Source organism: Phascolarctos cinereus, unplaced genomic scaffold, assembly GCF_003287225.1.
Source record: "Phascolarctos cinereus isolate Bilbo 61053 unplaced genomic scaffold, phaCin_HiC Scaffold_726;HRSCAF=1367, whole genome shotgun sequence".
NCBI classification, from domain to species: Eukaryota; Metazoa; Chordata; class Mammalia; order Diprotodontia; family Phascolarctidae; genus Phascolarctos; species Phascolarctos cinereus.
Window position 1 is genome coordinate 120,846,253 of NW_027556098.1, and position 72,089 is coordinate 120,918,341.

General features: G+C 40.5%; 1 protein-coding gene across 1 annotated transcript; it reads right to left on the reverse strand.

Moving 5' to 3' along the window:
• Positions 1 to 23,512: 23,512 nt before the first annotated feature.
• On the reverse strand, positions 23,513 to 27,960 carry LOC110208183 (uncharacterized). The gene is made up of 2 exons (XM_020986067.2): positions 27,911 to 27,960; positions 23,513 to 27,323 (listed from the first exon to the last, which is right to left on the reverse strand). The coding sequence occupies exons 1-2, from the start codon at positions 27,939 to 27,941 to the stop codon at positions 23,533 to 23,535; spliced, it is 3,822 nt and encodes a 1,273-aa protein (XP_020841726.2). The 5' UTR covers positions 27,942 to 27,960; the 3' UTR covers positions 23,513 to 23,532.
• Between the last annotated feature and the right edge of the window lie 44,129 nt (positions 27,961 to 72,089).

Below are 72,089 nucleotides of genomic sequence, written 5' to 3' on the forward strand. Positions count from 1 at the left end.
CTGATGAATCCTGAGCACAGACTGAAGCATATTGTTTTTCATTTTCCTTTTTTTGTAACATGAGTAATATGGAAATATGTTTTCTACACATTTAATGGATATTATAATGCTTCCCTTCTCAATTAGTCAGGGAGAGGATGGAGAGAGGGAGAGAATTTGGAATTCAAAATAAAGAATGTTAAAATTTTAAAAATATATAATATGAACAAAAATTTAAAAATGTCCCTAAAATAAAGTACAGTTTCTCTGAAGGAAATAAGAGGAGAAACAAGATTTGGTGGGAGGGTGAGGCAGTCTACAGTAGCTATGGCATGTGAATGATGCTTTCCAGAATACTGACTAAGCCTCATAGTAGTCTAAAGCTCTTTCCTTTCCCTGGGTTATTTCAGCTTATTAAGACAATACAGCAGAGTGAGTGAATTCTGACTTCTTGGAGTAACTGTTGGAACAAGGGTGAATCTATTCCACTCTCTGTTTCTTGCCAGGTGCAACTGGTAGCAGCGCTCATTATTAAGGGTCTCATTCCTATTTTAAGTGCTTTTTTACTGTTTAGTTACACTTCGAAACAATGGTTTAGTAGATAAAAGATAATTTTATTTACATCCTGCGTTTGTGTTTTTGTTAAATTGTGATGAGAAGGGAAATCTGAGGATAACTGATTACACTAAATTTAACTGGGTGGTAGATCACCCTCCCAAGCTTGGCGATCAGCAAATTGACTGGGGGCTCAGAACATTTTATATTTTTTCAATCCATATTTTTAAACTTTTTTTTAAAAATTAAGATTTTATGTAGAGCAGTGGTATCAAACTTAAATAGAAATGGGAGGCACTAAACATAAGGATCCCTTCAGGCCATATATTTGATGCAGTTTGTGGTACTGGGAACCCCAAAATGTAAGGGTACGGGGTGAGTCTGCCTGGAAAGAATTTGAGCACTCAAGCCTTCTTTCAGTCAAAGTAGGAGATTTATTGTGACACCGTTAGGAGCTAGATTCTGAGTGAATCTGCAACTTCATGGGGGGGTAAGACTAATACTCATATATGAAAAAAAGACTGTGAAAAGATTTGGGTAGGATTAAGCAATGGTAAATAGCCTGGGATAGCCCAGTTGCAAGACAGTGAAAGAAGTTAAGTGGTCTGGGCTGGGTGGAGAGCCACAGTGAAAGGACTATTGAGTATCTAGGTGGGCAGGGATGAGCCAGATGCCCCTCCCCCCCAAAAAAAAATCTCAATAAAAATCTATTAAAAAAGAAAAAAATCCAGATTTGTCTACTCCCTATGTGCCTCTATCTCTCTACATAAAATTAAAAAATAAGGTACAAAATAAGACTCAAGTTTTGAAGTCACATAAAAGGATCTGTTCCTTTAAAAAAATACAGTCACTTAATTTCTCCTTTGTCTCTTTTGAAGTTCCTCTAGCAGAAATCTGAAAAATTTCCAGGGTCCTCTTCTTGGTTCCTCCTCCTCTCTGTTTCTGTTACTCTTCTTGAGTGACTGTTGGCATCCAGTTTTATTGGCTCTTTCCTGAGGCTGGAAAAAAATCACCAACCCTTTTTGACTTTTTAGGCTGAGGAGGCACAGGAGATGTATGGGAAGATACTGAAAGTGTTGGTGGGTGACGGTGTGAAGACCTGTATAAAAAAGCGTTTGGGGGGTCAGAAAGGGAGTATGTCAATGTCTGGGGACATTTGAGGACAAACTTCACAGCCATGTCTTTCTCGGAACTGGATACCATTATTGGTGTGGCCACCAACTGTGCCCCACATGGGTATTTAATTATTCCATGAACAAGAGGACAGCCATTTGGGATCCAAGAGACACAGGCTAGACAGACCATATATTTACACAAGATCTTTCCACCAGGATGTTGAGTGAAGAATTCCTTTATTCCATGAAGGATAATCTGCTTACAGATGTCATTTTTGATTGTATGCTGAGGGATGAAATTGATGATGGCATGAACAGTTATAGTAGGGATGCTTTCTCCCACTTCAATGATGCATAGTTTGATATAATTTAAAAGTTTTGGAACTCGCCTATTCTGCTCAGGCTGGGCATGGTATAGGAGTTCAGATTCAACTTCATCTCCAGGGTCAGTCCAGCCCCAGACTTGTGGTCATTACGACCTGTTAGAATTTGAGTCTTATACCTAGGACCCGATGGAAGTCCAAGTATAGTCCTATATTTTGCAGTTGGTGAGTTGGTTTCCTGATTATTCATCAGATTTATGGGAGCTATTTCCAGAAAGTTGGTGGAAGAACCTGATTTAGTCTCAGGTTGGTATTCAGGAATGAATAGAGGATCAAGAAGTATGGAAGTATGAAAGTATGGAAATGTGACTTGACAGTATGATCTCATTGACATTTTCACTAAGTGAGGTACATTTGATGGAGATGTTATCTGAGTTTGGGGTTCTGGAGCAGCTTCTGACTGGAGGCTAGGGGTGAATAGTGTTACCCAACAGTTGGGGCCAGGGAAACTTGTGTCCTCAGGGTCAATGCCCCATTTGAGGTCTTGCCTTATGATCTTGACCTGGTTATTGAGACCTGCTGGTCTATGTTTAGTGGTCTAGTTTCCCAGTGGTCTAGTTCTGGTTGAACTGAGGCCTGGGTATTGGTGTCTGGAATGTCCCTGGCCTTATGGTCAATGTTCAGTGGAGGAATGATCAGGGTTGGGTGGAAGTGTGGCCATGGGCTTAGAGCCAGGTGAAGTTGTGTCCTGGTTCTCTAACTCTGATAGAGGTATAGCCTTCTCAACATGGCCTGTGAGAGTTGTGGCCTGTTGATCTGTTCCCAGCACTGGCATTATTTGCCAGGGTCCTTGTTCTGTTAGAAATGACAGCTTGGCATTGTAGTCTGGCACATCCTTAACCTGGTGGGAAGGACTTAGGGTTGTGCTCTGAGCCTCAGGTTCAAATGGAGTTTGGGGGCCTAAGTCTGGAGGAAGAGTGGCTTGATGATCCTGGCCTGTGGAAGTGATTGCCTGAGAGTCTTGGGGCACAAAGATAGCCCAAAAGTCTCTCTCTGGTGGCATGGTTTCCCAGTGGTCTGGTTCTGTTTGAACTGAGTCCTGAGCACTGGTATCTGGAATATTGTCTTTGGCCTGGTGGTGAGGGCATGGCAGAGCTGTGGTCTGCTCAAGTTCAGAAGAGTTCTTTCATGGCAGTATAAGCCCAGTGAGAGTGTTGTTTCAGAAACCTGGCCTCTGAAAGTTGTCATCTGGTGGTCTGTTCTGGGTAGCATCACTCTCCAGGGATCTTGTTCTGATTGAAGTGTGACTTGGTCATTTAGATCTGGTTTCTCTTTACTCTGTTGGTCAGAGCTAAGTAAAGACATAGCCTGGTTTGGGGGTCCAGGGAAAGATGTGTCCTTAGGGTTCATGCCTGGTGCAGCTGTTGCTCCATGATCTGTTGTCATTGAAATTTCAGGCTGGCAGACTGTTTCTAATGCCATCTTTCCTGGGAGACTAGGTATAGTTGAACTGTTATCTGGGCATTGGTATCCAGAGTGCTATTAGTCTTGTAGTCAATAGTCAATGGAGAAGAGGTCAGGTCTTCAGGGCTGGGAGGACATAGAGACAGTGTCCTTGTGGTCTAAGTTCAGTGGTTGTATTTCACATGTTCCTGGGGTGGGAGAATTATAATGGCTGGTTGGTGTGCCCTGTCTGGCATTGTTTCTCAGTCATGCTGTCCTATCTGGAGGGAAATTATAGTCTGGGCATTGCAGTCTGGTCTTTCCTCATTTTGGTGATCAGGGGATAGTGGAGTCAAAGTCTGATCTTCAGGTCCTGGTGAAGTTATGCAAGGGTAGTCTTCCCTATGCTGCACTGTTTCCCAGTGATCTTGTTCTCTTTGAAGTGTGAACTGGATATTAGTAGGATCCTGTTTGTCCTCAGCCTCAGAGTCGGGGCTCTTTGGAGGTACGTCCTCCCAGTAGTCTAGTCCTGGTGGGATTGCTTCCCAATTATCTTGTTTTTGTTGGAATGTAACCTGGGCACTGGAATCTGATAAATCCACATTCTGGTGGCTAGGGCTGGGTGGAAGTGTTGTCCAGTGGTCAGGACCAGATATTATGGTATTGTGGTATTCTATACCCAGTAGAGGAACCATTTCCTGATGATCCCAGGAGCTATTTCCCCATTTTCTACTCCTGGTGATGTTGTTTCTCCATGTCCTTGTTCTGGTTAGAGTGTGGGTTGGGCCATGGAGTGTATTACATTTATGGCTTGGTTGTCATGACTGGGTGAAGACACGGCCCTGGGATCAGGGCCAGATGGAGTTGTATCCTGCTGTTCCAGCTTCAGTGGGAGTGCTGTCTGGGGAACCTGGCCCGGAGTCATGACCTGGGGGTTCTGTGTCAGTGGTACGGCTTCCCATTGACCTTGCTCTTGTTGGAGTGGGACTTGGCCATTCCAGGCTAACATCCCCTCTGACATATCTAGTTGTTGGTCAGGGGTAGGTGGATGTGCAGCCTGGTATTTGTGACCTGATAGTTACATCATCAGGGTCTATTATGCCCAGTGGAGGTTTTGCCCCCTGACCCTGGCCTGTGGGAGTTGTTACCTGATAGCCTGGTTCTGGTAATATTTCCCAGGGTTCCTGTTTTTGTTGGACTATGATTGAGTTATGGGAATGTGGTTCATCCTGATCCTGGTAGTCACAAGCTGATGGGGATGTATCCTGATCATCAGGGTCAGGGAGAGCTGTGTCTTGATGTTCCTTGTCCACTGGGAGTGCTCCCCAGTGATCCTGGTTTATAGTAGCTGTCATGTGGTGGTCTAGCTCTGATGATATTATTTCCCAGGGTTCTAGTTTTTGTTGGTATATGACTGGGTCAAAGAGTTCTGGTGCATTCTGACTCTGGTAGTCATAGCTGGGTGGAGGTGCATCTGGGTTGTCAGAGTCAGGGAGATCTGTGTCCTGATAGACTTTTCCCAGTGAAGAAATGACCTTATGACCCTGATCTATGATAACTATGGTCTGGAGGTCTCTTTCTGTTAGCCTTGTTTCTCAGTGATCTTCTGCAATTGGACAGATGCTCTGGGTATTTTTGCCTGATATATCCTCAGCCTGGAAGTCAGGATTGGGAGAGGATATGACCTGGTGGTCAGAGCCACTAGGTAGAATCATGTTGAGGTGTAGTATGTCTGGTGGAAGAAGGGCCATCCAATTGCCCTGGCTTGTTGGAGTTGTGGTCTGTTGATCTTGTCCAATTGGTCCTATTTCCCAGTTGACTGCTTCCTCGTGGAGTTTGACTGGGACACTAGAATTTGGCATATCGCCAGCCTGGTGGTCACTGATGGTTAGAGGTATGGTCTGGTTTTTGGAACTAAGTAAAGTTGTATCCTGAAGGTCTAGTAAGCCCTGTGGAAGCCTTGCCTGGTATTCCTGGATTATGGGATTTGTCACCTTCCACTTGTCTTGATCTTTTTTGAGTACAATCTGGGTATTTGGATCTGGTGTACCCTCAGCTTGGTGGTCATGGCTGTGAGAAGACGTAGCTTGATGATGAGGACCAAGTGGAATTGTCTCTTGGTGTTCTATGTTGCTTAGAGGTTTTGTCCAGTGAATATGACCATTTAGAGCTGTGGCTACATCTGCTTTAGGTGGCACTGTTTCCTGTTGGTCTAGTTGTGCTGATACATCTTTGACTTGGTCACCATGGTGAGGTTGAGGTAGAACATCAGGTATATGCTGATGTAATGAGAAGGGTACTGACATGGCCTTTCTCCAGTGACCAGGTATTCCACTGCTCCATGGGGAAGGTCTTAGCCCAGACTGGTGGTTTGGACCTAGTGATGGTAAAAGTGTGTCTTTGACCCATTTTGGGCGGTTATGAGGCCTCCTAGTCGTCTGACTCAGAGATGTTGGATATCTAGCCAGGATCTGGGAGTGGTGATCAATACATCGTAACAATGATATTGTTTCCTCGAGATGGAGACCAGGATAGGACACCTTGGAAGTTTTTCTCTGGACCCAGTGGTCCAGGTCCAATGTTTTCACTGATGTACTCTGATGTATCAGCATTCAAAACAAGGTGTTGGCAGTGAACCATAGTCTGGTGTTTCGGGTGGAAAAATTTTACTGCAGCAGCAGTTGCCACCCTGGCCTGGCTCCAGGGCCTTGGTGGAGTTTGAACTTGGCTACCATGGCTCCTTTGCATAGGTGGCGGGTCCTTGGCCTGGTAGTCAGGGCGTATTCTGGGTCTAGCTACAATACATTGTTCTCTGATTCAGGAACTGGGGAAGACCAGCCTGGTGGTCAGCAATTGATGAAGATAGGGGCTGTTGGTTGGAGTGTGTCAGAGCCTTGGTCACTGAGTGGTCATTTTTTGGGAAAATCTTGGGAAGGTGGTCAGGACCGGAAGGCATTTATGCCTGGTAGGAGTTTGGCTCTACCAATGACTGAGGCTGGTGTTTGGGGCTGAGTGGAGGAACATGACGTTGGCTCACTGGTTGCAAGGCCACAGAGGTTATCCTGTCATTTGTATCATGCCTATGGTGTAAGGGCAAGGTTGGGGTGGCTTCCTGATGCCTGTGGTGTTGAAGGCGAAGTTATGGTTCAGCCATTGCTGTGGAATCAGGCAGAGTCAGGTACAGCCCAGCTATGGCCAGGTGTTGCTGGAGCCACGAGGAGGGAGTTAGTTTATTCTTGTAGCAGGTGTAAGACAGCGGCCTTGGGGTAATTTCATCCAGGCAGTTGAGGTGGGACATCTGCTCAGTGCTGGATAGGTGGTCTTTTCCCCATGATGGTGAAATCCAGTGAGGGGGACATGGTAGTAGCACTGACTTGGCCTGGTGACAGTGGCTTTTCTGAGGGAACTGGACCAAGTCAGCAGATGAAGAAGGGAATTATGAATAAATGGTAAGAAATAAGTAGACATACAGGGTGGGCGGGAAAGACAACAGCAGAAAAAGGAGCAAAGATCTGCTCAGAGAGAGGCCTGGCATTTGCAGCAGAACTGGATGGTTTTCAAAGTGCCTCATTTCATCCTCAGACAAAGCCCACGGGACAACTTTGATCTTGACAAAAAGGCTTCTTTTCCTGACCCGGTGAGGCCTCAGGAAATAGTACAAGCACTGCCATTTTATAGATTAACAAAGCAGATTACTTAAGTGACTTACCTAAAGGAATAGGGGAAACAGGAGAACAAGCATTTATATAAAAGTTTAGGTGCTTTATATTTATTATCTCATTCAATTCTCACCACAGCCCTGAGGAGGCAAGTGCTATTATTATCTCCCTTTTATAGCTGAGGAAACTGAGGCATGCAGAGGTTAAGTGACTTGCCCAGAGTCACACAGTTAGAAAGTGTCCAAGGCCGAATTTAAATTCAGGTCTTCCTGACTCTCCAGGCCCAGTGTTCTATCCACTGCACCATCTGGCTGCCCCCACAGGGCTAGTAGTCAATGGGAATCGCTAGGAATCCATCTTAGGAAAGCAAGGTTTAGCATGTCGGTGCTTCCCATTTGTGTGGGTCTTGTAAATGGCCATAAGAAGACCAGGGCCTGTCAGATCTAACTGCTACCCAAGTACTCAAAGCCTGCTGCACCCCCCCCATCTTTTTCTGGTCTTGTTAGACTTTATTTCCCACCCCCATGTACTCTGAGATTCAGTGACACTGGCTTCCTTGCTGTTCTTCACACAAGACACTGCCTCTCTTGTATCTGTGCATTTTCACCGGCTGTCCCTCGTGCCTGGAATTCTACCCCCCTGCTCATCTCAACTTCCTTTCTGGCCTCTCTGGTTTCCTTCAAGTCCCTACTAAAATCCCAACTTCTACAGGAAGCCTTTCCTGATCCCCCATTAATTTTAGTGCCTCCCCTGTATGTAGCCTGTTTTGTACATAGTTATTTGTATGTTATATCCCCTATTAAATTGTGAACTTCTTGAGAACCGGGACTACTGAGATCTTTTACCTTTCTTTGTATCCCAAGTGCTTAGCACAGTACCTGGCAGGTAGGAGACATTTAATAAATACTTATTGACTAAACTGGTCTGGGAACTACTAACAACTTCAAGATTAAATGAGTGGAGCAACCCATTACAGGGACTCAGAGAGGTGGTGATTTAAGTTGACCGAAAACTGATGTTTTCCCACCCTCTTCCACCTTCATTTCTACTCATATGCTGCTGAATGGAATTAGAGGAAATCATGAAATCATGCTGACTAGGTCCACTATAAATGAATATTCAAGTTAATTTTAACTGGACACTTGCTATAAGCAAAGCAATCTACTCTTCTCCCTAACTGACTCCCTATCCTTTTGAGGCAACTGTTCCAACCTTTCCTTCTCTCCTCATGTTTCCCATGAGATTCCCTTTTCCACTCCCTACCCCCATCCTCAGAATGTAGCTTCAATACTTAGCTGAAAAACTTTAGGCCATTGTGGAAGAGTTTTCTTTTCTCCTTTCTTCATCTCATATCCCTCTGACATCAGTCCCCACTGTTTCCCACTTCACTCCAGTCTCTGATGCTGATATGGCACTGTTGTTCAGTCGTGTTTGACTCTTTGTGACCCCATTTGAGGTTTCCTTGGCAAAGATTCTGGAGTGGTTTGCCATTTCCTTCTTTAGTTCATTTGACAGATGAAGAAATTGAGGCGAATAGGACTAAGTGACTTGCCCGGGGTTACACAGCTAGTAAGTTGTCTGAGGCCAGATTTGAACTCAGGGAAGATGAGTCTTCCTGATTCCAGGCCCAGCATTCTATCCATCATGCCCCCTACCTGCCCACCACTTGGGCACACCTGTGACATGGCACATCTGCTTGCTAAAGCCTACCCCTCTTCTCCATATACCCTTGATTCTCTCTCACCTCCCAAATTTACTAGTAGGTTGCCCTCTATCATTCCCATTTTCTCTCTAATCTTCAATCTCTCCTAGATCTACTGGCTCCTCCTACTTACAAACATGTCCATGCCTCCTCTTTCTTTAGAAAACCCTCATTAGATCTGACCATACCAGCCAACTTTCATCTTATACTCTTACCAGTTCCTAGAAAAAACTACTAACAGCCTGCTAAATGGTCTGCCTACCACAAATCTCTCCTCATTCCAGTCCATCTTCTACTCAGCTGTTAAAATGATTTTCCTAAAATGCACACACACACACACACACACACACACATAATCTTCCTCCAATTCAATAAACTCCAGTGGCTCCCCGTCACCTCCAGGATCAAATATTAAATCCTTTGTTTGGCATTCAAAGCCTTTCCTAACCTGACCTGCCTCTACATTTCCTATCTTCTTAGGCCTTCTACCCCTATGTACTGTGAGATCCAATGCCAATGACCTCCTTCTTCCTCCTGATGATTCAGTGTATTTTCACTGGTTTTTCCTAATGCTCATAATTCTCTCCATCCTCTCCATCCTCATCTCTGCCTCTTAGCTTTCCTGGCTACTTTTAAGTTTTAGCTAAAATTCCACCTTCTACAGAAAGCCTTTCCCAAATCCCCACGCCCCCACCTTAATATTAGCGCCTTCCCTTCTTTGTTAGTTACTTCCAATTTTTCTTGTATATAGTTCATTTTGTACATAGTTGTTTGCATGTAGTCACTGCCTTAGACTATGAGTTTCTCAAGGGCAGGGACTGTCTTTTGCCTCTCTTTATATCCCCAGTGCTTATTACAGTGTTTGGCACATACTAGACAATTAATGTTTATTGACTGACTGATGCCTCTGCTTATTTATTCCCTTTCACTCTCTTCAAAACTCTCTGAAATCTGGCTTCTCACCTCATCATTCAATTGAATGTTACTAACTGAAATGGAGAGTTTGATAACCTCTTAACTGTAAAATCTAATGACCTCTTTTCTTCGTGATCCTCATCCTTCATGTTCTTTCTTGCACCATTTTTGGTACTGACCACCTTTAATTCTCCTGGATACTTTCTTTTCAGAGTTTTCATGATTCTGCCCTCTCTAGGTTCTTCTCCAACTTGTATGACCTGCTGTTCAGTCTCTTTTGCTGGATCTTTATTCATGTCATGCCCCATGCGGTGGCCCTCAAGGCTCTGTCATTGGTCATCATCTTTTCTCTCTGTGCTCTTACTTGTTGACCTCATCAACTTCCATGGCATCCAGTTATCATCTCTATACAAACCATTCCCAGATTTATTTGTCCAGTCCTAGTCTCTCTCCTGAGCTCTACTCCCAAACCCCTAAATATCTGTTCGACATTTTGAACTGGATATTCCATTTGTAACTTAACTTCGACATGTCCAAAACAGAACTTGTTCTTTGCCCTCAAAACTCTTCCCTCTTCTGAACTTCCCTATTAGAGTAGAGATGACCTACAGGCTTTCCAGTCCCCCAGGTTTGCAGACTCAGAGTCATCCACAACAACTCTTCTCTCTTTCTTACCCTACGTATCCAATTAGTTACCACATCTTTTAATTCCTTTCTCTAAAACACCTCTTCCCCACAGGTTTTCTTTTCATTCACATAGCTACCAACCTCATGACCCTCATCACCTCCCAACCATGAGGACAAAGGAAGAAGCATCATTTCTGTCTCCTATTCCTGGCACAAGGAGTATCTATCACACTTATCCCTAGAGACAATTCCCTCCCACAAAAATATCCCCCTCCCGTACAGATACACACAAACTGCCATATTCTCCCCTGCTACACATATTCTAGTATCCCACCCCGCAAAGTAGGTACCTTGAGGCTTCTTATCTATAAGAACTTCTAGAAGAATGGGAATCAGGCATTGAAGGTCAACAGCTTAGCTGGTCCAGTTCCAGCTTGTGCTTGATTCTTGGTGGCTGTAAGTTTCCTTGAGAGGAGACTGCTTTTCCAGCGAAAATATAGTCAGTCAGTGCTCTTTCTTCTCTCTTTCTCTGTCTCTCTGTCTCTTTCTCTGTCTGTCTGTCTGCCTCTCTCTCTCTCTCTCTCTCTCTCTCTCTCTCTCTCTCTCTCTCTCTCTCTCTCTCTCTCTCTCTCTCTCTCTCTCTGTCTCTCTCTCTCTCTGTCTCTCTCTCTCTCTCTGTCTCTCTTCTTCTCTTGTTCTGGGATGGAGAGAGAAAACTAGCTATGCTTTCTCAGATACAAAGAGCGGGACTGATCAGGCTCCTGGTCTTCTATCCTAGTAAGGGGATCTGAGATGGTCCTGACCTCATAAGGCATCACTTGTTCTTTGTCCACCATTAGTCAGTTTCCCCCACTCAGCTCTGTCATTGTAGGTAAGAGTATTTAGAGACTGACAGATGAGTTGTAAGAAGGCTACTACCCTGAACACAAGCCACCCTGCCTTAAAGGGGCTTCAGACTAAATTTCCTACTGATTCTCACCAAATAGTTTCATTACTCTTCTACCTATAGTGATTCTTAACAGAAGATTAAAAAAAAAACCCCTCAGAACTCTTGAGTTTTTATTTCTAGTTTCTGTTTGACTGCCCCTTAATAAGGGAACAAATTTTTGTGCCCAGCATGGATAAATAAGAGGAATTTGACATGCTTCTCTCTAAAACTTTGGGACATGTATCAGAGGAAAAAAAAAAGAAAGTTGATTCAAGGACAGATATGTGGCTTTCCTTTTTGATAGGGCTTTGAATTCACATATCCATTTTTGGGGTCTCATAAACACAGAATGGCACAAAATACAGTGACCCAGAAGAAAATTCCCTTTTCTGTCCTCCATCACCTCTTCTCCCTCTTCCCTAATGCCCTATCCTGCATACCCATTCATACCGTTGAACCTGATTTTTGTCTAAGAAGCAACTGGATGGTACAATGGATAGAGTGTTAGGCTTGGAATTAATGCGGTTTGGGTTGCTGGGAACCCCAAAATGTAAGGGTAGAAGGCAGGTCTTCCTTGAAAGAATTCAACCACTCAAGTCTTCTTTCTGTCAAAGTAGAGAGGTTTATTAAAAGCAAGCTAGATTCTAAGTGAGGTCTGTGCAATTTGATGGGGATAAGATTGGTATTTATATATAAGAAAAGATAGTGAGAAGATCTGGATGGGATTAAGGAGTGCTAAATAGCCTGGGGTGGACCAGGCAATGGAAGGAGTTAAGTAGTTGGAGAGCCACAGTGAAAGGGCAGTTAAAAGCATTATTGAGTATCCAGGTAGGCTGGGTGGGCCAAATGCCACAGGTGAACCACCATGGACTGGGTTGTGTGGACTTTTTCTTTTAGGGTTCTAGGTCCCATTACTCCACCATGCCTGGGTAATTATTTTAAGTTATTTTAATTTTGGTCAGCCTGAGTTTCCTCAATTGCAAAATGGAAATGATAATAATGGCACCTATCTCCAAAGGTAGTTGTGAGAATAAAGTGAGAAAGTATTTGTAAAGCACTTAGCACAATATCTGGTACACAGTGGGTGATTATTAAAAGCTTGTTGTTTTCCTCACCCCCCCCCCACCAACTTTTTACATATTGAAACCCTTCCAATAGAAGGAGAGAGGCCATTAACAAATCTCCTAGAGAATTTTGAAAGAGGAAGACAATCTCTTTGGGGGGGAGGGCCCTACACTGTAGTCCTTTTTATATTCATGCACCTCTTGGACTCAAGGTAACAGTCCTATTTATTACGACAAAAGTCAGAATCCCTTTGGCCTTCTACTCTGTCCATCATCAGAGGTGTTGATTGGTTTCCCTGTATCCTTTCTTACCATAGCTATGTATTGGATCAACTGGAGATAATCCACGCAGGAAGGCATTAGAGTTAAGGGGGATCAGGCAAAAGATTCTGATAGAAGGCGGGATTTCAGCTGAGACTTGAAGGAAGTCAGAGAATGAATCCAGGAGGCAGAGATGAGATAGGAGAGAATTCCAGACAGGAGGGACAGCCAATGAGAATGCACAAGAGGCAGGAGAGGGAGTGTCTAATCTGAAAAACAGCAAGGAGGCTAGTGTCACTGAATCTTAGAGTATGTTGAGATGGGGTACAAAGTGTAACAAGACTGAAAAGATGATGGGGGTAGGGGGGCTTTGGATGTTTTAGTGGCAATGAGATCTGACAGATTCCAGTCCCATTTCTGCCATTTACTAGACTTGTGCCTGTGGGAGGTACTGAACAGCAGGGAGGTCCCTTTCACTGAATTCCAGAGTAAGTAAGTAAGGAGGGAATAAGGTTTAAGAAGATTAGAAAGGTGGGTGGGGACACTTTGTGAAGGGCTTTGAATGTCAAACAAAATTTTGTATTTATATTTATTATTATTTTTTTTTTAGGCGATTGGGGTTAAGTGACTTGCCCAGGGTTACATAACTAGTAAGTTATGGTCTGAGGCTGGATCTAAACTCAGGTCCTCCTGACTTCAGGGCCAGTGCTCTATCCACTGTGCCACCTAACTGCCCCACTTTTTTGGGGGGGTAGGCAATGGGCTTAAGTGACTTGCCCAGGGTCACACAGCTAGTGTCAAGTGTCTGAGGCCGGATTTGAACTCAGGTCCTTCTGACTGCAGGGCCAGATGCTCTATCCACTGCACCACCTAGCTGCCCTTTTTTTAAAAAAAAATTATTTTTTTTTATAGGGAGCCACTGAAGTTTATTGAGTTGGGGGTGGGGGGAAGTGACATAGATCTGTGCTTTAGGAAGATTAATTTGACAGCTGAGTGGAGTAGGCAGAAACTTGGAGCAGTAGGCAGAAACTTGGAGAAGTAGGCTATTGCTGCATGAGATGATGAGGATCTGTGCCAGGGTGGTAGCAGGGCCAAATGAGAGAAGGGTACATGTGTTAAAAATGTTACAATGATCAAATCAATAGGACCAGTCAATAGACTGAATTGGGATTGGGGTGGGGGAAAGAGTGAGAATTCAAGGGTGATGTCTAGGTTTTGAGTCAGGTTGACTAGGAGGATAAATGGTGCTCTCAACAGTAATAGGCAAGTTCCAAAGGTGGGAAGATTTGGGAAGTAAGATAATGAGTTCAGTTTTGGGCAGCTCCATCCTGCTTGCTAACTGTTAAAACTTTCAGTGTGAGCATTTATACTTCAGACTTTTGTTGATCAACAAAACAATAAATCAACAATAAAACAATAAAGGAAGTGATGGAGAACATGTAAATAATGCAAATTAAACTTAAAAGTAGGTGGGCAGAGCCAAGATGGCAGAGTGAAAGCAGTGACTTGCTTGAGCTCTCCCCCAAACCCCTCCAAATACCTATAAAAAATGGCTTTAAACAAATTCTGAAGCAGCAGAACCCACAAAAAGACAGAGTGAAGCAAATTTCCAACCCAAGACAATCCGGATGATTGATCAGAAAGGTATTTTGCGCTGAGCTGGTAGAGGAGTGTGGTGCAGCGTGGTTGCGCAGGCCACAGCCAATGTGGAGCAAGCCTCAGAGGACTGAATCGCGGGCAGCTGTGGTGGTTTCCAGACTTCTCAACCTAAGAACACCAAAGACAATTTAGAAGGTCAGTGGGAAAAGTCTGTTTCTGTGGTGAGAGAGGAGCTAGGTCTCAGAGCCAGTTCCAGAGCACGACTGCTGGGGCGGTGGCTGTGTCCTAGGCTTCTGGCCCACAGACTGAGAGGGAATCAAGTGGCTGATCAGAGGGGGACTGCAGGGATCTCTTTGCCAGTGCTGAGGCAGGAATCTCTTTCTTTGCCCGGACTTGGATCTGGGTCACAGTTCTGGATGGCAGTCCTGGGGTGCTGGCATGGTGGAGCTTGTAGTGGTTATGGAGAGAAAACCTTCCTCACAGTTCCAGGACAGAAAGGAGTGCTTGTGGTCACTAATAGACCAGAGCACAGGCTAGGAAAGGAGTAAACACCTCGCCCCTTATCATACCACCTTAGAAGAACTGAAAATTTACAGGTCCCTACAAGTATCTCTGAAAACAACTATATAAACCCCCAAAGCTTGGGACAGTACATTCTCCACGTTGGAAGCAGACTCTTACCCCAACAAACAGTTTAAAACTCAAGTAATTGGCTGGGATTATGAGCAAGCAGCACAAAAAGAGTCAGACTATATTGTCTTACTTTGGTGACAAAGAAGATCAAAATATACAACCAGAAGACAACAAAGTCAAAGCTCCTACATCCAAAGCCTCCAAGAAAAATATGAATCAGTCCCAGGCCTTGGAAGAGCTCAAAAGGGATTTTGAGAAGCAAGTAAGGGAAGTAGAGGAAAAACTGGGAAGAGAAATGAGAGTGATGCAAGAAAATCATGAAAAACAAGTCAACAGCTTGCTAAAGGAGACCCAAAAAAATACTGAAGAAAATAATACCTTCAAAAATAGCCTAACCCAAATGGCAAAAGAGGTCCAAAAAGCCAATGAGAAGAATGCTCTAAAAAGAAAAATTGGCCAAATGGAAAAGGAAGTCCAAAAGATTACTGAAGAAAATATTTCCTTAAAAATTAGAATAGAGCAATTGCAAGATAGTGACTTTATGAGAAATCACGACACTGTAAAACAAATCCAAAAGAATGAAAAATTAGAAACAATGTGAAATATCTCATTGGAAAAACAACTGACCTGGAAAATAGATCCAGGAGAGAGAATTTAAAAATTATTGGACTATCTGAAAGCCATGATCAAAAAAAGAGCCTAGACATCATCTTTCAAGAAATTATCAAGGAAAACTGCCCTGATATTTTAGAACCAGAGGGCAAAATAGAAATTGAAAGAATCCACAATCTCCTCCTGAAAGAGATCCCAAAGGAAAACTCCTAGGAATATGTAGCCAAATTCCAGAGTTCCCAGGTCAAGGAGAAAATATTACAAGCTGCCAGAAAGAAACAATTCAAGTATGTGGAAACACAATCAGGATAACACAAGATTTAGCAGCTTCTACATTAAAGGACTGCAGGGCATGGAATATAATATTCTGGAGGGCAAAGGAGATAGGATTACAACCAAGAATCACCTACCCAGCAAAACTGAGTATAATCCTTCAGGGGAAAAAATGGTCATTCAGTGAAATAGAGGACTTTCAAGCATTCTTGATGAAAAGACCAGAGCTGAATAGAAAATTTGACTTTCAAATACAAGACTCAAGTGGAACATGAAGAGGTAAACAGGAAAGAGAAATCGAGACTTATTAAGATTGAACTGTTTACATTCCTGCATGGCAAGATGACATTTATAACTCATGAGACCTTTGTCAGTATTATGGTAGTGGGAGGGGGAAAAATTATATGTATGTAGATAGGTAGATGGATAGATAGATAGAGAGCACAGGGTGAGTTGAAGATTAAGGGGTCATATCTGGAGAATAAAATTAAGGGATGAGAGAGGATTATACTAGGAGAAGAAGAAAGGAGAGGTAGAATGGGGTAAATTATCTCACAAAAAAAAAAGAAAAGAAAAGGCTCTTACAGTGGAGGGGAAATGGGGAAGGTGAGAGGGAATGAGTGAATCTTATTCTCATAGGATTTGGCTTAAGGAGGGAATAACATACACATTCAATTGGGTATGGAAATCTGTCTTACCCTACAGGAAAATAGGGGGAGAAGGGGACAATAGAGCAGGAGGATGATAGAGAGGAGGGCAGATTGGGAAAGTGGGTAATCAGAAGCAAATACTTCTGAGGAGGGACAGGGTCAAAAGAAAGAATAGAATAAATGGGGGGCAGGATAGGATTAAGGGAAATAGAGTTAGTTTTTCACAACATGTCTACTATGGAAGTGTTTTGCATAACTGCACCTGTATAACCTATATTGAGTTGCTTGCCTTTTCAATGAGGGTGGGTGGGGAGGGGGGAAGGGAGAAAATTTGGAACCCAAAGTTTTAAAAACACATGTTTAAAAAAATGTTTTCACATGCAACTGGGAAATAAGAAATATGGAAAATAAGAAATACAGGAAATGGGGTACAGAAGTCTATCCTGCCCTACAGGAAAGTAGAAGGGGAAGGGGAAAAGAGAAGGGGGTAGGACAGATAGAAGAAAAGGCAGACTAGGGGAAGGGGTATTCAGAACGCATGCCATCTTGGGGTGTGGGGAGGGGAGAGATTGGATGAAAATTTGGAACTCAAAAGCTTGTGGAAGTAAATGTTGACAACTAAAAATAAATAAATATATATTTTTTTAAAAAAACTTAAAAGTATATTCTGTGTTTTAGGAAAGGCAGCTGTTAAATATTTGCAAACCCTGGCCTACAGAGGTGGTTCTGGTGGGGAGGAGGGAGAAAGGGAGAGGAGAGAGAAAAGAAAGAGAAAAGAAGGAAGGGAGACAGAGAGAAGAGAAAAATTGAAAGAGAAGGGGAGGGAGGGAGAAAAAAAGAGAAGTATAAGAGACAGAAGTAAAAGGATAAGAATATGGTAAATATGGAATATAGTGGTAAAAGGAAAGAATAACAGTGCTTTCAAAAGAAGAAATACAAGCTATCTATAGCCGTATTAGAGAAGGCAAATTAAAATTCAGAAGTTTCATGTCATTATATCAGATGAGCAAAGAAGGCAAAAGGCAAAAACTGAAAAAGTTGAAGGAGGTATAGGAAGATAAGTACACTACTGCACTCTTGGTAGAATTGTACCTATTCATTGACCCACTTATGATACTATTAGGCATATATCCCAAGGAGATGAAAGTCAGCCAGAAAGATCCTATAAATATTTATTAATTTCATATAATATTAATATATAATATTATATATTAATGTGAATTAATATAAATATATAATATAAATTAATTTCATATAAATATTTATAACAGCACTTTTTTTGAAGTAAACAAAGTGAGTGCCTATCCATGGCAGGCAATGGCTGAAAAAAAATTGATTTGAAATCAAATAAACAACAAGCATTTTATTAAATGTTTACTCTGTGTCAAGCTATACACACACACATACACATATATCTGGAGAGAGTGAGACAGAGAGAGAGAGAGAGAGAGAGAGAGAGAGAGAGAGAGAGAGAGAGAATCCAGATATGGTTAAGGATAAGGATACTGTGTCTTGGTATCCACCTGAAGATTAGAGCAGTCAACCAAGTCTATTTTGGTCCAAGGGGGACATCTGTTCAGGCAGGGGCAAAGGGATGAAACTGGAAGTAACATATTTCCTACCAAATACTCCAGCTGGTGAGACCACTAGAGAGCAAAAGTCATCCATAGAATTATCAAATAGTGGTTGTCAGGTTGGGCGCTTTATAGGATTAGGATGGGAGCTGCAGGCCAGCAAGTCTGAGGATGCTGACAGCCAGCCTAGACCATCAAAAATTCAGATTTGGGCTGAAACTTGTTACCATGTTTCAGCAGAATTCTAGGACTCTGGCTAGGGACCAAACTTAGGTTTCAGGAATAATATAAGAAAGCCATTGCTCATGTTGCTAGATGATAGATACATTTTATGAAACACATGTAATGATGTACCATGTAACTAGCATATGTTATGTGGTACATGTGGCCTGCTGCATTATGTATCATTGATATGTATGCTTGTATGTTAATATTAGACATTTATTATTGATATATGTATGTATACTACGTTTGGTTACTATTACAATGCTGCTCTTAATTCTATTTCCTTCCCTCTGCTGATTATCCCCAATTTATGTTCTCTATATAGCTTGTTTGTACATAGCTGTTTGAGTATTTTCTTCCTTGTGAGCTCCTTGAGGGTAGGAACTGTCTTTTGCCTTTCTGGTATAATGCCTGGAACACAGTAGATGCTTAATAAATGTTTATTGACCCATGTAATGCTATGTGTTATGAACTGCATAAAATAGTTTCTGTTCTAGCATATAGAATATCTTCAAAGATATTATTACATACATATATCCTTCCTCAGATACCGAATAGCTATGTGACCGTGGGCAAGTCATCTAAACTTCGCCAGCCTCTATTTCATTTGTAAAATGGAATCGTTACCATCAAATGAGGTAATAGATGTGAAGGACTTTGAAAACCTTAGTTGTTGTTGTTCAATTGTTTCAGTCATGTCTCACTCTTCTTGACCCCATTTGGGGTTTTCTTGGCAGAGATACTAGAGTAGTTTGCCATTTCCTTCTCCAGCTCATTTTACAGATGAGGAAACTGAGGCAAACTGGGTCAAGTAACTTGCCCAGGGTCACACAGCTAGTAAGTATCTGAGGCCAGATTTGAACTCAGGAAGATGAGTCTTCCTGACTCCAGGTCAAGCACTCTATCCACTGTGCCACCTAGCTGCCCTGCAAACCTTAGAGCCCTTTAGAAATGCTAACTCATTATTATAGATGCTATATATAAGGTTTTTGTATATGTTATTACTAGTGGCGAGCAATTCTAATATGGATATCATTTATAAGATACCTGCGTATGTCTTGTTCTATGCAGTTGGGATTACTTATGATTATGTTATATGCTAAGTTAAGGTGCTTATGGTGCAAACTGGTAAATCATGCTCAGGTATACCCCATGTAATTTGTAGTGACTTTGTAATTTTCCCTAGGAAAAGATGTCACTGGTATGTGGCTGGAGACTTGCTGCTTCTTTTTTTTTTTTTCCTCATGGGCTTCACCAAGCAGAAGGTTTTGAGGCTACCTAATATGTGAGGTCTTTCCCAGGAGGTCATTCTAGGCAGGGGCATTTTTGAGGTGAAGTTATGGAGCAGTGGTACCAATGGAGGGAAGCTCTTTTCATATCCTGGCCTGCTTTTATACAAAGCAAAGGAATTTTCCATTCCACTAGCAGAGAAATCAGCAGGTTTGAGTAGACATGAGGATCCAAGTGGTCCAGGTCAGTCAAGGAGGATCTGCCTTCTGGCTTCCTTTAAATCTCAGCTAAAATCCCCACCTTTGGCAAGAAATTTTTCCCTGTTCTCCCTTAATGGTATTGCCTTCCCACTGAAATTATCCCCAATTTATTTTGTTTGTGCATCGTCTTTTATCTGTTTCTCCCTCTCAAAGGCAGGGAGTATTTTTACCTTTCTTTGCATTCCCAGCACTTAGTGTCTGGTATATAGTAGCTGCTTAACAAATGCTTTTTGACTTGACTTACGGACTGGGGAAGCCCAGTGTATGATTAGAGTTTGTACTACCATTAGAATAATGATTCCATTCAAATCAATAAGCATTTATTAAGCAGCTACCATAAGCTAGCCACTGTGCTAGGTACCATGGATTAAAAAAGAGAAAAAAAAAAAGAAACAGTATCTGCCCTCAGGATGCTTATATTCTACAGGGGAAGCAGAGTGATAATATGTAAATAACATTTTAAAACATGCAAAATAAAATTCAGAGTAATTGGTGGCAATATATAAATAAATTAAAAATATACAAAATTTTAAAAAAAGGTACCTGCCCTCAGGATGGTTACATTTTACAGGGAAAGGTGACAATATGTAAGTATGCAAAATAATATAATTATATATAATATAATTAATTAATTTAATAAAACTATATAGCAATATAAGTATATAAAATATGAAAAAATGCAAAGTAATTTGGGGGAACAATAACAACTGGGGGGTGTCAAGAAAGGCCTTTTATAGGAGATAGTATGTGGGCTGAGGCTTGAAGGGAGCTAAAGGTTAATGAACAAGGATTCTAGCACCAAGCAATGAAGAAAGCTTGAGTGTTTCAAAGCCAGTGTAAGTTAGGAAGTTTTCTTGAGTACATTAACTTTCTGTTTATCACATACAAGTAGCAGGAGCCAATGGCATTGAGGAATCTGGGTGGGGGCCAGATGTGGGAGCTTGTTCCTGATTTTGAGGTGCACAGGATTTGTGCTGACCATCCTTTTAATCAAATCTAATTAAACTGTTTTCTAAAGGAAAGCTTCTTTGTGCAGAGGCTATTGATTGACATCCTAGATAAATAGAGAAGGTGCAGTTAAGTAGTTGGCAGCATGAGCCTAGTGATTTGATCAGATTGATGTCATTTGACCCAGTCCCCTCTGTACTCATTTAAGGCAAAGTATGTAGCCAGTGGGCACCTGACAGGCAGTTGTCCTGTGGACCTAACTCAATAAAAGCAATGGCTCAGATGATGTTCACAGCACCCTCTGGTGGTCACATTTGAATAGTACAAAAGACATTCATTACAGAAATTCACCAAGAAGTTGACATTTTTCCTAAATGGAATCAGAGATGTGGGCCAGAGGATCCAGGATCAGCTAATAAGTACTGTTCTGCCTTTTTCTCAAGTAGGAAAAACCAAAACGGGATCAGGATAGAAGGCTGTAGGACCATTATATGAACACACTATCATTCAGAGCACAATGCCATTCCATTATAAACAGATTAGTAAGGGAGATAACAGCGCCAGATACCACCGAGATGGAAGTGAATCTCCTACTAGATTCTGGTACTAGAACAGGCACTTTGACCAGGTCTAGTAATTTTAGACTGAAAGGACCTGCCACTGTCATTGACATGACTATGCCTTTTGAGAACAGATACTCTCCTTTTAAATCAACCAAAGCTGATAAAATTGCAAAATCAAATAGTATGCCAGCATCTAGTATCTTTCTTCAAGAAGTAACTTAAGCACCACTGTCTACATTGTTCTTCCTAATTCCAACAGCTAGTGCCCTCCCTCCCAAAATATATTGTATTTAAAAACTTGGCATATGTAGTTAATTCTTTTTATGTTTTATATATATATGTATGTATACATATATGTATATGTGCATGTATATATGTACTTGTCTTCTCCATTAGAAGACATAATTTTCTTGTAAGTAGAGATTGTTTCTTTGTATTTGTATCCCCAGTGCCTAGCACAGTTCTTGGCACATAGGTGCTTAATAAATGATTCTTGATTGACATATGTGTGGACAGGCTCACCATTAGAAGGTTAGCAACAAGATGAATTTCTCTTTCATCTTATTAGAAGGTTGAAGAATTATTCATATTGATAAAATGATAGATCTTTTGAAGTACTGATGCGTTGGAAGTATAAAACTACATAGCACCTTGATTCTAGTGAAATTCTTGATAAAATGTGTCATACTTTTCTTATGTTGCCAACAGATGGATTCAAATATTGAATGGAAGGACTCAAACAATGGTCCTAATGGTTAATGTCAACTTGATATTACCTTGCAACTATACCCCTTGGTGGCCCTCTTATTATTAAATTATTATATTATTAAATTGTAAGCTCCTTGAGGGCAGGAACTGTCTTTTTTTTTATATCTCTCTCAGCCCAGTGCTTGGCACATAGTAGACACTTACAATGAATTGAAATGAAATTGAATTGAACATGGAGGGTCTCTAGTGTAGAGCTGGGCTTGACTCTATGCTGGTCACTATTTTTGTCAATGATTTGCACAAGTTTTCATATACTTGAAGCTGAGATGGATGGTTGACATACTGGATGACATTTCAGGGTTCAAAAAGAGCTTGACAAGCTAGAACTTGGTGCAAAAAAAATTTAATAAGGACAAATAAAAATAAAGCCTTATACTTAGGTTTTATAATTCAACTTTACAAGCACAGGAGGGGAGAGGTATGGTTAGAGAGCAGTTTGTAATAAAAAAATGTAAAAGATCTATGGGATTTTAGGAGATTGCAAGCTCAAAATGAGTCAACAGTATGATATGACATCCCCAAAATGAATATTATCTTGGACTGAATTCAGAAGTATGGCTTCTATGAATAAAGAGGATTTGATCATTTTGTTGGACTCTACTCTGGTCAGACTACATTTTCTAGTACAGGGTTCAGGTTCAGGTACCACAATTTAAGAAGAAGATTGGTAGCCTTGAGAATGTCCAAAAGAAGGCAACCAGGATGATGAAGAGGCTGGAATCTGTGCCATTGAGGACTGGTTGAAGGAACTGAGAATGTTTGGACTGGACAAGAGAAGACATAATCTTGAGTGGGGGTTGAGTGGCAGGGGTGGAGTAGCTTTCTTCAAACATTTGAAGAGACATTTGACTTTTTCTGTTCATCCCCAAGAGGGCAAAAACAGGAGTAAAGAATGGATCAGAGCCAAATAGTCTTGATGCAAGGGAAAACTTTTTCATAGTTACAACTATCCCAAAGTAGAATGGGCTGCCATATGAGGTCATGGGTTCCTTTCAAGCAGAAGACCAATTCTGGAGTCTATCATAGTAGAGAGTTTTGTAGAAATGGATCGGATAAGATGGTTGCTGAGGTCCCTCTCCCAACTCTAAGATTCTGTGATTTTTTAACGTATGTCTTTCTTTTGAAGGTGGGATGACTTAGGTGAGGAAATGAGCTAGGATAAAGAAGTTTATAGAATATACATATAGTCATAGTTTAACCTAGGAAAACATTTACTAAATTGCTTTAAGATAGAGTGTGAGGAAGGCAAAGAATGAAGTTTTTCTGGACTATGGGGAGCCATTAATTCTGAGTATAGTCTGTCTGGCTCAATACTCAAATAAGACTTATGATTTCATTGATTTGAATAGTTCCACCAAAGATACAGATTGCAACCCACCCATGCATGTGCCCATCCTGTGTGAGTATTGTCCATGTCTTCCCAAGTTTATCACAGAGGGCTCCATAGACTATAGAATGAGCAAGAGAAGAGAACATGGAGAATTTACTTTCTGCAGTCTGTTACCTCTTAGATTGAAAAGAAGAGATAGGTTTATCATCTCCCCTTGTAACACCTCAAATAACAATAAAAAAAGACACACATTTCAAAAATACACAGGGGATCAATTTCTTTCAAAATAAAGATAGTCATTTAGTTTCCTTTCGCCTCCACTGAAATCTCTCCAGGAGAGATCTGAAAGATGTCCGATGTACCTTGGCCTTCTCCCCTTCTTTGCTGTTGCTTCCCTCCTCAAAGGTTTTGTCTATGGATAGCTCTGGGTTTCTCGTGATGTCTTTCTTCCCTTGTGGGAGAGACTTGCCTAGTATGAAGTGAAACCACTTTGGTCTTGAAGGAACAGGGATTACTGAGTCTGAGTGAGATGATTCTGCACCTTCTGATGACTTTTTCAAATGGCTATGGGTGTTTGAGGTGCTGAAAAGGGAGGAGACTGTTGCTTGGGGGCATTTGAGGACAAATTTCACATCAATCTCCACCTCAGACGTGGGCATAGGTATTGGAATGGCTTGCAAATGAGCTTCACATGGATATTTCATCCCCTCATGTGGGCAACCAGCTGGGATCCAGGAGGCACAAATTAAACAGACTATATAATCGCATGGGCTGTATCTATGAAGACTCAGAGGCAGGAGAATCTGCTTACAGATGTCATTTTTTATTTTCTCCTGAGGGATGGAATTGATGATGGCATGAACAGTTCTGTCAGAGACAGTCCCCGCCTCGACGGTGTATGGTTTGATGTAATTTAAATGCAATTCCCTCTGTCTATTTTGCAATGTATGGAGCTGATATGGGAGCCCAGATTCAACCTCGTCTTGGTGGTCGGAGCTCAGCTCAGTCTCAGGCTGGTGGTCATGACCTGTAGGAGACTCAGTCTGGTGGTTGGAACTTGATGGTGATATGGTCTTGTCAGGGCTCGGAGGGACCGTTTCCTCATCATCCAAATTGTCTGGTGGCGTGCTTGGTGGCTTGGTGGGCTCTGTTCCAGTTTCAGCCTCATTTTCCAAGGTGGATGGAAGATGGACTGAGAGGTTAGGACTAGGTGGATTTTTGACCTGCTCTTGACCCTCAGACAATTTTGCTGAGTGTTCTCTATCTGTTGGAGATACAGCCTGGGTACTGAGATCTTCAGCAGCTTCTGACTGTCTGTCAGGACTGGATGGATGGGTTGTACAGTGGTCAGGGCTGGATAGAGTCATTTCCTCATGGTCTAAGCTTGATGGTGGTGTTACCCTTTGATCCTGGTCTCCTTGAATGTTGTCTTGAAGCTCAGTTCCTGGTGACATTGTGTCAGAGGGGACAGGTTCTGGCTGAAGTGACATCTGGGCACTTAGATCTGGTATATCCTCAGCCAGTGGAGGTGTGATCTGGGATTCGTGGACAAGTTGAGCTGGGTCTTCAGGGTCCAAGTCCACTGAAGTCGTTTCCTCATCATCCTGACCTGTTAGAATTGTGGTCTTTAGGTCTGTTCTGGGTGGTGTCATTTCCCCAGATTCTTGGCTTGTAACTAAATCTTGGGCAAGGTCGTGTGCTGTATCCTCAGTCTCTCGCTTCTGGTCCGGGCTGAGGGGTGGTATGGTCTGGTGGTCTGGCCCATGTAGATCATTTTCTTCATCATCATGGCCCAAGGAAAGAGTTGTTGCCCCTCTGTTGCTCCAGGGATCTTCGACTGTTTGGTTTGGTTCCTTGCGCTCTATTCTCACTGGCATTATGTCTATGATTTCAACTTTTTCTTGCTCTATTACATCTGAGATAGGATCAATGAGCACTGGAGTATTCTCAGTCTCTGACTCTGTGCTAAGTATTAATGTATCTTGGCGATTTGTTTCCTCTGACAATGTTGCCCATTGTTCTAATTTTTGTTGAAGTGTAGCCTGGACATCGGGATTTGATATATCCTCGGTCTGGTGGGAAGGGCTGGGCAGAGGCGTTGTTGTTTCCTCAGGGCTAAAAAGTATATTCTCCTGGCCATCCAAGTCCAGTGGTGGTGCTGTCTCATAAGCTTCATCTATTATTATTTCCTGGTGATCAAATATTCCCGGTAGAATTGTCAGTATTGTTTCCCAGTACTTTTGTTTTACTGGAACTGATTCATGGACAAAGGGTTCCGATATAGTCTTAGTGTCCAGATCGGGGCTGGATGGAAGTGTAGCCAGGTGATCTGTTTCCTGTGGCATTGTTTCCCATTGTTCTAGTTCTGGATGAAGTGTGATCAGGGCATTGGAGTCTGGCACATGCTCAGCCCAGGGGTCAGGGCTGAGTGGAGGTGTGGTCCACTGGCGAGGGCCACATAGAGTTACATTCTGAGGCCTTGAGCCCAGTACAGTTATCTCATCATCCTGGTCTGTTAGAGGGATCTCCTCCTGATCTGTCTCTGGGGTTGTTGTGTCCCAGGTGTCTGGCTCTGTTTGAATGGACACATGGACAGTAGGCTCTGGGGCCGTGTCAGTTTCTGTGTCAGTACTGGAGGGAAGTGTTTCCTGTAAGTCTGTTCTTGGGGATGTTGTGTCCCAGGTGTCTGGCCCTGTTTGGATGGACATATGGACAATGGGCTCTGGAGCTGTGTCAGTTTCTGTGTCAGTACTGGATGGAAGTGTTTCCTGTAAGTCTGTTCTTGGGGATGTTGCGTCCCAGGTATCTGGACCTGTTTTGATGGACATATGGACAGCGGGCTCTGGGGTTGTGTCCATTTCCAGGTCAGAACTGGATGGAGGTGTGTTCTGGATGTCTGTTCCTTGGGATATTGTTTCCCAGGAATCTTTGTCATTTTTAACTGGAGTGGAAGGCTCTGGTGGCGTAGCTGAAGGCTCTATATCAGGACTGGAAGGGCATGTATCCAGGAGGTACTTTCTCAGCAGCATAGCCTCCCAATTGTCTTGCTCTGCTTGAACTGAGACATGAGCAATAGGGCCTGGTGCACGTAGCAGGCAAGGATTGTATCTGCATACAGCTGTAGCCCTGTTTCTCTGATTCAGATGTGCTGTAGGTACAGCTAGGGGTCTAGGATGGTGGTCAAGGCATTGTAAAAAGGGCACTGCTTCTCTGGGCTGGAGATCACAATGTGATGCCTTCAGAGGTTGGGCCTGGACCCAGTAGTTTAGAACTGATGTTCTGAAATGTGGGGTCCTGGTCCAGAGGGTAAAAGGTAATGATTTTGCAAGTGGATGGAGTACAGGGTCCAAGCTGAAAAGTCCTAACAGTGCATTGGTAGCCTTGATCTGGCGCCTAGGTCTTGGCAAAACTCTGGCTTCCTGAATGGGGGTTCTTGTGAAAGGCCCATTGGTCTTGGCCTGGGTGTCAGAAAATATTCTGGCTATTGTAGCAGCCCTGGGCCTGTGGCCTTCACATAATGGAACCTCAGTCTGATGCTTAGAGAATGGTGGGATTGGGTTCTTTTGGTTGAGAAGTGTTAGATCCTCAATATCTGAATGATCGCAGGCTGGAAAAATCTTGGGAAGGTGGTCAGAGCCTGAAGGATTCTCTAACCGGTGGTTAGGATCTGAAGGAGAATCACGTTGGTGTTTGGGACCAAGAGGAGTCAAAGCCCCAGGAGTTTTTTTGGTTGTGATATCAGTCCTAGGTAAAGGCAAGACTGGAACCACTGTACGTTGCTTGTGAGGAGGGGATGGTTTAGCCAGATGATGAAGATGGGGCAATGGCACCACCATTGCTCTATTAAGTTGGGGCATCTTGGAAGTGATAGCTGAATGTTTGAACCATGGAGGAGGCTCTTGTATGTTCTTATGGCAATGACGTTGTGGTGGGTTAGGGGTACTAGAGGTTTGATTGAGGAGGGACACAAGGTCAGCCCTTGACTGGTATTCTTTTTCCCAGAATGGTGAAATCCGGTGTGGGGGACATGGTAACAGCACTGATGAGGCCTGGTGACAGAAGCTATTTTGAGGGAACTGGACCAATTCTGCTGATGAAGAAGATACTACATGAGTGAGAGTAGCCAAAAACTACCAATATATGCAACGTTTTGGGAAGAAGGAATATGGACCAAATGAATGGGCTTTTCTAAGCATAGTAACAACTAACATTTCTGTAAATATTTGGCGGTTTTAAAAATGTTTTTACATGTATTGCCTCCTTTGATTCAGAAGCTCACATGGTTTCTCAAGTAGATATCATTAACCCTATGTGATAGATGAAGAAGGATAATCTCCTATCTTACAGATGAGGCTAAATGAAGCACAGACAGTTAAGTGATTTGCCCAAAAGCTAGCAAAAAGATGGATGTCCAGGACTAAAATATAGGACACTGAAATTCAGAGATCTTAAAGTGACTTAGTCCAAGGTTACATGGGTAAGACCGGAACACAGATCTTCTGATTTTTAGGTGAATGTTATTTCTACTCACTATATCTTGTTGGTTCTCAGGATTTATAGACTCATGACAAGATGGATGAATACAACCAAAAATGGTAAAAAAAAAAAAAAGAGAGATGTGATGTTGGGGGGAGGGGATGGGCATTTGAGATCATTGAAAAACAAAGTTCTCACCTTTGGGAAATATTCTGTATCTTCTCCCCATTTGGCTACTAAAGGATTTCCTGAAGAGGGGAAATAATTTGTTAACACATATGTGGCAAGAACTCTGGCTCTAATGTCTTTTCTCCATCCCAATGGGCTTTGAAAAGTAACAGTCAAATAACTGGATGTCACAAAAACTGACCCTACCCCTACCCTGTCTGGGCCATTTCTTTTCTACCTGATTCCTCTTATCCTCATTCAACAGTCACTGCTAACCTATGGATGAATTATTATCTCCTTACCTTAGAATTAACTTCCTTAAAGAAGAAAAAGAAAAGCAAAGCCAGTGACTGTCTTTCAGGCCTCCCTTCTTCTCTATCCCTTTTTCTATTCCACACTCCACCTTGACTCCTAACATTGGTATATTTATGGATGTTCAGTTGTTTCAATCCAGTCTAACTCTTCATAACCTCATTTTGGGGTTTTCTTGGCAAAGATACTGGAGTGGTTTGCCAGCTCATTTTACAGATGAGAAAACTGAGGCAAAGAGGGTTAAGTGATTTGCTCAGGGTCATATAGCTAGTAAAGTGTCTGAGGCTGGATTTGAACTCAGGAAGATGAATTTTTCTGATTCCAAGCCCAGTGTTCTATTCACTGTGCCACCTAGCTGCTAACATTGGTAAAATCTATTCTAAAGAAAGGAACTGATGAAAGGAGAAATAGTAAAGTAGGAACAATATTTGTACATAACATCACTGATAAAAGTCTGATATCTAAAATTTTAAGAGGATTGACACATATATAGGGAATTGACCAATACAGCTTGGTGTACACACACACACACACACACACACACAGAGATATATGTATATATATACATATAAAATATGTATTTAAGTTATTAAATATTAAATACATATTTGTTACTAAAGCTTAAAATTACATAATGACTTTTCAGACACACTGTACACACATACATGTGACCTAATTCTCTCCCAGGCCATCTCCCTTGCACTAGCCACTATTTCCTCTTCTTCACATCTTGACCCCTTGGTGAACCAATTCAACTCTATCTTGTTCACCTCCAGGTTTTAGCCTTAGATCACCCCTACCCTTTGCCACCTTTGCTTCTACACACATGCTGCACAATGAAGGTAGAGAAAATCACACAGCCATTCTGATTGGGTCCAGTACAAATTTATGTTGCACAACTTCAACTGGGCCCTCACTGTTGATAGGTAATCCTACTATGCCTCTTTCGTCAACTCACTATCATACTCTTCACAGCAGCTCTTCCAAATTTTTTCATCCCTCCTCAAACCTGCCATAGCCCTCCTTCCCTCTCCTTACTATTTTAACTGAAATCCTCACCTCTTATTTTACAGAAAAATAATGAGGCCATTTAACCATGAACTCCATCTTCTCCCCACTTCTTCATTTCCTGTCACTCAGGTGCCTTCTGCCACATTTTCCTCCATTACTCCTGTCTTACATGATAAAGTAGATTTTCTCCTTACCAAGGCTAACCCCTCTATCTGTTCAAGTGGTCTCATTCCATCCCATCTCCTCCAACAGATTGCCCCTTCTGTCATCTCTACTCTTCCACTTATTTGCAATCACTCTCTTATCTCCTGGCTCATTCCCTACTGCCTGTAAACATGCCCAGGTTTCCCCTATCCTCAAAAAATTCTCACTTGATCTTTCCATCCCTGCTAACTATCATTCTACATCTCTTTTGCCTTTTGTAGTAGCTTCATTCCTGGAAAAGACTGTCTACTATAGGTGCCTCTACTTTATCTCCTCTCACTTAACCCCTTATAATCTGCCTTCTGACCTTATCATTCCACCATAATTGCTCTCGCCGAAGTTACCAATGAACTCCCAGTTGCTAAATCCAATGGCCTTTTCTTAAACCTCATTCTCCTTCTTGATACTCTCTTTCCAGGTATTCAGGGCACCATTTTCTCTTGGTTTTCCTCCTACCTACCTGACTACTCTTTCTCAGTCTCCTTTGCTGTTCTCTAACCACAGGTGTTCTTCAGGGCTCTATCCTGGGTCCTCTTCTCTTTACCCTCTGTATTATTACTTGGTGATCTCATCAGCTCCCATGGATTGAATTACCATCTCTACACTGATGATTCTCAAATCTACCAATCCTGCCCTAAACTCTCTGCTGACCTCCAATCTCCAACCACTTTTCAGACATCTCAAACTGGATGTCCAGTAGGCGTCTTAAACTCATTATGTCCAAAACAGAACTCATTACCTTTCCCCTAAACTCTCCTTGCCCTTCCACCCCCACCTTCCCTGTTACTATAGAGGGTAACACTGTCCTTCTCAGTCCCTCAGGTTCACAATCTAGGAGTCATCCTAGACTCTTCACTATCTCTCACTGCCCCCCCCTTCCAATGTGTAATGTGTTGCCAAGACCTGTTGATTTTACCTCTGCACCATCTCTTGAACACATTCACTTCTCCTCTCTGATACTGCCACCATTCTAGTGCAAGCCCTTATCATTTTCCTCCTGAACTATCACAATAGCCTGCTGGTGGGTCTGCCTGCCTCAAGTCTCTCCTCATCCCAATCCATTCTCCATTCAGCCTATGATGGAGCTATAAAGTGGTCAACTTGGCATTATTCAAGGAAAAGTGAGTAAAACTATCTCTTTGATCTGAAAATCCCACTAATGGGCATATTAATACCTCAAGTAAAAGAAACAAAAGGTCTGACATATGCCAAAATGTTCAGAGTGATTCTCTTTGTCATGCCAAAAAGTAAATGCCGATTGACTAGGGAATGACTGGAAAAAAAATGCAGTCTATGAATGTAACAGAATGCTATTAGACAAAGAAAACATGAATACGAGGAAATCAGAGGAATGTGGGAAGAAAATATATGTAAAATAAGCCTGAACAACAACAAAAAATAACATGTGTAATAACTACTACAACAGCCTACATGAAGACATCACCACAATGATGCTGAACTTTTGAATAATGGAAAAACTAATGAAGATCCTAGCAGACACTATGGGAATAAATCTGGAGAAGAACTGAGTAAATAGATCAGTCTGTTCCTCCTCCTGAGCTCCTCCTGAGAGCAGTATTGCCTGGGAAGCATGAAAAAGTAGATGTGCTTTTGTGGACATCTGTAGCAGGACTGCTCTGGTGGTTCTGACTCAACCCAGAGGGGCTTTTCCCTCACCTCTGCTCCATCCAACACACATCTGTCAAAATGATACTCTAAAGCACAGGGTATGATCATGTGACTCCTCTGTTCAGAAAGTCCTCCTGCATCTTCCTTTTTTGGTGGCCTGGCCCCCTTTGGTGGTCCTGTGAAGCTTATGGACCCCTTCTCAGAATAATGTCTTTAGGGGTAAAATAATGCATAGGATTACAAAAGAAACCAATTATATTGAAATGCAGCTATCAAAATATTGAAAAAAGCAAGCTCATAGGTCCCAGGATAATAATAAATCCTGACATATAATTTAAACTTCTTGAGGACAATATTTCACTTTTGCTTTGGGTTTGTTTGTATGTTTTTTGCTTTGTATCATAGCAAATACATGTTGAGTGTATTCCTTTCTGACACTTCTACCCCAAAATGCTTCCTTGACATTTGTAATATCTACCCTAGCAAGGAGCCTTCATATATACAACATTTATCATCAAAGCAAATCTTGGCTTATGGTGCCCTGGGACAACCTCTGGATAAAACAGGACTGCCCATGTAGGTCGGACATAAACTTCAACAGATTTTATCTTATGATTTCTGCTTAGCAATCTCTCAATAAACACTTACTTGAATGTCTTCACACAATCTCAGTGAGAATGAAAACAGAAAACATAATTATTAGAGCCGTCTTTGGGAGTTTGAGTTTATTTTGCTGTACCAAATCTCTCCTCCCCACCCTGAATCCCCACATGCCAAACCATTATCTTCTCAAGATACTTAAAGCTATTATTTCTATTTAAAGATATCATAGATGGTGATTTTTTTCAGGTAGAGGAAAGAATTACTTGGAAAACCATTGAAATCACTTTGGAATATCACAATCAGGATTAGGATCAATGACCTTGATTACTTCAGTTTAAAGCTGGAAAGGACATTAGAGGCCATTAAATTTATCTTTTTTTTTTTTTTGGTGAAGCAATTGGGGTTAAGTGACTTGCCCAGGGTCACACAGCTAGTAAGTGTTATGTGTCGGAGGCCAGATTCAAACTCAGGTCTTCCTGCCAGGGCTGGTACTCTATCCACAGCGCCATCTAGCTGCCCCGAGGCCATTAAATTAAGCCCTTCATTTTACAGATGAGGAAAGTGAGGCACAGAGAAGTTAATAGATTTGTTCAGTGTCGTTATTAAGTGTCTACTAAGAACCTAGATCTTCCTGACTCCCAGGCCAGTTAACTGTCTTATGTACTACACTACCCTGTCATTTTACAGATGAGGAAACTGTTAAGTGACTTGCCCAAGGTCCAGTCAGGATTTGAACCCGCCTGTTGTCCCCTTGACTTCAGAAAGTCAGGCAGCACCCTTTTCAATGCCTAATTCATCCTTTCCAAATCCTCCCAACTCTACAGAGCCTTGCATTTACTTCTCAGCAGCTTCTCTGCTGAGAGATCCACAGGGGCTCCCTGATCTAGGTTTGCCAAGCTGATAAACATGTCGTTTTCTCAGTTGAGCACAGATGGACCTTCAATCCTTTCCCATTTCCATTGTTGGCTACAAGAAAATTTTATCATTTTTACAGCTGAAAAAAAATTCATCCCAGCCCCCAGAGCAAGCGCCTAAGACCTCTTACCGATTAAGAACTTCAGGAAGGGCTAGAAACAGACTATGTCCTTTTTGAAGCTTTTGGTCCTTGGTGTTGACAAGCTTTCCCAAAAGAAGAAGGCAAACTACATCCCTCGATACAAAAATAGAGTGGCTAAAAGTATAATCAGTCAATTATATAGTGCTCTCTCCTAAGACGTCTGGGTCCTAGGATGCAGAGAAAGTGAGAGATACTTCCTCAGATACTTATAGCTAGACTGAGCCTTTAGGTACCTTTCTCCCAGGTAAGGGATCTGAGTTGTCCTTGACATCATAAAATACTAGTTGTCCTCTGTCCACTAGCAGTCAGAGTTGCCCCACCCATCTCTAAGAGACCTGTCAGTGAGGGATGTGCAGAGACAGGTATATAACTGGTTCACTGAATACAAGTTGCTCTATCTCAAAGCCGTACTAACAACTAAATTTCTTGTTGGTTCTAACCAACTGGCCATCCGTATCCTTCCCTCCCCGGACCTTTTCCACAGAGGGCTCAGTTTTTGTTGAGCATAAAATTCATAAGTTTTTGACTCCAGTCAGGGAGGCAGGGTGATATAGTAGATATAGTAGATAGATAGATATAGTAGATAGATGGTGATATAGTAGAAAGATTTCTTGATTTGGAGTCAGAGAAATCTGGGATAAAATCGTTCTTTTGTTCCTTGCTGCCTGTGTGACCTTGGGCAAGTTGCTTCCTCATCTCTAAAATGAGGGGTCTCTAAGGCCCATTCCAGCTCTAGATCTATCATACTTAGGCTGAGTGAATTTTGGAGCACCACTCTCTTCCTCTTCCCTCCCCCCCCCGGGGCAACATTTGTACCCAGATTATGGGTATTTAGGATAGAACACATATTCCTTGAAGCTTTTGGAGGTGTGTTAAATGCAAAAGAGAAAAAACTTTCCTTTTTTGGTTGAAAGCAGCGAACCCACACATCCATCTTGGGCTCTCTTGAACATAGAATGGGGCACAAATTAAGCAGTGCAGCAAAATCAGTTCCCTTCCTCCTGCCATAACCAACACTTTCTCCCAACATTCTCCTTCCTCCCCATTTGTGTGCCTTAAGCTTGATTTAGTCTTGCTAGAAAATCACCAGCTCACGCTGCCTCTTAATAGCAGAAGCATGGAAACCAATGACCCAAGGTCCTGGAGAATAATAGAGGGAAAAATAAGTGGTCTTTTGTTAGGGCCCTACAAATGCATCCCAACATCAGCAGCCCTTATAGATTTTTTGAGCTTTTTAGACCAAAGCTCATAAGCAAAGGGATTCTCCCATTAATGATCTTTCTAATAGCAAGAAAGAGAATGTTCAAGATTTTATGCATTCAAAAGAGTATTTATATATGCAGGGCTTTTCATCTGGTGTCTGTGCATTACAATTTTTTTGATAACTGTATTTTGATATAATTGGTTTCTTTTGTAATCCTATGCATTTTGTTTTATGCATTTAAAAACCACTGTCCCAAGAAGAGGTCTGTAGGCTTCCCCAGAATGCCAAAGTAGCCCATGACACAAGAAGGGGGAAGAACTGCTTTTATAGGGAGAGATAACATGGAGTCCTGCTGCTACAGGTGTCTGAGGGAACATATCTAGTGTTCTCTACCTCCCAGAGCACCAACCTCACTCACATTTTTCTGAAAAGACAACTTAAAAAAATTGTTTTATTATGAACTTCACAGACATCAGCAAACATGAACATTTCCATATACAAAGAACAGAAAAAGAGGATTGTATATGAAATTCTGACTCTCTTACAGACTACTTGGTTTTTAAAAAGCATATATTAAATTTAATATGATAGTACCAATGCTAAACCATTTGTGTACACAGCTTAACTTCCTTCAGCTCTCTTCTGTGTTTTTTAATGTTTCATTCACACTCTTTCCCTCCTTCCTTCCTTTTTTCTTTTTCACTATTACAACTTCTTCCTTCCTTTCTTCTCTTCTTCCCTTTCCCCTTTTTTTCCTTCCTTCCTTTTTTCTTTCCTTTTTACTCTCACAACTCTCCATTTCCCCTTCCCTATAATTCTTCTGCCCCTCAAATAAGTGCTTTTTGTAACAACTAATGTAGTCAAGGAAAAAAAAATCAACACATAGTTTGTATTTGAAAAATGCCTATTTTTTTGTGCACTTATAGTACATTACCTCTCAATCTGCTTTATAATCAGTCTTTTGGAGTTATGGTTCATTGATCAAAATTCTTAAGGCTTTCAGAATCACTTTTCTTTTCATTACTGAGTTTCTTTCAGTTGTTTCATTTCTATTGGAGATTTATTTTCTCTCAGATCCTTCACCAAGTAGGGAAACCTTGAGCCACTGAAACCACTTGAAATCAAACTTTTCCAAGGTCCTCATCTGGGAACTTTTTAAATGCCCTAGATCCTTCTCTTGTATTTTTATACCTCCTGCTGGTGAGAAGCACTGTGGGATGGGGGTTCCCTGATGGTATAATCCAAGATTGTTCACTATGTGAGAGAAGGGAAGAAAAACAGACATTAGAAGTGGTCTGGGTGATCATGTAAACGAATTAATTTTTTTGGTTCTCATTTTACAGTAATTCAGCTTGTTTCTAGTTTCCTGAAGGATCGTCACCTGATGTCTCATTCTTGAAATAAAATGTTTTTGGTTCCAAATGAATGAAGAATCAAGGAACATACAAAAGAACTCTTTGTCATGGTTGGGAACGACTTTGCAGTTCAAGTCTAGGACTGCAGGATCATTTTATAAAATCAAAGAACGTTGGAGCTGGTTTGGGACAATTTGTTTCTTAGGGAGGCTGAAAGAAGTCTGCTCTCAACTAAGAAAATACCACTCCAAATCACAAAGTATATATATAATTCCTTTCTGAGAGCTTCATCTTTTTAGCTTAAAGTTTTTATTTTTGTTAAAGTGCCCTCTAAGAGATAGCTCTATTAGTCAATTAATAAACATTTACTAAGTGCCTACTATGTGCTAGGTACTGCACAAGAAGTGGGATTACAAAAGAGGCACAAGATAGTCCCTGCCCTCAAGGAGCTTACCATCTAATAGGGAAGTCAAAATACAAACAAATATATACAAAGCAAGCCATATACAAGATAAATAGGAAATAATGAACAGAGGGGATGGCACTAAAATTAAGATGGGTTTGGAAAGGTTCCCAGTAAAAGATGGGATTTCAGTTAAGATTTAAAGGAAGCCAGGGAGGTCAGTTGGCAGAACAGAGGAGAGAGAGTGTTCCAAATGTGGGGGACAACCAGAGAAAATGCCCAGAGCTGAGAGACAGAATGTGGTTTTTTTAAATTGTTGAATCAGAGAAACTTTTATTAACGGCCTAGCAGAACTGGGTGTTCCACGCAAGGGCACACACGTGTAAGACAGATACACAGGTTTTTATTCCCTATTCCCAGTTCCTGATTGGAATTTCCCTCCCCTGTTTTCCCATTGGCTGTGTATTGTATCAGAAGCAACTAATTCCCCCGGTGAGTCTCTACCCTTCATTATATCTCCTACTCCCCACATTTCTTTATTCCTTATTTGGTCATAGTTCCTCCTAGCTGTAAGCTTGTATGTTGGACCTCAAACCCAGTTTAAACTGATGTTAATGCCCTCTGGTGTGCTGTCATGTAGGCGTCCACACCCTGATGAGAGATAAGCAGAAGCAACATTCCCAACCACATTTTCTACAATCCCTGCTTTTCCTTTTGTTTACTTTTTGTTGTACCTGCATCTTAATTCATTATGTTATATGGAGATTCTAGTTTTGATAACATTATTTGTCATACTTAGAGTTCACCTCAGTCTCTTCGTTTAGCAGGACCAATTACACAAGGTATTATGCAACAGCCTACAGATGTCAATACCCCAGCAACTACTACCAAGATAGAGACTGCCATTCCCTTCCACTTGCCAAACCATGATTCCAACCATCCTGTTAATGAATTATCTATCCCAGAATTCTCTGCCAATTCTTCAGAACAATAAATAGTCCATTTAAAACATCTCATGCAGCTATGTGGTTGGTGTTCTGGACATCATCTGGTGACATTTTCTGGTCTAAGTGCTATTCAAGCAGTGCCCAGCAGACTGTCTTCTTGTAGAGATCCTCCACTCTCCTACAAGACTGATCTTAACACAATTTTAAATTACCTTGCCAATAACCATATCAAATAATGAAAGTTAACTCAACCCTCATGTCTTTATTATTATATATTCTTATTTATATTCCCCCATCAGGAAGATGAGATTTCACTAAGGAATTAATAACAGACTCCAGTACATACATAAATACATTGAGTAATCAATTTTAAAACAGTACATATCAAGTAATGAAACAATTCCAACTTTTGGTCATTTACAAATAAATAACCCTTAATTAAAGTGGATGCTTCTTTCAAGGCATTTACAAGATGGACCACAAGTCATTCTTCTTTTAACATTAACTAATTATAACAAACTGAGACAACCCTGATATTAACTAAGTAACAGAATAGTATCCTGGTTTCATAAGCTCTTGGCCTAATTATCCCTATACCATTATGAGGAATTAAAGGACCCTAACTTATAGGTCAAAGCTGAATACTTAATTCTAAAATTCTAGGCCAAATAGCTCAATCTTATACTTGCATCTTACTATAATAACCTCAGATGTTCCAGCATCAATCTATTATTTAATAGATTTGATAGTGTGCTTAGAAAACTTATGATTAGAGAAATTTGCCATGAAAGAATAAGGACATAAGTACAGTGAGATGGAATGTTTTGTTAGTGAAACGGCTAGGAGGCTGGTGTCACTGGGAAGAAGACTGGAAAGGTAGGAGATGTCTAGGCCATATAGGACTTTGAATGCTAGAGGCAATAGGAAGTTGAGTGTGTGTGTGTGTGTGTGTGTGTTTATATGTGTGTGTGTGTGTGTGTGTGAGAGAGAGAGAGAGAGAGAGAGAGAGAGAGAGAGAGAGAGAGGGAGAGAGAGAGAGAGAGGGAGAGAGAGGAGAGAGGAGAGAGGAGAGAGAGAGAGGATTAGACACGAACTTTAGGAAAATCACTTAAGTGGCCAAATGGAGGATAGATTAGAGTGAGGAGAGACTTGAGGCAGGTAGAACCTCTCCCCACTCCTACCCACCAAACAGGCTATTTCAATAATTCAGGTGTGAGGTGATGAAGGTCTGCATTAGAGTACATGTGGTGTCAAAGGAGAGAAGGTGTCATATTTGAGACATGGTGCAGAGGTGGAAATCAGCAGGCCTTGGTAACAGCTTGGATATGGGGAGTGAGAGATAGTGAGGAGTTCAGGACGACACCTCCGTTGGGAGCCTAAGTGACTGCGAAAATGGTGTTGCCCTTTGCAGTAATAGAGATGTCATTAAACCTCTTTAAAAATGAAGGACAAACAACAACAACAATAGGGAAGATAGACAGTGGGGAGAGTTTAGGGGAAAAGATAATGAGTTCTGTTTTGCATATATTGAACATTAGATGTCTACTGGACATCTGAGAGATCTGAAAGGCTGTTGCAGATATAAGATTGGAGGTGAGGAGAGAGTTTGGGGCAAGAAAGGTAGAGCTGAGAATCATCAGCATAGAGATGGTAATTTAATCTGTGGAAGCTGGTGAGATCACTGAGTGAAGTAGTATAGAGCAAGGCCTCTTGAACTTTTTCCACTCACAACTCCTTTTTGCCCAAGAAATTTTTACATGACTCTGGGGTATATAGGTATACAAGTCAAACATTTACCGATAATAAATCATAAAGAAATTTATTTTAAAATAATTCTTTGGTATACATACCATTTTACCATTTATTAAAGATGAAAGCAAATTTGCAAACTGATGAGATAGAAGTGAATATTTATTTTTACATAAAGAATTAAATCTTGGTGGAATATTTGATACTGCAGGATGTAGAGCATCTTCAATGTTTTTCAGAGTTGATTGATATTTTGATTTCATAATTGTCAATGCTGAGAATACCGTTTCACATAAATACATAGTACAAAGTGGCAGAAGTATAAGGTCATTTCAGAAATTGTTGGAAATTTTGCCCTAATCCCAAATTAAAATTTCTTCAATGATTTTTTTAGGAAACTCAAAGTTTAAACCTGTCTCACTTGACAACTTGGCAAATTCTTGAATTTTTAATGGCAGGTAACTGATTTTTTTGATTTAAATTGAGTATGGTTTATGAACTCAACTGTTTTTTTAAGAATCAAAATTTGAAGGGAAGTACTTCTGAAACTATGTGTCCAGGTACTTCAGATGATCAATTATAACTCTTACAATTAAATCTTTGGGAAGGTTATTTTCAATTGTAAAATCATCTGCAGCTGTAAACATTTCCGAAGAACCATTTTCCACCCTATTCTTCCCTATGTCAATGCTTTTAGTAAAACTTTCAATTTTATCTTTTAATGTAAATATGTTACAATTTTTTTCCTTAAAGCAACATGTTTAAACCATTGAGTTTTTCAAAAATATCCAAAGATTTAAAAGTCATGTCATTATGAAAAAAATTAGCAAAATCAGATTTCTGCTCAGTCAAAAATGTAACAACTTCTGTTTAAACTTTACCCTCTTGAGAGCAACATGATTCTACATATTTTCTTTTTCTTGTCAATTTAGTGTACTATAATCTGGTAGCAAAGACTTTGCCACATTGTCATCAGTATTTTTACTTCTTCTATCTAAATTTAACTTTTGTCCTAAAACATACATAAAAATTGCTAATAATTTCTCAAATAAATACTAGCTTTGGTTTATAAAATTACATTTATTTGTGATTTATTTATTTGTGATTAATTTTAAAAATTGATGTTCACACTTACATACACACATAGCAGTGATAATGGAGAAATATTATTAAAGGGCTTTTGCCTTACTTGCTGCAATTAAACACTTATGTTTCTGTAAAAGAAGGAGGTAACAACGATTTTTAAAATTAAACATTCTAACACAATACAATCCAAAGATATACTAATTTGATACTTACATGCTGAGGAATGATGGTAGGAAAATTATTAAAAGTTTTTATTTTCCATAATTAAACTATTATGTTTCTGTAAGAGCAGAAAACTTTGTACAGTGAAAACACTGTAATCCATAACATACAATAGTCTTGAATCTGAGCCGAGATGTTTCTGGCAGTATTCGTTGGCACTGCATAACATGATAGCACGCACAGTGCACATGTGTGTTCAGAACCAAGGCTATAGTGAAGTCGAGCAATGCAACACAGGCAAGCAGTGCCATAAACACATGCAATTCATTTTGGGTCGTTGCATGTTCAGAAACATTTTACTGTTGCCAAATTTTTCATGACCTCCACGTTCAGTTATGCAACCCACATGGGGTTGCGACCCACAGACCTACCAGAAGAGCTGGTCTACTGGAACTGGGAGGCTAATTGATTTGCCCACAGCCATATTGCTTTTATGTGTCAGAAGGAGGATTTGAACTCACACCAATGTCTTCAAGAAAGGCAGCTCTCTATCCATCATGGGACACTGCCTCTGGCAATAAGTTTTTACAGTTTTTACAGTTTTGTAGAGGCAATGCTTAACACCTTAGGATTAACAACTCTAAATGCATCAGCAATGACCTGGAATGTGGAGGCAGGTTTACAAATAAATGCTACAAGGGGGGTAAAGTAGCTGTGAGGGTAGTCACTGAGGACTATTATCCTTTTGGTTTAGGGATATTGGGGACAGCAGGCCCTGGCATTTATTTGTAGATAGAGTTTTCTCTAATAAATTCTTTGATAAACAAAATGAGAAAAAACCAAAATTATTTCCCAAAGGTGAGAACATTGTTTTTAATGTTTTCTTCATTGGGTCCTTAGCACCTAAAATGACAGAAAGTAGCCAACTAGTCCAGTTCATTTATGAAAAAATCCATACAACAATATACTGGCCAAGAAGTTGTTCTGACTCCTCTTGGAAATCTCCAAGCACTTGGAAATCTCCACCAGTTCTTGTGGTACTCTTGAGAACCAAAATCATGGTGGTAGACAGAGACCAATTTTACAAGAACCCAAGGTCCAGAGTTCTAATCTTGTTTCTGTCACTAAATAGACATGTGTCCTTGGGCAAGCCATCCAAATGCTCACCAGTTTTCCAGTTTTAAGTGCTGGCCCTACACCATTTAGGCAGGTAAGAGGCGTATTAGATACAGTACTGGCCCTGGGGTCAGGAAGACCTGAGTTCAAATCCAGCCTGAGATACTTACTAGCTGTGTGATCCTGGGCAAGTCACTTAACCTCATTTGCCTCAGTTTCCTTATCTGTAAAATGACCTGCAGAAGGAAATGGCAAATCACTCTAATACCTTTGCCAAGAAAACCTCAAATGGGTCATGAAGAGTTGGACATGACTGAAATGACTCAACAACAAATACACCATTACACCATTTATTAACCTTTGGTAGTCAGGCAAGTCACTTTACTTCTCTGTACATCAGATTTTCTCATCTACATAATGGATCTAGACCTTTTTTGTTATAACTTTAATGGTCCTTGTCCACGATACAATATTGCCACCACACTGAGACCACCAGGTCATATTATTACTTATCTCTGATCACAAGGCTTCCTTTTGCCTTGTTCTGACAGAAAAGAAAGATATTAATCCCAGCAAAAACTCCTGAGAGAAGTAATGCCCTAGGGTATCAGTGTTTAACTTTTTCATTCATTCATTCATTCATCATTCATTCACTACGAGATATGTATGTAATAAGGAACGTCTTTATGAAATGTGTGAATTTTTTAAAATGAATGAAGAAGTGGCACTAACAGGGGGCAGCTAGGTGGCAAATTGGATACAGCACTGGCCCTAGAGTCAGGAGGACCTGACTTTAAATCCCCAGGCTCAGACACTAGCTGTGTTGACCCTGGGCAAGTCACTTAACCCTGATTGCCTCCTCTCCCCAAAAAGAAGTAGTGCTAATTGTATTAAAAGGAGTTATGGTCAAGGTAGAAATGAAGAAGGTGGTGGGGAATAATTATCTTGGCCAAAAAAAAAACCAAGGCAAAAAAAGTTATCCATTATGGTGCTGGAGTTTTTGTCCTTCCTTAGATCTGTAGGGCCATGAATCCTTTGTTCACTTAAGAGGGCATAAAAGGGTCTGTGTACCTCAGAATCTCCTTCTTTGCAGAGGCAGGGAACTATAGGTGTGAGACACTGTGTAAAATGTCAGTCTTAATGTGTTATTTTTGCCAAACTGCTTTTTTCTCCCTTTTTTTTATTCTTTAAAAAAAAAGTCATGGCTTTCTGGGAAAAACGGCAAAGGTAGGGGCAGCTAGGTAGTGCAGTGGATGGAGCACCAGCCCTGAAGTCAGGAGGACCTGAGTTCAAATTCAACCTCAGACCAAACACTTGACACTTACCGGCTGTGTGACCCTGGGTGAGTCACTTAACCCCAATTGCCTATTTAAAAAGAAAAAGAGAAAGGTATGTATTGGGAAATTGTTGTTTGTCCTTCATTCTCAAAGAAGACCAATGACATCATGAGGGTAATATTTTATATAAAAACAAAATGTGTCAATAAAATTTTATTTTAAAGGGGGAATACTTTCAGGGACTTCAATATTGTTCTCTCTCTTTCCCTTGCTGAAGTGACATACTACTGAAAAAAAAAAAGAGAAAAAACACACAGTCAAGAAAGAAATGGAGTAAATATTAGCTATTTAGATAGCTTGGGATGTGATCATGAAATGCAGTACCCTGCCCCTGAAAAACCATTCCCGGGCATATTCCCCAGTCTTTAGAATCTCGTGAGCTCCAAAGCAAGAGGATGGGAATGCGAGTCTTGTTGTCCTTGCTGAGCCATTTCAGTCATGTCTGACTCTTCATGACCTCATTTGGGGTTTTCCTGGCAAAGATACTGGAGTGGTCTGCTCTTTCCCTCTCCAGCTCATTTTAGAGATGCTGTCACTTGGAATCTCTCCCTACCTTTCACCTGGGATGAAAATGGAAAAACCTCAGAGGAAGAGAATGTGGGGCTAGGTTATAAACAAGAAAGGAACTGATTTGGCTCTTTGGGTGATTTTTGGAAGAGAATAAATTAAAATGTTTATGGTGAGGTGAAAGTTCTACTAAACCTTTGAAATTGAACTAATTCTTAACTTCAGGCTCTAAATTTTAAAGCACAAGTAGCTAATAGTCCTGGAAAGTTGAAATTTTGATTTGTGGTTGTAAATCCAGGCTTTATTTGGTTGAGATTTGTCCTGTAACTAAATTAGGATGTGGGGAAATGTGTTCTCCTATTGATTGCAGTATCTAACGCAAGAAAAAAATGCATGAATCAGGGAAACCTAAGTTACATTCCAGTCTCAGAAATGTATTAGTTGTGTGATCTTAAGTAAGTTATCTTATCTCTGTTCACCTCAGTTTCCTGGTCTGTAAAGAGGAAAATAATAATGGCACCCACCTGCCAGGATTGTTGTGAGGATGAAATGATAAAGTGATTGTGAAGTGCTTGACACAGTGCCTGGCATATGGTAAGTACTATATACATGTTGGCTATTGTTATTATTTTTATTATTGCTATTACTATTATTATTATTTCTTTAATTGGATGGAATTGTTCCATACTTGATAACCCTATACCGAGTTTTAGATGTGATTAGCACAAGATGCCAAATGAACGTTTTCTATGTAAGATAATTTGGAAACGTGTGGGACTGAATTGATGTCATCTGACTGGTAATAAGTTTTATTTCATGTTAATTTTTTAAATTTTTTAAATTATTATTATTTTTTAAAATAAATTTATTTATTTTTAGTTTTCAACATTCACTCCCACAAGTTTTTGAATTCCAAATTTTCACCCCATCTCCCCCCTCCCCCCACCCCATGATGGCATGCATTCTGAATATCTCTTCCCCTAGTCTGTCCTCTCTTCTATCTCTCTCCCCTTCTCTTATCCCTTTCCCCTTCTATTTTCCTGTAGGGCAGCATAGACTTCTGTACCCCACTTCCTGTATTTCTTACTTCCCAGTAGCATGTGAAAACATTTTTTTAAACGTGTTTTTAAAACTTTAGGTTTCAAATTTTCTCTCTTCCTCCCTCCCCTCCCACCCTCATTGAAAAGGCAAGCAACTCAATATAGGTTGTACATGTGCAGTTATGCAAAATATGTCCATAGTAGACATGTTGTGAAAAACTAACTCTATTTCCCTTAATCTTATCCTGCCCTCCCATTTATTCTATTCTTTCTTTTGACCCTGTCCCTCCTCAGAAGTATTTACTTCTGATTACCCACTTTCCCAATCTGCCCTCCTCTCTATCATCCCCCTGCTCTCTTCTCCCCTTCTCCCCCTATTTTCCTGTAGGGTAAGACAGATTTCCATACCCAATTGAATGTGTATGTTATTCCCTCCTTAAGCCAAATCCCATGAGAATAAGATTCACTCATTCCCTCTCACCTTCCCCTGTTTCCCCTCCACTGTAAGAGACTTTACTTTTCTGTTTTTTTTGGGGGGAGATGATTTACCCCATTCTACCTCTCCCTTTCTTCTTCTCCTAGTATAATCCTCTTTCATCCCTTAATTTTATTCTCCAGGTATGACCCCATAATCTTCAACTCACCCTGTGCCCTCTATCTATCTAATATATACATACATATAATTTTTTTCCTCCAACTACCCTAATACTGACAAAAGTCTCATGAGTTATAAATATCATCTTTCCATGCAGGAATGTGAACAGTTCAATCTTAATAAGTCTCTTATGATTTCTCTTTCCTGTTTACCTCTTCATGTTCCACTTGAGTCCTGTATTTGAAAGTCAAATTTTCTATTCAGCTCTGGTCTTCTTCATAAATGCTTGAAAGTCCTCTATTTCACTGAATGACCATTTTTTCCCCTGAAGGATTATGCTCAGGTTTGCTGGATAGGTGATTCTTGGTTGTAATCCTATCTCCTTTGCCCTCCAGAAATATTATATTCCATGCCCTGTGGTCCTTTAATGTAGAAGCTGCTAAATCTTGTGTTATCCTGATTGTGTTTCCACAGTACTTGAATTGTTTCCTTCTGGCAACTTGACCTGGGAACTCTGGAATTTGGCTGTAATATTTGGCTGTAATATTCTTAGGAGTTTTCCTTTGGGGATCTCTTTCAGGAGGAGATGTGTGGATTCTTTCAATTTCTATTTTGCCCTCTGGTTCTACTATATCAGGGCAGTTTTCCTTGATAATTTCTTGAAAGGTGATGTCTAGGCTCTTTTTTTGATCATGGCTTTCAGATAGTCCAATAATTTTTAAATTCTCTCTCCTGGATCTATTTTCCAGGTCAGTTGTTTTTCCAATGAGATATTTCACATTGTTTTCTAATTTTCATTCTTTTGGATTTTTCTACTGTGTCCTGATTTCTCATAAAGTCACTATCTTCCAATTGCTCTATTCTAATTTTTAAGGAAGTATTTTCTTCAGTAATCTTTTGGACTTCCTTTTCCATTTGGCCAATTTTGCTTTTTAGGGCATTCTTCTCCTCATTGGCTTTTTGGACCTCTTTTGCCATTTGGGTTAGGCTATTTTTTAAGTGTTATTTTCTTCAGTATTTTTTTGGGTCTCCTTTAGCAAGCTGTTGACTTGTTTTTCATGATTTTCTTGCATCACTCTCATTTCTCTTCCCAGTTTTTCCTCTACTTCCCTTACTTGCTTCTCAAAATCCCTTTTGAGCTCTTCCAAGGCTTGGGACTGATTCATATTTTTCTTGGAGGCTTTGGATGTAGGAGCTTTGACTTTGTTGTCTTCTTCTGGTTGTGTATTTTGATCTTCTTTTTCACCAAAGTAAGACAATATAGTCTAACTCTTTTTGCACTGCTTGCTCATGATCCCAGCCAATTACTTGAGTTTTAAGCTCTTTGTTAAGGTAAGAGTCTGCTTCCAATGTGGAGAATGTATTGTCCCAAACTTCAGGGGTTTGTATAGCTGTTTTCAGAGATACTTGTAGGGACCTGTAAATTTTCAGTTCTTCCAAGGTGGTATGATAAGGGGCAAGGTGTTTACTCCTTTCCTGGCCTGTGACCACAAGTATTCCTTTCTGTCCTGTATCTGTGAGGAGGGCTCCTCTCCACAGCCACTCCAAGCTCTACCACGGCAGTGTTCCTTCTCACCCCAGCGCAGCTGCCCAGAACTGTGACCCAGATCCAAACACAGGCAAAGCAAGAGATTCCTGCCTCAGCACTGGCAAAGAGATCCCTGCAATCTTTCTCTGATCAGCCACTGAATTCCCCCTCAGTCTGTGGGCCGGAAGCTCGGGAAGCAGCTGCCCCCCCCCCCCCGGCCATGCTCTTGGGTAATGGAAGTGAAACCCCGCCTTTCTGTCTCAGCACCGACAGAAGTAGACTTTTCCCACTGACCTTCTAAATTGTCTTTGGCATCCATGGATTGAGGAGTCTGGAAACCTCCACAGCTACCCATGATTCAGTCCTCTGAGGCCTGCTCCAGGTTCGCTGCAGCCTGTGCGCTCACACTGCGCTCCCAGCCCGGTGTGATACACCTTTCTGATCAATCATCCAGGTTGTCTTGGGCTGGAAATTTGTTTCACTCTGTCCTTTTGTGGGTACTGCCGCTTCAGAATTTGTTTAGAGCCATTTTTTATGAGTATTTGGAGGGGTTTGAAGGAGAGCTCAAGCAAGTCACTGCTTTCACTCTGCCATCTTGGCTCCGCCCCCCATTTCATGTTTTAAAATGTGATATTGTGTAAGCAAAGGAATTAGATAAAGTAATAAAGGATATAGTGTAAAACTTTTCTGATTAAATGGAGTAGTAAAGTTTGAGAAAGCGACAGGATTAGACTGTTTTCTCTAAGAACTATATACATATGTATATGATTAACTTCCAACTGTATCTAGCATGGAGATTCAGGTTTTGAGTATGTTGTAATAATAAGTTCTCAAAATTGGATTAGGGATTTTACACATAAAATTGTGTTGATCATTATAAAGATAGTGAAATTCTTTTCTCATTTTAAAGTATGTCTAATATTTTAAAAGGTAAAGAGTTCATTTTACAAGTAAGACCCCCATGAATTTTTTTATTCTTATTTTTAATTCTTATATAAGGTACAGGGTTTGTGTAAAAGTAAAAACAGCCAATGGCATATAAAATCTAAAATTCTCTACAGCCTCAGGTGGATTGTAGGTTGCTAATTTGATGTTCTTATAGCTCTGTGGTTAATGAGATTAGCTCCATAAGGTTTGAACTGGTTTTTACCACATAAACTAGTTACTGGAAAACCAAATGTAGTAGGTTTTATAAATTGTGTTAAGTCTTGCTATTAGAAGATTTTAGCAGAATTGTCTAGGAATCTCTATAAGCTATAGCAAACAAAAGAAGCAGAGCCCCCTTCAGAGCTGTCCTGAGAATTAGGCCTATTTTACAACGTGTGAAAGAAGACATTTCCAAGGACCAGATTACTACGTGGGACATCTGGGACTCGAAACAAAATGTAATGATGAAATGAACATTGGGAGTGGGATACTAGGATATAAGGAGACTCGATATTAGTTAATGTTGATGATCATTATTACATTACTTTAACTCATGTTGAAATTTTCTTAGTCATCTTGGAGGCATATAAAATCTCCCCTCTCAAATTAGTCTGTTATTATGAGCCTTCTAAGTAGTCTGATCTGTAACATGACTTGTGTAATTCTGATTATGAATGTATGAAAAACCTTATAGATTTGGCCTATAGATACGTGATCCATGGGGAAGGGGCCTGCCTTGAATGAATTGTGGGAACAGAATGAACCACAATGACTCCATCTTATGATTGAATTTTGGATCTACCTCAGTTTCTTTTCTATTCAATTATGGGTCTAGTCTAATTTCTGTCTTGTGAGAAAACTTTATTCAATTATAGAAACTGTAAGAAAACTGTTTTGCATTGTTTGAACTTAGCCCTGCATTCCTGGGAAGCTGGCCCACCTCTCCCTAGTACTTAGAAATTAATTTAATTAATTAATTAATTAAAGACCTAGGTTATACTGACCAGAAACCTGGTCACATCAAAAGATTGATGCAAGGAGTTTTCTCACAATTATACATCTCAAGCAAACTATGTTTCTTATCTGAAAACTGGCCCTGTACTAGTCAATCAGTTACTAACTTCTTTGTTCCTTTGATTGAATAGAGACACTTGGGGGTGGGGAATGGGATGACACCTCTTTTCATGATTTTGAGGAATTGCACTGTTTGCTTTCTCCCTCTCAACTTAGAAATCCTGTAATTTTTCCTTCAATTAGAAACCAGATTACCTAATCTTGTATACTGGTTTACATCTTGTTAATCATTTGCTTTTAATGCACAAAAATGTCTCTTCCCTGCCCCTCCCTATATTCAGGGTCCAGTGCCAAGTGAGGAGACCTGGTCCTGATTTGTTATGCAATTGGTATGCATTGCTTAATTAAATCGATATGCTTGGAAACTCAAACCTTTGTTTCCTCAGTCATTTCAGATTCTACATACCACATTGGATCAGCTTTCTCTTTTCTAACTAAAACATTCCAAAGCTCCAAAGAAACAACCTGTAAAATTCTTCTTTTTTACGTATGACCTGGGTATAAATCCTCCCTCAGGAGGGATAGGAATGCTTGGAGGCTGGTTAAAAACTGAAGCAAGATGGGCGGCTAGGTGGTGCAGTAGATAGAACTCCAGCCTTGGAGTCAGGAGGACCTGAGTTCAAATGTGATCTCAGACACTTGAAACTTACTAGCTGTGTGACCCTAGGCAAGTCACTTAACCCCATTGCTTAGCCAAACAAACAAATGAACAAAACCAACAGAAAATGGAACTGAAGAAAGTTATGTTTGCCAAAAAATGCTAAATCCTTTGTTGAAAGAGCTTATGGGATAGAATGGTGGTGGTGGGGGGGAATCTAACTGGTGAGAGAGAGAAAATTCAGTGTTTAATACAACATCAAGCCAGGGTTGCTTATATAACCCACGTACCAGCAGTGCTCAATGAGTTGATATCATTTCTCTCTGAGCACAACTACTTCCACTGACTGGTCTCCTAGAGATGTGGGGAAGCTCTGGCTTCGGGTGGACAAAGACAGCTTGTGCTTCATGATGTCAGATTGCCTTTAGATGGTCTGAAGAACCTGGGTTAAAGACCAAAGACTCAGTCTCATTTTAGGTGTCTGAAGACACAAATCTAGTTTTCTCTTCATTCCGGGACACAGTCTTCTCATAAGAGAAAGAACGCTATTTTTGAACTGACTTTATTTTACTATTTTCTAATTAATTTTTATTAGGGATCAAGTTCCTTAGGCCTCCCCTCTTAGGGAAGCTTGTAGCCTCTGAGAATCATGAGTAGAACTGGCCTGGCTGAGACTGACCTTCCACACTTTTGAGATACCTGTTTCCTGCTTTTGTAGACATTCTTACTGGTAAGAGATCCTGTGGGGTGTGGTTCTGAAGGGGCTTTAGAGCGGGGCATTTTTCTTAGGGAAAAATGTGATAAGTGGGCTGTTGGGCCAAGATTCGAGAAGACTTGTCTGCTCTCAAGAGCGAGAAGATAGAGTCTTCAAATTGGCCCAGGCCAAACTCTCAGGTTCTATTTCTTCAGCTTCCTTCTGGGTCCCAGGGAAACCTAGACCAAGGGAACCTATGTTTATTTTAAAATAAATTTTATTTATAGCTTTTATTTTTATATCACATTCATTTCTGTAAAAAGGACTCACTCAGAATAATATTGTGTCTGAGTCAGGATTCCAAGCCAGGTGTTTGTGCCCCTAAGTTTATGCCCCTCTAAGCTTTGCTTGCCTTTCACTAGGCCATCCTGCCTCTGTTACAGTCACTGGTTCTTTGTCTTTCTGGTTCTATTGGTCATCCCATATTTGTCAAAATTCCTCATGTTCTCTGTTTCTTATTGCACAATAATATTCCACTATATCCACAACATAGGGGATGGAGTTGGTCTGACACATGCTGGTCAGATGACCCTGGGCAAGTAATTCATTCTCTCAGTGCTCAAAGCAACCTTACAGGGGTGGGGAACCTGCATCCTTGGGGCCACATGTGGCCCTCTAGGTCCTCGAGTGTGGCCCTTTGGCTGAATCCAAACTAAATGTTCTGTGAGGTTTGGATTCAGCCAAAGGGCCACACCCAAGAACCTAGAAGGGCACACATTGCCTCAAGGCCTCAGGTTTCCTACCCTGCAGGTTGCAGAGAAGGCACCCATCTGTGCTGATGAAAGGAGTATCCTCAGAGCTCCCTATAATAATGAAGTCATAGGAAGAAAGGAACAAGCATTTATTTATCAAGTAGCTGATGTGTCAGACACTGTGCCCATCAAAGGAGCTAGGTGCTATTATTATCTCCATTTTTCAGTTGGGGAAACTGAGGAAAACAGAAGTCAAGTGCCTTGCCCAGGGTGCCATAGCTAGTAAACATCTGAAACTGGATTTAAACTCAGGTCTTCCTAACTCCAGGCCCAGAGCTCTATCCACTGACCTACCTAGATATCCTATCATCGATCCAAACAAACAAAAAAATTACATTAATATACCACGAGTTTGTTCATCCGTTCCCCAGTTGATTGGGTGCTCACTTTGTTTCTCAGAGGTTCTTTGCCACCACCAAAAGTACTGCAATGGCTCTTTTGGAAATATATTCATGACTTTTATTTCTATCTTTTATCTCCTTAGGGAATAATGAGCGGTAGTGGGGAATGCTGGGTCTAAAGCACTTTCTGAATTGATTTCTATAATAAGAGGAGGTTTGACAACAGGAACTCTCAGACTCGAAGCTCAGAAGGTTGAGAGAGGAGGACTAGAGTTCTGGATCAGAGATCTGAGTCCTACTTGGGCTATTCCAAAATGGCTTTGGCCTTGTTCTTTGTTTAAGTTTCTCCTTGCTTCCTTCCCCCTTCCCCAGACTCTCAAAAAATGGCCTTAGCCACTAGGTTCTCCATTTTAATTCAGAGTAAGATTATCACCCACATTCTATAAATGTTTATTAAGACATTACTAACAAGAAATCTTAAAGATAAATTTACCTTTGGGGGTTTATGTTTAATTTCCACATTCTCAGAGCTGCTGGATTTCCCAGAGGCCACTCCCTTTATTCATTCTAAGCTCCTAGATTTACAGTGTTTAAAACATGTAATAGCAATAATAAAGATCCATCTTGCATTTTACGAGGGCTATTTACCAGCCTGAATTTTCTAACATCTGTTAGTGCTCGGATTATAAGAGTTACTTATCACAGGAAAAAGGTGATCTCTTAAGACCCCTTCTATAAAATATCTCTGGGCTGACAATGGGCACACCTATGCTGCTTTGTGATGTCAGAAAGATCTCAGAGGTCTCCAGTAGATGAGTCAGGTCATAGGACTGAGTCTTATTCCCTCGCAGTCAGAAGAAGTGCGTCTATTCTTCTTTGATTGCCCAGGACCATATGGTCCTCTCAGGAGGAGCTATTTTTTTTTCTGATAAAAACTTATTTTCTGAGCTGATTTGTATCTACTAGGAACCCAGTCTATCTGTCCCACCAATAAGGGAAGCTTCAAGCCCCAGAAGACATTTGGAATTGGGCTGTTCTAGTGTCCTGCTATTTTTGAAAAATACTACTAGTATGAGTATGTTCAAGTCCCTGGAGAGTAATGATTCACTTTATATATTTTTCCCAGCTGGGTTGAGGTCCTAAGGTAACTATGTAGCTGTTAGTCAGTCAGTCAACAAACAGTGCTTGCCTGCTCTGTGCCAAGTATTAGAGATACATAGACAAAAGTAGGATAATCTGTAACCCTCAAGGAGCTCATATTTTAGTGGGGGAGATAACAGGTATATAACTAGATACATATAAGATATAGTCAGAGATACTGGAAAGGAATTTCAGAAGGAAAGACTAGGCTACAGCAGCAGGTGTGTGGAGGCAGGTATGGGGGGAAGGGACCAAGAAAGACCATTTGCAGAAGGTTGTGTTTGAACTGAGCTGAAGGAATGAATCCAGGGAGTCCAAGAGGTTGGAGGTGAGGGGACAGAGTATTCCAAGCAGGGAGACAGACAACAGGGAGAAGGGATGGAAATGGGAGATGCAGTAGTGTCTTCAGAGAATGCATGGAAGTCAGTGTAGATAGATCTTAAAGACAAAGATGGAGTAAAAGGTTAGACGATGGCAGCTTGTGAAGAGATTTAAAGGCCAACTCTTTTGGCTGAAAGGATAACTGGAATCAGAATTTCTAAATGCTTATTTGTTAACATTGGTTTTATTTTTGCTTTTGTTTCATTTTGTTTTGTTTTCCCCCAAGGAAATCCTTCTGTAGCAGAATGGGGAGAAAACAAAGGATGTTTCCCAAAGGTGAGAATTTTCGTTTTTACTCAAAATGCCTGTTTCCCTCCTCTTTCCCCTCACTCCATCTCTCCTTTCAACCCCATCTTTGAATCCTGTCTGTCCACAATTTACTTTGGGGCTGGTTCCCTAGACTCACTAGGACTCACTTTATGCTAATCAATAAAATGGTAATCATAACACTTTTATTCCTAAACTCAAGAGAGTTGTTAAGTGAGAAAAATAAATGCATCTATAGAGCATTTCGGTTTTTGTAATGGACCTGTGATTTTATAAGTTGGATGGGATGGGGTGGGGAATAGGCATCCTTAGAAACCTCAGATCCGTGATTTTTTTTAACATTCTTTTTTTAAAAAAATTTTTGAGGTCCAAATTCTCTCCTTCCTTCCCACCCCTCCCCCACCCACTGAGAAGGCAAGCAATATATCAGTTATACATGTGAAATCATGTAAAACATATTTCTGTATCAGTCATATGAAAAAGCGAGAGAAATAAAGTGAGAAAATTATACTTTAATTTGCACTCAGAATTTATCAGTTCTCTTTGTGTAAGTGGATAGCATTTTTTAATCATGAATCTTTTGGAATTGTCTTGGATAATTGTATTAATCATAGTAGCTGAGTCTTTCACAATTGATCAGATCACAACATTGCTATTACTGTGCACAATGATCTCCTGGCTCTTCTCACTTCACTTTGCCTTGGTTCATTTAAGACCTGTGATTTCCTGAGTGAGATTGGGATAAGTTTTAAAAAAACTGTCTAGTCTGGAAATCCTCTTATTCTACAGATGAGAAAAATGAAGGCAAGAGAAACCAAATGACTTGTCCCATCCCTCTGTAAAACCTCCCTGTGATGGGTGAGGGTGCAGTCCATCCAAGTGGCTTGCCCAAAGTGTAGGTCTCACCATGTCATCCTCTCCTTAGATAAACTTTTATTGCTGTTGCTCAGTCGCATCCAACTCTTCGTGACCCCTTTTGGGGTTTTCTTGACAAAGATACTGGAGTGATTTGCCATTTCCTTCTCCAGCTCATTTGACAGATGAGGAAACTGAGGCAAACAGAGTTAAGTGACTCGCCCAGGATTACCCAGCTAGGAAGTGTCTGATGCCAGATTTGAACTCAGGTCTTCCTGATTCCAGGTGCAGTACCCTTATCCAGAGTACCATGTGTCTGCCTATATTAACAACTACTATTTTATATTGTCTCATTTAATCTTCACAACAACCCTGGGAGGTAAAGACTATTATTATCTCCATTTTACAAATGAGGAAACTAAGGAAAACAGTGTTTAAGTGACTTGCCCAGGGTCATACATCTAGTGTCTGAGGCTAGATTTGAACTCAACTCTTCCTGACTCCAGAGCCAATGTTCTGTCTACTGCGATATCACCTAGGCTATAGTCTATTCTGCACTTAAGAGACAATCTATCTTTCGTGTCTGTACCTTTGAACTGCTGGTTACTCGTGCCTGGAATATGCTCCATTCTCACTTCAGGCTCTTGGAGTCAGTCCCTGGTTTCCTTCGACTTACCTCTCAACCACCTACATGAAGTCTTTACTGATTCTCGTTTCCTCCACCTCCACCCTATTATCCCCTTATACTAATTTTGTATATTTTATGTATATACTCCCATGTATACATGTTGTCTCCCCCATTGTCATGTAAGGTCCTTGAGAAAAGACTTTTTACTTTAGGTCTCTGAAATTTAGCACAGTACATGGCGCGCAGTAACCCCTTAATGAGTGCTTTGTAATTGATTACCTAAGGTCAAACAAGTAACAAATCTTTCTACTGTGCCATGATTTTATGGATGTGGGGAACTTTCGGAGAGCAAACTGCTTTTACTAATGCAAATTAGCAACTGCTCTGTAGCTTATGGCTTGAGAGGGTTTTTGAGGCCCTGGAGGGTCATATTGCCAGTATTTGTCAGTGTCAGGGGCAAAATTAAATCTAGGTCTTCTTCCTAGGGGCAACTAGATGGTGCAGTGGATAGAGCGCCAGTCCTGGAGTCAGAAAGACTCATTTTCCTGAGGTCAAATATGGCCTCAGACACTTACTAGCTATATGACCTTGGGCAAGTCCCTTAACCCTGTTTACCTCAGTTTCCTCATCTGTCAAATGAGCAGGAGAAGGCAATGGCAAACCACTCCAATATCTTTGCCAAGAAAACCCCCAATGGGGTCGTGAAGAGTCAGACACAACTGAACAACAGAGAACTTTCTGACTACAAAGTTCTCTGTCTAGTATGACTTAATGGCTCATAATTTTTATTACTTTCATTTTATTTTTCAATTAATAAGCATTTATTTATTCTCCTTCACACCTTCCCCTTCCCCTAGGCTAAAAGAAAAAAAAAGAAAGGAAAGGGAAATCCTTCATAATGAATACGCAGCCAAGCAAAACAAATCCCTGCATTTTCTAGGTCCAAAGAAATGTCTTCCTCTCTATCCAGTGTCCTCACCTCTGGCTCAGGAGGGTAGGTAGCATAGATCATCATCAGTCCTCTGGAATCATGGTGGGTCATTGCACTGATGTTGGTGCTTCATTCTGTCAAAGTTGTCTGTTTTTACAATGTTGTTTTGATGGTACCAATTTCTCTCCTTCCACCCTGCATCAGTGCATGTGTGTCTTCCTAGGTTTCTCTGAACTTATCCCTCTCATCATCTCTTATAGCACAATAGCTTTCCATTACTTTCTCAATCTGTTGCAAACGCTAAGTCAATATTTTTCTCTACATGGGATCTCTTATCTCATCTGTGTCACGTGGTGTAAATGATATCTCCCTTGCCTAATCAGGGCTTCCTGCATGGAATCAATGGAGTGATGCATGTGAAAGTGTTTGGAAAGCTTTAAGATGCTATCCCAACTGCCAAGTATAGACAAGGATTGGATCATGTCCCTTGAGCTCCCACTATTACTCCTTCATGGTTGCATTTCCTATATACTCTCTCTGTGTAATATGTACTTATGACATATATTCACTTTCAGATGCTTATGGAGATAATTCACATCTCTTATTCATCTACAGAAGTTGTCCAAGCTCCTCACACAGACCTCTGTTACCAGGCCAAGATGGTGTGGTTACCATGCCCACCACATCAGGTTTCACCACTGTGGGAACAAGAACCCGACGTGAGGGCTGAGCAGATGTCCATCAGGCCCCAAGAGACAATCATCCAACCAATGCCCCATCCCCGCCCCAGGACTGAACCGGTGCCCTCACTACGTTTGAGACATCCAATTATAACCATCCAGACACCCTGCCCTCCTCCAAGAACAGTTGTGATGCCACTGCCCCATCTTCGTCACCAGAGTACACTAAATAAAGCCCCCTCGAGTTCCAAGCACCATGTGGTCACCTCGGCCTTGCCCATAAGTAGGCCTGACATCCCAACCACCAAGCCTGCTGTGACTCTGACATTCAGCAAACAGTGTCCTCCGCTACGCCCCATACCTCAGCCTGATTCCACTGGATCCTAACCACCACTCAGAAGCTTCTTCTGGTCCTAACCATTTAACAAAGATTTTCCCAAACTGTGGCCAACTGGCTGAGGACCTAAGCCATCCCAAACATCAGGCCCCATTTCCATCATTTGCTGCAATTCCACCAGGTGATCTTCCCAGAACCATGTTCATAGCAGTACCCCAAACACGCCCTAACCACTCAGTCACAGTCTCAACTGTACCAGTGAACCCCAGTCAACAGACTTTGCCTAAGCCCAGGCATCGGATCAGGGCCACAAATGCTCTTTTAGGATTTTTAAAATTGGAACCAATGCTTCATTCAGCTGGCTCAATATCCACTGGTCCAAACCACTGCTCCAGAGACACAACTGGCAATTGGACCACCCAGCCCAACAGACCTTCATCCTTGCATCCCAACCTTCTATGCCCTTGGAAAACAGTATCAGTGGTCTATCGCAATGACCACCTTCCCAAATCTCTGGAGGTGCCTTTATCACAGCCAGATCAGAAAACCAGGACTGCACCTGCATGCGGTCCTCATCAGCTACAGCAGGCTGGGGATGCAACAGGTCCTGTGGCCCATGGATTATTACAAATGGAAAAAAAGCCCTGTGAAACAGTGCCAGTGAGAACAGGCCAAGATCAAGGGACAAGACAACTTCCACTCAACTTACACCTCCAAGACAAAACTCTGCATGTCCCTGACTACCAGGTGATACCTCCTCCCCATCCAGAGCATCCTTCATGTCCTAATGCCCAGGTCTCACTTCAAATGGAACAAGAACACAGGAAAACAATGCCACTGGGAACTGGTAACCAGGCCCCGAACCTTACGGGACAGGATCACTGGGTCATCCCTCCTTTCCTGGGCATGGATGGCCAGAAAACAATTCTTTTTGTCCCTCACTATCAGGCCACACCTCCTCCCAGCCCTAACTATCAGGCTGAGGACATACCAGGCTCTGTTGCTTATACCTTGAAAGCTGTGCCACCAAGAATACGGCCCCAGGCCACAACTATTGGTCAGGATGGTGGGACAGCACCTCCAGTGGTCTCTCATAAACAAGACATCAATCAACTGGGCACCATGCCCCAAGCTACAGCTTCTCTCACCTCTGACTACCAGAGTGGGAAAGTGACACATCCTAATGCTCAGCTGACATACCAGTCAGATTTAGAACTATGGGGAGCAATGACAGGGGGAACAGACCACCAGAACATGAGTCCCTTTGGATGGGGTTATGGGGCAACCTCTCCTCCCCAGAGCACAAAGAGCAGGGCAACAATCCCACCTAGCTTTGACCACTGGACCGCATCTCTACCCCAACCTGAATTTCAGACTGAAGTTAATCCTGACCCACACCAAGCCATCCTTCTAGCCAGCCCTACTCACCAGCCTGAGGATATACAGGGGGACCCTAAGGCCCAGGTCTCCCTTCAGGAAGAACTCAAACAATGTGAAACAATACTAGAGGAAACAAACCAGCAGACCCCAAACCCCACTGATCATGACCAAGGGGCAATACTTCGTCTGAGCACTGATGACAAGGAAACAATTTCCCCTGGCCCTGACCACTGCACCATGTTACCGCCCAGCCCTGACCTCCAGGCTGAGAATATTCCAGACCCTAATGACCAGGATTCTTGGCAGCTGAAGCTAGAACACAGTGAAACAATAGAGCCAGCAACAAAGCAGCAATCCAAGAATCCCTTTGGTGAGGACCCGGGGGGAACACTTCTTCCTTTGAGCAAAGATAAACAGGAAACAACTCCCTGTGGGCCTGATCTCCAGGACGTGTCTCATCATGGCCCAGACTATCAAACTGAGGACATACGAGATGCCAGTGATCAAGATTCAGTTCAACCAGAACAACACTGGCAAATTGTCCAACCTGGACCAGATCAGCAGACCACAAATCCCACTGACCAAGATCACATAGAAATAAGTCTGATTCTGGGTCCAGAGAACCAGGAAACAATTCTCTTGGACACCGACCACCAAGCTGTACTTTCTCTTAGCCCTGTCTTCCAGGCTATAGATACAGCAAACCCTGGCACTGGGGTCTCATGTAAAACAGGACAGAAAAACAAGGAAAGAATGCCACTAGGAAGTGAACACAAGGCCACAACTCTCCTAGGCTATGATTTGGAAGCAACAGCTCCTCCACCGGGCTCTGACCTCCAGGATAAAACCCTGCTTGGCCCTGGAAACCACAGCTCACTTCCAGCCAATACTGATCCAAATGTGGGTACATCAGGGCCAGCGACTGATACCCTGATGCGACCAGAACAAGGTTTCTGGGAAACAATGCCTTTGAGAACAGATCAACAGGTCACAGATACAACTGGCTGTGATCACTGGGTAACACCTCCTCCACCTGGATCTGACCACCAGGCCACATGTCCTCCCAGTCCTGACCTCTCTGGAGCTGTCATCTCAATTCAGAAAGAACAGGAAGAATGGAAAACATTGCCAAAAGAGATCAGCCCCCAGGATGCTCTCCTTTCAGAAGTGGATATCATGCTCACACCCACATTGGGCTTAGACAGCTCCCAAGACAAAACTCCGCCTAGCCCTGACTACAGGGCTACCTCTTCACATAGCCCTGATGATCAGGCTAAAGATACAAGAGATCCCATTGCCCCGACCTGGGTTCACACAGAGCAAGAGCCTGGGGAAACAGTGTCACTGACAATAGACCAGCAGGCCATGACTGCAATGGGCCAGGATCAGGAGGCAGCCACACCTCCCCCACACTTGGAATCCCGGGGCACAGCTCAATGTGGCCCTGACTGTCAGGCCATACCTATGTGTAGCCCTGACCACCAGGATGAGAATACAGCAGCCCTGGTCTCACTTCAGCCTCTAGCTAATATATGGGAAGTAGTGCCACAGGAGAAAGACCAGCAGGCCACAATTCTAATGGACCTGGGATTTAGGACATCACCTCCATTGCTGATACACCCCCAGGACCCAACTCTGCGTGGCCTTGACTACCAGACCATACCTCTTTTCAACCCATCAGAAACTTTCTCAGATCCCGATCCTCAGAATGCACCTCCATGGCATCCTGAGTGCTCAGCAAAATGGTTAATGGGTCCAGACCCCCAAGTCCCACACTCAACCAGTCTTGACCCCCAAGTCACTCCTCTGCCCAGTTCAAACCAGTCTGAAGCTAGATTAGACTCTACCAAGCCCCAGGGCACAACACAAACACAGCTATGTAATCAGGAAACAGCTCTACTAAGCTTCACTAAGCACGGGGCTGTACTGCCCTCAGGTCCTGGTCTGCAGACTAAATGTCCCAGAGGTCTTGGCCCCCAGGCTGAAGTTGGACCAAACGTTGACCCCCGAGTTGATATTCAATCGAGACTCCAATGCCAGACCCAGCCAGTGCTAAAGAGAAAAGCCTCCTGTTTAAATTACATCAAGCCACACACCGTGGAGGGGGGGATTGTCCCCGACAGCATAGTCCAGGCCATCATCAGTTCCATCCCTCAGGAGAAAATAAAAAATGATGTCTATAAACAAATTCTTCTACGAAAGATGAAGAAATTCTCCCCTTACAGGTCTAGCCGATACAATTCATCTTATTATCCTGTCTGTTTACTTTGTGCATCCTGGATCCCAAATGGCTGTCCCCATAAGGGAATGAAATACCCATCTGAAGCACAGTTGCTGGCTGTACCTACTCCTATGCCTGGTTTTGAGGAACTGGGAGTGAGATTTGTCCTCCAAATGCCCCATTTGGCAGCATGCTCCTATCTTGACTTTCCTTATTCCCACTATAGTCTGCAAAGGTACCCCTATGGACCACCAGCTTTTTCAGCATCATCTTACTCTGAGCTTGGGCTCGCTAGGTCTTCTAGGCCAAAGTGGCCACACTTCATACTTGGCAAAGCTCACCAGCCAGGGGAGACAAGCCAAGACCCAGAATTCATAAGGAAAATGCCAGTGAGGAAGCACAGCCCCAGAGAAGAAGAGACTGGGAACGGGAGGACATTTTTCAAATCTCTGCTAGAGAGATTTCAGTGGAAGCTGAAAGATTAAATTACTATATATTCTATTTGGAATATATATCTGTATTATTGAAATAAATCTTATTTTGTATCTTGCACATGCTATTTTATGCAGTGAGATAGAGAGATGCTGAGCCAGTCTTTTGTTTTTTTCAGTTCAGGATGGTGATCCAGTTAGGGACTCTCTCAGGGAAGCTTTCTCCTCCCTTTCAGGCCATTGTCTGGGAACCCAAGGTTCTTTACCTGGGATCCTCAACTTGGTTTCCAGGGTCAGGCAGAGACTCGGACAACTGTATTCCAATATGGTTGGATTCCTCTGTTGTCCTACAAAATTTATTCTATGCATTTATTTGTTTTTTCTTTTTTTGGCTAGGCAACAGGGTTAAGTGACTTACCCAGGGTCACACAGCTAGTAAGTGTCATGTGTCTGAGGCTGGATTTGAACTCAGGTCCTCCTGAATCCAGGGCTGGTGCTCTATCCACTGCACCACCTAGCTGCCCCTATTCTATGCATTTAAAGACATCCTGAGAAGGGGCTTCATAGGCTTCAACAGACTGCCAAAGGGGTTGATGATGCAAAAAAAGGTTAAGAAACCCTGATCCGTCCCCCAGTCAGACTATGCTTAGAATGAATCTCTCCACAACTTCTTTATATACCTCTCCTATACTCTATTTTATAGGAATTTAGTGAATGAATGCCTTCTAACTAGTAGTAATAATACCTAACATTTATATAGTGAAGAGCACTTTACATGGATTATATCACTGAATCCTTAAAACAACCCTATAGGGTAGGTGCTAGTATTATTCCTATTTTACAGATGAGGAAACTGAGGCTGACTTAACTGGTTGTCACTTTCCCTACAAATAGTAATCTTAAAGAGTTTCTCAGAGCCTTGAGAATTTAAGTGACTTGCCTGGGGGACCCAGCTATTAAGTGTATGAGGCAAGATTCATTGGTAACATTTTGAGAGTAATTTTAGTTGAGTGATGAGATTAAAAACCAGGTTGCAAATGACTAAAAGATATGTTGCAGAGAAATTGGAAGCAATAAATGCGACTTTTTTTTTTTTAGTGCTGCCCGCAACCAGATTGTACACTGAACGGAGAGGTGTGAAATAACTTGTGACATGGGCCAGGCGGAGCAGAATTACTGACTCAGTTTATTCATCTGAGGGCACAGGATATATAGAGAAAATCTAGCCTAACTTCAAAGAGTCCTCCCTGTGAGATACTCCCCAGAACATCTGCTGAGGATGTGACAACAAGAATTTCCTCATTATCAGGGTTCCCAGATTGGGTTGTATTTTCCAAGGTTTTCCCAGGCACTTTGGTGCCACCTGCATAGAGGAGTGACTGTGTAAATCTAAGGTTCAAAGAGTGAGAAGGAATGTCTCAGGGACCTCCTAATCAGGAAGGGATTGGAGAGCCGTACCACTTAATCATTGAGCCCTTTCGGGTAAAAGCCTGGGCAGAAGTCAAACTCTGCCTCGGATCTTAAACCCATATCAGACTCTTAAGATTGGCCCTCAACATTTTAGGAGTTTGGATATGAAAAGAAGAGTATTGTAGCATGGGAAGCATGATAGGGTCTAGTGAAGGATTTTCAGGATTTGGAAGGCTTTGGAACATTTATAAGGAGGAAAATATGAACTAATAGATTGAAAGAGATTAAAGAGTTAAGAGATGGGGAGTGATGGTGGGTTCAATCTACCAGACAAGATAAGAGATGGGATCAAGGGCACATGCAAAAGCTCTTAAAGGATCTGAGTAGGCAAAAAGGGATAGACACAGGCACACAAAAAAAAAGTCTATTAAAAAAAATCTTTGCTTCCTTCACAATAAACAGTGTTTACTACACTTGGTTTACGCTCCTGGGCCACCCTGGCCATTTTGACTGTTTCTACTGTTCAGTCCTAACATTTTTTACCTAAATATGTTCTATCATAGGAAACCTTCCTACCTTGACAAAGTCTTAATGGAGAGCACTCTATTAATGCACCATCAAGGCATTCATTGCTAGAGACCACATTATTTTTATATAGCAACTATAGCTCTTTCCAGCTACAAATTCCATGACATATGATCCTATTAAAAAGAATATAGGGTGGGGGCGTCCTTCCTTTCATTAAGTCTTTCCGGGAGAAAATGGGAAATTTGCCTCTCCCATGGCAGTTAGTATTTAGCTGCAGGAACAAGGAAGGGTTCACCCAACAGAATAGCTTGGTATAGCTTGTTGCTGAAAGGAACATATTGGAACTTTTTTCTTTTTGTTTTCTCTTGTTAACTCAAAAATCATCAACAGCCACAAACATTGAGACATACAAATGAGAACAAAGAAGAAGTTCATACATAAAACTATGAACTCTCTGCTGAGACTTTTCCCACGATGAATGCTAATTAGTCATTTGGGGTCTACCATATTTGAGAATGTACTGCAGGTCCAATATGGCAGCCACTTCCAAAGAAGTTAACCCAAAGTTTCTTTCCCAGCAAAACAACCTATCATTTAAAAGTTGGGGCAAGTAGCAGGGGATAAAGGAAGGGCAAGCTGAGACCAACAGACATGAACCAAAGAACCATAAGGGAGCAAGTTGAAATTCATGGATATATTCAATTCAAAAATTGAATAATATAGAAGGACACAGAAAAATCATCAGGACAAGGAGACTGTCAAAGCGATTCTGCTGGCTATGGGCAATGAGAAAAACTTATATTTTAATTGACAAATTGGTTGCCATTGTGAGAATTGGAATTTTTTTTTTTGGAACTTTGCCTAGGACTGTTGATCCAAGAAGCTCACAAATGTACAAGGGCTACTGATGCTAGGATTCAGTATAAGGTCCCCTTTGAATGCTCTAAAGAAAATTTGTTGCTGGCCTCCGTGCTTCTGATTGGTAGATGTAAGCAGTGACAAACTGGTTACTATATTATAGTAGCAAAGTCACACTCAGAGTAGTTTGTAAAGGGGATGAAGGCAGGAGGGAGAAAGAGGAGGGTTGAAGGGTGGAGGAGGGGGAGAGGGAGAAAAATGTGTTCCTGGGTTGTGTATCATTCCATGTTTATGAGCTCCAAAGGCAGAAGTGTAGATTCAATATCCCACAAAACAGGAAAACTGCACATCCATCCTTGGATCAACTTTCTCTTTTATGCCTAACACAAATTCCCAAACTCCAAGGAACAATCCATAAATACCACTTTTCTACCCATGACCTGGGTACAAGTGTTCTTTTAGAAGGAACAGAGACAGAAATTGGAGTTACAAATCTCAGGGGTGTGGATAGTGCAAAAAAAAAATTATCCTCTGTTGAAAAAAAGCTATGGGATTTGGAATATGGGACATCTAATTGGTGATGGCTAACAGGAAATTTAATGCTGGCTATAGCTCCAAGGCATGTCTGTTTTCATTCCTCAATGTAGCACAGCTTCAACAGACACTATTATTTATATCTCTGAGTATCCCCTGCCTGCATTGACTCATTCCCTAGAGATGGGTGGGACAACCTTTACTTCAGATGGACAAAAATAATTGGTGTGATGATGTCACAGCCACCACAGATCCCCTATCTAGATTAAAGGACCAAAAGCTCAGTTAGGCTACAGGCATCCAGTGATGAATATTCTAGTTTTCTCCGCATCCAAAGACACAGGCCACTCAGGAAAGAGTTCTATTTTTTTTCTAAACAGACTGGTTTTTGCCTTCAGCTGCATTATTTTTGTTGTGGACTTAGTTCTTTAGTCTTCCCCTCTTAGAGAAGCTTGTATCACCAAGAAATACAAACTGGAACTTGATTGACAGTACATTTGAGACACTCTGTTTCCAAGCTCTTCTTGAACTTCTTACTGGTGAGATATCTTATGATACCACTGAGATGGGGTGGAGAGGAATGAGATTTATCTCCAAGGACAAATAGATGTTTTTGTAAGGACAAAATGGGAGAAAGAAAGAGCTGAAGGTAGGTCCTTGTTCCAGAGTTAGAAAGAACATGGTCTACAGCCCTTAGATTCAAGTTTCTTGGAGCTTCTTCCCCAAGCTCTATTTAATGTGTCCCTAAACCAAAGATGTAGGTGTGGATTCTGCTTTCTGGCAGAAAGGAAAGTTGACTATAAGTATATTAATTTATTTACTTAATGAATTGCATTTATATACAAGGTGCTGTCCTAGGTACTGTAGCAGACAAAATATATGTCTGTCCTTGTAGAGCTAATGGTAATAGTTAGAACTTTAAGAGAGATAGAAGTTCCCTTTTGTACATTCCAAGAGAAATATTGGGTTCAAATGGTTCATGAAGAGAAAACCAGTCAGAGATGAATAAGAAACTATATTTTAAATATGGTTATAAGTACAGTCTATTTGTGTTTGATTTATCAGTAGAATCTTTCACAGGAAATTAGTTGTCTGTTTAGTCCTTTTATTATAACCCCACATAGACAGTACATAATTGGTGGTGCTCCAAGAAATCAGAAGGAAAGTCAGGAGCTTAGTCCTGCTATATAGTTTTCCTTCCTGTTCAGAATTATTTTGTTGAAGGGACTGATCTATTATCTGAAAAGGCCAGTCAATCTCAACCATACCCCCTTCTCTATCTGTCCTTGTCACATGTTTCAATATCAACCACTTTCAAGAATAAAAAAAAAAGCGGAAATCCTGGTAATAGAGGTAATTTAAAGTCCATTTCTCTGCCTTCATCCAAGATTATACTTACGGCATCTCAGTCAAATTTTTTAAAATTCAAATTTTGTTTTTCATCTTAGTCAAATTTTAATGTCTTTTGAAGACCACTTTCATCAATGGCAGCACTTTCTCTCCTTTATTTTCTCTTAAAAGCATATATAGTCAAGAGAGAAAAATCTACACTGGCCATTTTTTGGAAAATATGTCTTAATCCCTCTCAGGAAATGCACATTATGTTTCATCACAAGTCCTCCAGAATTGTGGTTGATTATTGCATTGATCAGATTTCTTAAGTCTTTCAAAGTTGTTTGTCATAATGTTGTTGCCACTGTATAAATTTGTCTCCTGGTTCTGCATATTTTACTGTGAATCTATACATCCGTACAGTTTTCTCAAGTTTCTTTGAAGCCACCTGCTTTATCATTTCTTATAGTACAATAGTTTTCTATAACATTCATGTATCATAATTCATTTACACATTTCCCAATTGATTAGCATGCCCTCAGTTTTCAATTCTTTGGCATTACAAAAATGGCTGCTATAAATATTTTTGTACATCCTTAGTTTGGTTTGCTTAGGACCGTTCTCTCCCTTAATCCTTTTATCCACTGTTATAAGATTGGGTATGGGGATCTTGAACTCGTAAAGAAGTCTGTAGCTTATAGAATCTATGTATGAAAACCATTGTTATAAGATTAGGCCTGATGGTTTTGAGGCCATTATGAGAGTAATGAGAATTTCAATCCTGATTAATTCATCTACTGTAAGAATTTATAGAGATTTCTATTTTAAGCAGGATTAAGAGAACAACAACAAAAAAAATACTATAGATAGCTTGAAGCTAGAAGGTTTTTTTTTTAAATTTGTGTAACGTCCAATATGTTGCCATTGTCCGTATTTTATGTCTTGGCAAATCCAATTGACTTTTTCCTATGGCCTGATCAGAATGGAAATTTTTCTGCAGAACTTTCAAAACCTTCAAAAAAGATAGTCTCTCTCTGCCTTTCTAACTCTGGCTAAGTTGGGGAGGCAGACAAGGCAGATAAGAAGGCAGGTAATCTTTTTTCCCCCAATCTGCAGAAATTTATGGCACTGAAAACTAACTAGAGATTAAATTTGTGTCTGAAATATAATTACTGTGAATTTCCAAATTGTGGTTTGAATGTTTTTATAAATGCTGGACTATCTTAGTGAGTTTTGGGGTACCATTCTATAAATTTCTTAAAAGAAGGATAAAAATAAAACTTTGTGAAAGTCACAAGGAAATGGCACTTAGACCTTTTTTATCACTCTTTCCGTGGAGAGTGATAGATTTATTCTTTTAGTGAAAGAGAGGAAGGTGATTTTACTAATTAAAAAATAAAGGAACTGAAACTAGTCTGAAAGTATTATCACTGAGGTTCAAAAGTTTTTTAAAGCTGGGTTTGCAGTCTGCAGTTTAATTTTATCTGATACTTAAGAATCTCCTATAATTAAGTCTTCTTTTGACTGTGAAAAGATAGAAGTTTGTTTAAATCAGGGAACACTTTGAAAGTAAGTAAAATTTAATCTGAGAGAGTGTTCTATATTACCACTGTATTTTCTTCTGTGAATAAGATCACAGAACTTAATTGTTTAAGTAAATTAAAAGTAGAGTCATCAAAAGAAATTGGAGTAGAGTATGTATGTATAAGCTTTTAAGACCCCCAAAAGGTAACAGTATTGCAATTAGTTGGTTATATAATAAAACTTGTGCTAATTTGCAATGGAGAAATTCAGTGGAGAGAATATTAATTCTTTTGGTAGTCTGGGATATGATTGGGAAATAAAAACTGAAGGAACTGAAGAAGTAGAAGAAAGTAAATGAAGTATCTGATCAGAATGTGAAAAGAAAACAAGAAAGGTGCAGTTTTGAAGGGTTTTAGTCAAAGTCTAGTGAGGGGATATAAAAAGAAAGGAGGAAAGAATATTTAAGGAAGTAAGGATGACAGTGTGAGTAAAGGATTTGAAAGTAAAGGGTCTGGAGCTTTGAGAAAGGTTTGAGCAGGTTTGACCTCATTGAGTTAAAAAATTTGAGAAACTTTACTTGGTTATTCTTTATGACATGGTAAGCATAGTAATAAATTTGCAACATAGAAGTATTTGAAGATAACATACCAAAATTCTGTCCTTGTAGGACCATTAGAAGGGTGTATTTTAGTCCTTATATCAGGAATGTATTTCACTACTACATAATAGAGGTTATATTTGTGGTTTTCATGTTTCAGAAAATCCTCATGGATCCTAAAAGAGGGCTAACAATACAAGACTTCTATTTCAGATTTTTGACAACAGACTAAGTGAAAATAACAGGTCTTTTATTTTGAAGTATAAAGCACTGGGCTTGGAATCAGAAAGACTCATGTTCATGAGTTCAAGTATGGCCTCTGACACTTACTAGCTGTGTGACCCAGGCAAGTCACTGAACTCTGTTTGCCTCAGTTTCCTCTTCTGTAAAATGAGCTGGAAAAGAAAATGGCAAAGCACTCCAGGATCCTTGCCAAGAAAACCCTGAACAGGGCCACAGAGAGCTGAACATGAGTGAAATAATGCAACAACAATTTTGTAGTATTTTGCTGAAAATTTTAAAATCAGTATTCATTAATGTTATTGGTCTATAGTTTTTCTGCTTTGTTTTATCCTTCCCATTCAGACTATGTTTGCTTCATAAAAGCATTCTGGCAGGGGACTTACTTTATCAATTTTTGAGAGTAATATGTATGAGTACTAATTGTTTTTTAAAATCTTGATAGAATTATCCTATGAATCCATCAGAACTAGGATATTTTTTCCTTTACAGCCAGTTTTATTTCCATTTCTGAGATTGGATTGTTTAAGATCTCTAACTGGCCTTCTGTCAATTTGGCGGTTTATATTTTTAAAGTTATTACTCTATTTCTTTTGTGCTATCAGTTTTGTTGGCATAACAACTGCACAAAATTAGTTCTTTTTTTTTTATATTTTGTCTGGCTTTGTGCTGACTTTACCTTGCTTATTTGCTATTTTATTGACTTGACTTTCTTGCCACTTCTTTTTATTCAGATTAGTTAAAGGTTTATTAATTTTATTAGTCTTTTTCAAAGAACTAGCTTTTAGTTATATTTATCATTTTTATATTTTGGGGGAGGTTTCAGTTTATAATTTTCTCCTCTAATTTTTAATATTCCTTCCTCTGCCCTTATTTTAAGTTCAGTTATTTGTTGGCTTTCTGTTTTTTAAAAAAAATGCATATTTAATTCATTAACCCTCTATTCTTCTATTTCTTTAACATATTTTTATAGGAATATGATTTCTCCCCTGATGACTGCTTTAATTGCATCCCCGAATTTTTCATATGTTCTTTCATCACTATCATTTTCTTTCACATAATTATTAACTGTTCTCTGATTTGTTTGTTGATTTACTCATTATTTAGGATTTCATTATTGTCTCTATTTAGGATTGTATCTTTTTGTCTGTGTGGTCTCTGAAAGCATGACTTTTTTATTGTGATATGGTCTGTAAAGGATATAGTTACTCTTTTTGCCTTTCTAGATTTATTCAAATATTTCTGTGGCCCTAATGAATGGTCAATTTTTGTGCAGTTTTCCTGTGGTACTGAAAAAAATACATATTTTTTGCATTCCCACTTAGAAGACTCCAAAATTTTTTTAAACTTTAGTTTCTCCAGAAATTTGTTAAGTTCCATATTTTCCCTTTTGTTTGTCTTTCTGTTAGACCTATCCAAAATAGAGAGAGCAATTGAAATCTCCAATTACTATTGTGTTATTGTCTATGTCTTCTTGTAGCTCAGTTAATGTTTCCTTCATAAATCTGACTGCTAAGGTATTTGGAGCATATAAGCTTAATACTGATACTGGTTTGTTGTCTATGATTTCTTTCAACATACTATACTTTCCTCGATTATCTATTTTTAATTTTGAATGTTTGATTTTCCTTCGTTGGATGGCATGATAGAAACTCCTGATTTTCTGTATTCACTTGATGCAGAGCAAATTTTTTCCAGTCTCTCAGTTTTATTCTGTATATGTGTTTTTTTTCAATGTATATCTTGTAAGTAACAAGAAACACATCCAATTTGTCCATCTTTTCATTTTATTGGATTGTTTAATCCTCATATTTAAAGTTATGAGAGGTTTATATTTTCCTCCATTTGTCTCTAATATTGTTTTTTTAATTATTATTTTCCCTCTTCCACTGTAAACACAGTATTATGTTTTTTCAGTTATTTTAACTTAATCTCTTAATTTTTTTATTTTTTATTTTTTTTAGCAATCATCATTTTACTTATGTTTACATTAATATTTGTACAGTAAAAATTCAACATCATTGCAGTGATATCCCAAAATTATTTTTTTTAAAAAGTCCCAGTCATATTTTAGGAAAAAAAAAGAGTTCATTCCTTTATCCTTCAAAACAAGGTACAGTACAATCAAACACATTTCTGGAAAAACACAAACAACTCTATTTTATATTACTTGCACCTCTTTAAATAACTAACTTGGATATTGAGGAAAAGAACTGCCAATCACATTAACATATTACAGAGATCAAAATTAATTTACCACACAAAATAAATTAAAACATTAAATATTAACTTTTTCAGTGCAACATATACAGAAGAGAGAGTAACCATGACTAAAAAGCATCAGGCTGGTTAAATAAACTTAATAAAGACAATGATAAGTTGAACATTTTCATCATGGGTTAGTAAAAAGTTACAATGGGTAGTTCTTAGTTCTGAGTGTGGGCATCTATTGGTCTTTCTGTCTGTATGGATACTGTTAGGATCTTTCAGAAAGACTGGCTTCATCAGTTACTGGAAGAACTATGGTTTGCCTTTGAGAACATTTAAACATTAACATAAGTGCTTACATCATTTCTGCAAATGGAACTTGGGTCTCTCTGGGCCTTTGAATATTCCCAACCCCCTTGGCTAGGCAGGGTGGGAGACATCAAGGCCTGGAAACTTGATGTCTGTCCCTGGCAACATTGTGTGGGTAAATAACAAACAGCCCATACACACACTGAAAACACTGTCCCCAGAAGACTAGCTTATTGATGCAATGCCCTTCCTACAACGGAATATGGAAAGTCTCCCCAAAAGAAGCAGTAAAGACAGACTTCTTAAGCCCAGTGTGGGAGCAGGAAATGACAGCTATCAAAAGCCTTTTTGGTCCTATATATCTAGATTATCTTTTAGAAAAAGGCTTAAATATTCCAACTCCCTGACTGAGGTCAAATTACAATCCTGTTCCTTAGTCCATGCGCCAAAGAAGGTACCTCTCTTCTGGGTCAGGATTCTCATCTGAGTTGAAACACCAAATCAGGCCAATGTATCACTTGGGTTATACCATATTTTATGAGTAGGAAGAAGAAATTTTGCCATTGGTCTGTGCTGGATAATTGGGCTCTGTTTTCCAGGAACCTTCAAGCTTTTTTTGCCTGGTAAGTTTTCATTAGCTCCCCAATCAGATATTGGGGCTCTATGGACCCAAATATTGATTCTGTTCAAAGCATTAGCTAAGTGTCCTTGAGGATTCAGCTCAAGAAAACCCTAATGAATAATTGATCTTCTGAAGCTAGTAGTATAGAACCTGTAGAGGTTGGCAGCAGGGCACAGAGTGGACAAATTTTAACCTAATTGGTGGAGAAAACACCAACATAACATTTTTACAGTCAAAGACAGAAGTATCATTGCCCAAAATGGCACATTAGCCAAATGCCCATCAGCCACCCCACTTCTAAGTAAGGAATCACCAACTGATGAACCCAAACTGGGGGAGAAAGCTATTAGTTCAACTCCAGGTTCTTTAAAGAGTCATGGAGAGGAAAGAAATCTGAACCCTCTCTGTGAAAAAAGCCTCATAACTTAATCTTTTTAAAGGTGACTATATTCCCACCACTCTCTTCCCTTTGCCCCCAAACACTGTCTCCTTGTTTGTTACTCCTTCCCCTCTGGAATTTTGCTTATTATTTTCTTTTTCTTTTCTTGCTATTATCTGGCTATTTAATTCTCATCTTTTTTTCTTCCCAGTTAGTCAAATGCAATTATGTTTTCTCTCTTGCCTTTCAGCTTGTCCTGTTTATTACTTTCTAAATCTTCATTTTCTATGCTCCTTTTCAAAGAAAATTTCTCTCCCTCATTCTCTTCACTATCCATTCTCTCTGTCTGTTCTAGACTATCATTCTCTGGTTTATGGCCTTCATACCTATCTAGTCCCCCTTTATTGTTGGTTTCATTGTCCCTCAGTTTCTGTTGTAGGGACAAAACTATGCATGCCTTATCTTACAGAGTTAATGTGTGTACACATTGCAATGACTGATGTGAAATTTTTGCTTTAGAAAAGCAAAAAAAAAATCATGAATCACAGGTATAGAATAAGACATTTTCACACATAGCCAATGTCTGACTTGTTTTGTTTAACTATATTTCTTTGTTATAAATGAAGGCTTTCAAGGTAGAGGGGAAATGGATATTGATAGTGATACAAAGAGAAAAGATGTCAAGACATTAAAACTACATAGAAGACGTGACTAATATGGAAATATATTGTCCATGACTTCATATGAATAATGGGTATCATATTTTTTGCCTTTTCAATGGGTAGGAAGGGGGGTAGTAGAGGGAGGCAGAGAATTTGGGATGGAAATTAAAAAATACACAGAAAAGAGCAGAAGGAAACTCAGAAGGGGACAGAGGTAAGCAGGACAGTTTTGTTACTGCTGTGTTGAATTTAATATGTATATATATATATTTTAAAAAAACATACATAACAGAAGTTCACTGTTTCTTAATAATCCTCTTTTCTAGTCTTTGCCCACTGAAATATTCATGTTTGTTTTTTTAGATAAAAAAGAAAATTTATATTAAAAATGAAAATCATAAAGCACTTTCCAAATGTCCAGTATTACCATATATAATAAATTTTCCCAATGAACTGCCTAGCATGAAATAGTAAGTTATAGCATACTATGAATAACCCCAGTTTCATTATTGCTTTAGGGGAACATCTCTATGTGCCTCTTTGAAAAATAATTCCAGTCCTGTTTTTAGGACTGTATTTCTCCTCTCATAGTATTTTCTGATATCCTCCATCTGGCTTTGACAACGCCTCTCAGTTCAATATGTTTATTTTATGTTTCTATACCTAGTACCTTATACATTTCTAAAGTTTTATCGCTTTGTATCTTTTCTTTCTGTCTAATCAAAATGTAAGGGCCTCTAGCATAGGAACCACATTAATTTCTTTTGTCTCTTATCTCAGAACTTGGCAGAACCAGGTAGGTGCCTGAAAAAAAAAATGTTGGTTCGCTGACCAACCATTAATTCATTTTTCAGGAGGAGGGAGAAGACATAAGAGAATGAACCTCCCTCCCTTCATTACAGAAGTGGGAGATTATGGGTTTACCACACTGCGTATGATGTCATGTTGGGTTGATGTGCTGATTAACTCTTATGAATTTTTTTTAAAAACTTTTTTTTTTTGGCTAGGCAATCCGGGTGAAATGCCCAAGGTCACGCAGCTAATAAGTGTCAAGAGTCTCAGGCTGGATTTGAACTCAGCTCCTCCTGACTCCAAGGCCAGAACTCTATCCACTGTGCCACCTAGCTGACCCTAAAATTTTTTATGATATGGGATGACTTTCTGGAAGGGGAATATATTTGACAAATGGAGGTGATGTAAACATAAAAGATATCAATTCAAATAAAATTTAAAATACAAATGATAAAATTTATGATGTCAGATTCTCAGAATAATGAGGGTATATGAAAGGGAATCAGGATGTAGGCTCCTTTTGCTCATTGAATCTCACTAGGAAAAAGTGAAGACTTTTATCTTGGGAGCAGCCCGTAATATTTAGTCTCTGATGTAGAGTTCAACCAATAGAATGATTTATTAGGGTATTTATTGGAAACTTGTTAAAACATCCAAATTGGCTGCTGCTA

Bases quoted from the DNA above. Each gene is read 5' to 3' on its own strand.
- LOC110208183 (XM_020986067.2), bottom strand. From the start codon at position 27,941: ATGGGGAGAAGATACAGAATATTTCCCAAAG. The intron at 27,324-27,910 runs GTGAGAACTTTG...CTTCATCAGCAG, and splicing joins ATACAGAATATTTCCCAAAG to AATTGGTCCAGTTCCCTCAA.